Source organism: Hippocampus bargibanti, linkage group LG20, assembly GCF_051943395.1.
Source record: "Hippocampus bargibanti isolate YZ-2025 linkage group LG20, ASM5194339v1, whole genome shotgun sequence".
Lineage (NCBI taxonomy): Eukaryota > Metazoa > Chordata > Actinopteri > Syngnathiformes > Syngnathidae > Hippocampus > Hippocampus bargibanti.
In genome coordinates, this window is record NC_142753.1 from 8,253,871 (window position 1) to 8,325,959 (window position 72,089).

Below are 72,089 nucleotides of genomic sequence, written 5' to 3' on the forward strand. Positions count from 1 at the left end.
TGTGACTCGGAGGGGTGGTCTCCTATCTCTGCGGTTGAAGTCACCAGTGTGATTAAAACACTCCTTGGTGGCAGAGCCCCAAAGGTGGATGAGATCCGCCCGAGTTCCCTTTTTAGTTTTTGTATTCCTTTCTTTTTGTCCTTCCTCAAGACATCATTTCCCTTGGCCCATATCTGGCCTTCTAGGCATTATTTTAAGTGCGGAAAATCCAAGCATTTTCCTGTAATTAAATGCGTGCATTAATCATTCACATGCACGCATAAGTACATGTCACTTAAGCTCCCTTTTCATCTTCATACTCCTCTTGGCTCTTTCTTTCCTCTCAAGAAGAAGCTGACTTAATTGACACCCCCTCTACTCCCACCCCGACTAATAAAAAATAAGCAGCGCTGCTGATTCTGCATTAGACTCAACAATCGACCAGCTTTTGGAAGAAAGGCTCCTAAGAGAAGGGCCCGGTAGTCGTTGGGGACATCCCATCTAATGCAATTTCTTCATGTTCCAGCGATAAATGAATAAACCCCTCACGGCATGAGGCGAAAATTAATTTAAAACAGCGACAATGAAATCAAGACGGCTATGGAGGCTACACAGAGGAGTCTCACTGATACTTTTAAGATGACTGCGAAGAGAGGCTGGGTTTTATGTTCTTTGTACACAAGCAGCTGCTGATTTTGAGGAAGGTGAAGGTGGGAAGGTGAGCTCTAATTATCGACCGTGGAGTGCACTGCGGCTGTGATTGGCTACGTCAATAAATCATCCCTGCAACAGAGAGACAGGAAAACTAAAATCCACTATTTCCTCAACATTGGAATCGTAGAAAAGACTAAGTATGTTTTCTTGGTATTGTCCTCAGACCAAAAACAATTGTGTGGCCAAGGAATTGTATTGTCAAACTGCGGGCCGTACATGTCACTCCTAGGCCTACGTCGGAATCACTTCACAGCAGCGAGTGTGGTGTGATTTACGACACGTCCACCAGATGATGTCGTTGGCCAGGAAATAACTTGTGATTTGGAGAAACTTAAGAAGAAATATTGTCATTGCACTGTTTGAATTTTTACTATGAACGTTGATTCATGATAACCTCATACAATTGCAATATTAGTTGCTATTTTTGCTAGCTTCGGAGCAGTCCAACCTTAATGATGTCCATCTATTCTTGAAAAGTCTTTCTAAAATGGCTTTAACAGTGAATCTACAACCAAATCCTTTTGTTCTCCTTCAGCCATTGTGGGTTGACAAAACCACTATTAAATTAACACAACAATATCTTTGGTTATGCAGCTTGCGACCGATACAGTGTGTTAGCTCTGGCCAGTATGCACTTATCACTAGCGGCTAGCGATACTATGATTGTCTAGTGACTTGCCAATCATAAATTGCGAAAACTGACATTTTCAGCACGTTCAAGCAGGCCTTGGGTTGCCAACTCGAGCTCTGATTGGTTAAAGCAGGGGTGTCAAAGTCATTTTTTGCCGCGGGCCACATTGTAGTTATGGTTTCCGTTCGAGGGCCGTTATGAATTTGGAGAACCTATTAAATGTCTAAATCCCTTCAAATATTACATATAGAGCACACAGCAAATTAATGAATAACTCCTTTTCAAATCTGAAGTCAATAATAATGACTTTTATTGTGGTTGACATCCAAAAATATGAAATTTTGGCTCAGATTTTAGCAATCATCATGGAATTTAACAAGTTTGATTTGCCTTCGTGGGCCGAAAAAAATGATGTGGCGGGCCGGATTTGGCCCGCGGGCCTTGACTTTGACACCTGTGGGTTAAAGCAACTGTTTCATCGCCATTGATTTTTCTGCTCCAGAGCCTGCAGAACTGATTGTGAAGGTGCCCAGGTAGATTTCACACCCTGGTCACACATGATGGCTGAAATGTGATTAGTTAAATGTTTAAATACGAAAACACACATCTGTAAGACGCACAACAGGGGAAAAGCATTTAAAGGAAGCTGAAAGACAATTTGGAATTACAGTATTTCATCAGAAGTCATGGACCAAATATAATTCACATTAGTCTGTAATTGAGATATTTTTAAGCCGGCAGTGAAGGCCTTGCAGGCCCTGACGTCCCACCACAGCTTGAACCAAACGGTGTAAATCCAAGCTCAGTCCGACACAAGACACTGTCAATACTCCGCCAACAAGTGGAATTGTGGCGCACATCCAATATGAGATTTTACTGCCTTTATGGGAGCACATGGGAGCTCAGCCCCCATTGGCTCCCACATAACTCAAAGCCTGATAAAGACATCCCGTTCAACTATTTCACAAGGCCGTCTCCTGCTTGACAAAACACTTATCTTTACGTGTTTTACTTTGCGCAGTAAAAGACAGGTACACTGCGCCGACTGAGATTTAAAGATCGCGTTTGACCTTGGCGACTGGCGGCGGTGGCGAGATAAGCGTTCAAGAGGATTGTTTAAAAAAATAAATAAATAAACGAGATAGAAAGTGTTGGCCATGTGAACCCGGTCGGCCTTGGTCATGAAGTCTTTTTAGCATGTAGCGCTCCCCCCCCCTTCACTGAATCGTGTCTTTGAATACAGTTGAGCGAATACGTTTGTGTAAGCTCTCAGTCATACAGGAGTGGTCCATCGATGAAAAGATTTCTTCAGCCGTCATCGTCGGATGTTTCGCTTTTCATCCAAGAGGCTTCGTCAGCGAACTAAAAGTTTGCTGGTAGCTCTGGCCCTATATATATATCCTTACTGTCCAGGGGTGGCGGTGCCAGACCTCTGCGATGATAGGTCCCTGCTCTAAGGTTGGTGGGAGCAGAGGACTATTTCCTGAGGCTACACTGATTACTTCTATTGTCCTGATTGATGATGGTCTAGTACTGGCCTGATTGCCCCATTTGCTCTGGTATCAGCATAGCATAACTAAGCCTATGTGGTAACGATCTCAGAAGTATGATGTAAGCACGATCTAAAGTAAACCTCACACCACCAAGGCGATTTAGTGAAGGGTTTTGCTGTTTTATAAAAATAGCTTATTTTACTCACCTTTCAAACCATCTATTTTCTATCACTAACATTTTAACCTCATTGGCGTCAAATGAGTGGTTGCTAGCTTGAGCGAATACATTCTGTAAGATTTTTGCCTCATTTGTCTCAATTGTTGGAAGCATTAAAGCCAAAATTCCCTTCTTGCGTCCAACGCGCTAATCAGATGACATCACTAATGGTGGTTGTCAAGTTGCGGCTCCAGCTATTCTTGGCGATTTGATTTTTCACGGTCACATTTTTTATTCCCCGAGTCGCACCCAGCTGGCAGGCGCGCAGCTGGAACTAAGCTCATTTTCACTGGCTAATTACGACGCTTCCTTAATAAACGCAATTGAGCTTTTTCACGGCCATGTTTTGGCTGTGTCCCCTTTCATAGAAGGCTGCATACGGCATGTAGCGAGTTTGATGATTTTTTTTTTTTTTTAACGTTTGATTTAGCGGAGGTGATTGATAACGTAGCCCCCCCCCACACACACACACACACACTACACACCTTCCCTTTTGAACAAGGATGAAAAATGTGTTGTTGAACCATGAGCATAAAAGCCACAAGCTCATCAGACCAACTCCGGCTGCGACACAGGCACCTACAATCGCATTGGCGTAAAATGCATCTTTTTTTTTTTTTGCACGGCGCACATGCCCCCCCCCTCCCTACCGCCCTTAATGGATGGAGTGAAAGGAGGGTCTCATTTGCCAACGTGTCTACTCTAGACTGATTGCAGCGAGGTGATGAATGGCTGATGGAGGCTCGGTTGGGGTGCAGAGGAAACAATTAGTGCCATGTTGATCTCGCCTTTTCTCCCCGGCCCTCCATCTATCGCTTATCGTCAGCCCCCCCGCCTCTTTCCTGTATTCTTCAAGTCAATCATCCTCTATCTGTGTTTGCCATCTCATCAGCTGGAGCATCTCGCTCGTTCTGCCTCTCTACAAATTTCCCCCTTAGCGCTCGCTATTTGTATTCATATGCAACATGAGGCAAGCAAGGGAACGACTCAAGTTTTTGTAGCTGGGTCATCAATGTGAGCCTGTTATGCGGGTGGGGCTGGGGGGTTATATATGCGAAATAAATGAATCAGGTGCATCCTTGTCGATTTAGTTTTGGCTTCATCATGATCTGTCCTGTTATTTACTTTTACAATGTCACCTTCAAAGACCCCCCACCCGCGCCTACCGCAATTAAAGTCGGCCGCCGCGGTGATTGCTTAGCAGACAAAATCTAACCCGCCTTTCACCTCGCGGGGAACAAAAGTTATTATTGGCGTCTTCTTTCCGGAGGGAATTGCAGTTCGGTCGACAAAGACGCAAGATGCGCTACGTGGTGTTGATAAATAGAAGGTGTTCAAAAATCCTATTGCACTATTAGTTGAGAAAAATGAAATGACAATATGAGGTGACCTCTGTGGGCCTACGCCCTTGAGATTGTCACATTACATATTTACAATACTCGGTCAAAGAAAAAAAAAGGGGTGGGGGTGCGGGGTAAACATTAGTATAGGATAACATATTCAGAGGATTTCATTTGAAATAAAAAGAAAAACATTTAGTAGGGCGTCTGTGTAAGCTCTCAGTCGTACAGGAGTGGTCCATCGATGAGAAGGTTTCTTCAGCCGTCATCTGTACAATTTTGAAGGTTTCGGACGTTTCGCCTCCTATCCAAGAGGCTTCGTCAGAAAACTAAAGTCTGACTGGTCGTATCGGCCCTATTTATCGTTCATACAATAGCCTGCTTTGGCAAAACAGGTTAGGCAACATTCGTAATGCTGATGAGGTGATACCGGTGGGCGTGGGGGAAATAGGCCAGTCGTTAGTCAGGAATGTAGGAACAATCAGTGTGGCCACAGGGAGGGGTTCTCTGCTCCCCCTAACCTGAGAGTTGGGACCTATCATAGCTGTGTCCGGCGCCGCCTTGCCTGGACATTAGGGATCTATAAATAGGGCCGATGCGACCAGTCAGACTTTAGTTCGCTGACGAAGCCTCTTGGATAGGAGGCGAAACGTCCGAAACCTTCAAAATTGTACAGATGACGGCTGAAGAACCCTCCTCATCGATATTTAGTAGGACCAAACATACCAATCACATTCATGCAACTGTGAATGACGACGAATAATGGAAGGATTTAGTTAAATCCTGCATGAAAACCGTTGATATAGTTTGCCGACTTCTTTTTTTTAAATTGTTTTTGCTACTCGCTGTTTCTTCAATTGCATTTGACGTTGGCGTCATTACACAAGACCCTTTTTTACCTAAAAGGTTACATTTTTTTTTTCTTGTGGCATTTTAACCCTCGTACACAAGTAGAGACATAATTAAAACTCCCATGAGAAAGAAAAAACAAAAACCCACAAAATGTTGGCCTTTCAAACGCCGTGATTTGGGTATTCAGTCATGAAAAAGCATCCCAAGTGTGTACAGAAAAGCTCTCCAGGCTTTTGGAAGCCATTATGAGGAACTCTCCTGGAAATGACGAGAGGAAAAGGGCCCTCAACTGGCTTTTTTTAAGCTCATGCGTGAGGGAGTGTTATTCTCTGTTTCAGCCATGGGAGTAAGTGGGCAACTGGACATATTCTAACAGGCCACTTTATTAGGTACAACTGTCCCATGTCATGAAATCCCATTGCTGTTTATTAACTCATTCACTGCCAGACGATGTGCAAAAAGGTGTCCAATACAGTGCCAGGGTTTTTGTCATTGTCACTCGAATTCCAGGACCCACAGAATATTGAGTTTTAGGACTACATAAAGAATCAATGCAATGTTATAAACCTTAGACTCTCTTCTTTCATTCAAGAAGAAGAGTTAGTTCCAAAATGATATGGACCTGGAGTTATATGAGCTTGAAATGAGGGCGGCTGTCCAAACTACAATGCAATGCATACATATTGGTTTACATAGCACTTTAACAACAGATAAAGTTGGAACAAAGCGCTCACATGGAAAAAAAGGAAATGCTGCCCCTTGTGGAAGGGAAAAAACATTGCCTGAGGACCTGGCAAGCGCTTTATCAGGACCCAAACAAGAAAAAAAAACAAAAAAAAAACAAAATTCTGGCATGTTTTCAATTCCCGAATAAATTTGTGAATGGCAGTGAATGAGTTAAAAGTGAATTCTCTTCATTTTTTGATCCTACTCGTGAAACTGATCTCTAATGCTGACCATACTTATATACCTTGCTCCTTCAAAATGACAAAAAGAGGTGGCTAGAGTACTCATATTCTGTACTTTGGAAGAAGTAGCCATAGTGGATACATATACAATGAGTTATTTAACTCCGGTATATTGGAGTTTTTTTTTAAGTATAAATGTACGTATTGGGATAAATTTAAAATGTCTTGTTATCATCATATCTATACAGTTGAATCGCCATTTTTATAACGCCACAATCTCCTATTTGTAAAATAAGAGGTACATAAAGCCCATCCCACTTGAGGACCCCCTCTTTCCTCTTTGGTCAGACACCTGAACAGGCCAGTTAAATATATGGTGGCCAGACAATACACATCTTCATTAATCCGACACGGATTTAAAACGTCGCCACCAAACATGCGACACCGTTCAAATCCGCGTATACGGTCGTGTTGCACCTACCCGTTGCGGGTCCCGGAATGTGGCTGACAATGACAGAGAAGCAGGACAGCGGATAATGGAGTTTGTAGCAGCGGAGAGTGCATCACGGCGACAGATGCTAGTCCCTTGGGACACTGTGAGGGACGAAGCACTCATTCACTGGATGTCGTCGCATCGTGGGAGGACATGGAGTAGCCCTACGGACACACACGGGTTGAGACGGTGATATGTTACACGTTCACAGATGGTCATGGGAGGAGAAGGGGAATGGGGGTTGTTGAACCGTGAACTCTACTAAGAGATGGACAAAGCTAGAAGTTAGAAGAAAAAAAATCAAGGCAAAGTAAAGCAGGAGTTTGGATTTTTTTTCTCGCGGCGTCTATTTTACTTCTGTGGTCATTTACTCCAAGCAAATTTATGAAGAAATTAGGGTAGATTTCCGACCCTAGTCACAAATGATGGCTGAAATGTGATTGGTTAAATGCTTAAATATGAAAACACACATCTGGAAGCAGTAAAGCAAAGGAAAAGCAATGAAATGAAGCTAAAAGAATTTATGGACAAAATATAATTCACATTAGTCTTTGATTCTGATATTCTTAGGCCAGCAGAGAAGGCCTTGCACGCCCTAATGGCCCACCACTGCTCAGCCTAATGGTTTTAATACCTATACAGAAAAACGGGAATTCTTGCTTAGTTATCATTTCCCGTTTTATTTTCATTTAAATATGACATAAATGGATTACTTATGTGTTGTCCATGAAATATATTGTGGGACAACAAGCAGCTGCTCACAAATAGCCCTGATCCATCCTTTGGGCATTACTATTATAGCCCGTGTGTGTGAGTGTGTGTGCGAGTGAGAAAGAGGAAAAATAAGTTTAATTATGCAGAGGATTTATTTGCCTGTGACCAATATATTATATGGGACCTAAATAGATTAATAGGACAGGAAAATATTGTACGTGCAAAAGTTCACACTGTAGAATGTCCTCCTGCAAGCAGTCAAACATATCCATCAAAGACAGGCGGTGTCGTATTTGTCTCCATTTGCGCAATTCCGCTCGGCTACAAGATCCTTTATTGGCACGACATTGAAGTTCATCTTTGTGACCATGTAGGAACCCTATAGCAAACTCAAAATAGCCTCCATGCGCACACACAGACACACACACATAAAAGTACAAACAGGCTGGCAGGAAGTTGAAGCCCACCGTAATGTAATTTTGTCTCGATTAAAATGGTGGGAATTGGATCTGAGGTAAAAGGCCATGTCAAGAGAGAACAAATGGGTGCGGCGGCGTATGGCGGAAGATGAACGAGTATCCGGGAGATTGAGAGTCGGGGGTGGAGGGAGACAGAAATGATAGTTGGGGGGGGGAGAAGGTAGTGGTGGGATTGGGAGTGATATGGGTCTATATTAATCCGTTATGGAGAAGGCGCCTTGCCTCTCGACGCGTGATGACCTCTTTGTGTGGAGGAGAGGTCATTAACTTTCCACATGATCATTTACCACCATTATATGTTGCTCCTCTCTAGTGGACTACAAATTTACCCACGTATGTACAGTGATACCTCAGCTTACGAACGCTTTAGCTCTCCAACTTTTCGCCTTGCAAACATTAAATTTGCGAGAATATAATCTTGGCATACGGACTAATATTCGGCGGATGAACATCAAACCACACGGTCGAACAGCGCCACGGTGGCTGGCGGACTAGTTTTCCTCACCTCCTTTGAGTGCAGATATGGTTTGCTATCAAGTAGAGTACTTTTGCTACTATGGGACCGAAAAAGACCCCACCACAGGCTAGTATTAAAGGACAATCGATGCCTCCGGACAAGTTGTGTCCATAATTTGTAACATCACCTCAAATGACTTCTACTGAGCGTATTTGACAAAGATTCCGCAGCATATAGCTATATTTTACGTTTTAAGACTTGCACTGAATATTCAGGAAGACTTATTTTCGAGTTGATGACGATGCCTGACGTGACGTCACGTCTGGAACGCCGATAAAGCGTGACCTGGTGACCGAGAAAGAGAAACAATGCATTTTGGGTACTTTGTTTCATCTGAAAACATCGTGTTGATCCGTGTTGATGCCGAAATTAGAATGAAAACACATAAATAAGCCGATGGTGAATCGTTGTGTGTTGCACCAAGGCTACTATTTGATACTAGTTGACACAAATTCCCAGCAGACAAATCAGCCCATTTCCAACGGAGCTTGGGCGCCATCTTGTGCATTTTTGGGGAGCTACATTGGAGTTCAGATGCCTCAAAATGATACGGAAGCACTTTGTTAATCGATTGCAAACATTTATGCTTTCCTCTTCAGAACTATTTGAATCATATTCATAACTGGATGAGTAACAAGAAAGCATCTCTTCCGAATCTGAAGCCATTGTTTTGATTCTCGAGCAAGGCAAGACGTCCTGGTGTGACATCACGAACAAGGGGGCGGGACCTTCTGAAACTGAAACTTTCTGAGGTGATTTTGAAGTAGTTTGGGGACCCTTTAAGTCATTTTTATTGGTGTTTTTCATTTGAGAATCATTGGATGCTACGTGGGACTTGCCCCCCTGATAGCCTACTCGAAGGGTGACACTTAGTATCTGCACTCGTGTGGCTACAGAAGCTTAACTGCACATGTGAGGCTCTAATTATGCAGAAAATGTAAATACCTGCAGGGGTGGTGAATGCCAAAGTTGAGAGCGACGTTTTATTACCCTGAGCGTGGTATGTAATTCCTGAGCAGCCGCGGATGCCGCTAGTCCTCGACTGCAATGACATTACAACATCTCAAGGTTAAGGACGCCGCGTGACATACTACTTTTGCACGGTGGTGTAAAAGTACATCGACGAACGACACTGCAGCAAGCTGCTGTGCATTTAATCGCTAATCTGAACAGTTTTACGGAGGACAAAGAGTATGCTAGTACATTTTTGGGGCATACTATGACAAGCCTTGACTAAATGAAGAACATTTTTCATAAACATTTTTTTTCATTTGAAATTGTGCATTCCACCCCAATAAAGTAATAAAGTCTTTGTCTGGTACTAAAACATCATAGAGTACATGGGAAGAGGTATTAAAATTGCACAATTGTCCATGTTTTTATGTTCCTTTTGTGTTTATTATTTTGCTTTGTGTTGACTGTTATGTGAAGCGCTTTGTTACAGCTGCAGCTGTTGCGAAAGCGCCATATAAATTAGGGTGTGGTGTATTGTATTGTATTGTCGCTCTACATACACACTCACATTAGAGGTGTGAGTTTGTGTTACTGCCGAATTGATTGAACGGTGGTGCGAATGGCTGCCGCTGCTCACCCGCAGAAAAAAAGTTTCTTATAATAAGATTATTAATAATAATAATAATACCTTTAATTCATAAGCACCTTTCAAAACTCTCACGGTCACTTTACAGTCAGAGGATAAGTTTTTCTGTGGGTGAACAGCGGCAGCCACACGCGCCAGCGTTCACTCAACCTGGAAGTAACTCAAATAGATAAAAAGATAGCTACCTAGCTATATTGCTAATAGGTAGCTAGCTATTTAGCTATCCCATGACTGTAAAGTGTCCTTGAGCGTTTTGAAAGGCGCTTAAAAATTAAATGTATTATTATCATTATTAAACAAGTCAAATTATTCATGCTAACAACGTAGCATCCGTGGCAAATGCTAGCTCGTTTACAGTGCTCATGCTAGCACAGCGACACGACGGCAAAGAAAAAGGAACGAAATGGGCATCTGCTCAACATAAAACGAAAGCTCGGATCTTACAAGATGGCGGATTTTGAATGAAAGCACAACTGTATTCACGATGGCCTAAAAATGATGCTAATACCGCTCAAGGTTTGACAATCTCTCTCTCTCTTGTTTCCCCTCACCGCCTCGACTTGTAATGGCACTTTTTACCCACTAGCCAATTGATCACATCGCAATGTGTACCTACCAGCAGCAAGATAAACGACAGTATTGTCTCGTGCAGTTCATTATATCCGAAACAATCCAATTCAACAGATTGACTCTACGCTCAGACAGAACACGACAAGACTGATGGGACCGTCTTGCGTCTGATATTTACTTCCCGTGTAGTGACCCAGACTCACTCTGACAGCCTCGTCAGAATAAACGCATGCAATACACGTGTAACTGACACACATCCAGCACTGTATATTTATCAGTGAGGCGAAATGAGCTCTTTCCTGGCACCGAAATCCACCAGACGTGACAGAGTGTATTACGGCGATACGTCAGATTTACAGAAGATTATCAGGGATGATATCATCACCTGGAGCAGATTTTTTTTTTATAGAATACACAAGATCAGTTGGAGTTGGTTGACAGCAAAGAAGAAGGCTGAGTAAACAACATCAATGGGTTTTTTTTTTCAGCGGGGTAGCAGTGTGTCAAACAATGTTTTTCCACTTTGCGTATTTGGATAGTTTATGACAAGCTGGCATTTCACGCAATTGAGTTTATCTAGAAACTTGATTTTCAATCGAAATTTTTAAACAAAACTTTGACTTACTACCACAAATATTTGTCCACTTTGCTCAAAGCAAGTTGGCAGAAAGGAATTCAAGTGAGAAAAGCCGAGTATCATTTAATGAAGGCCATACACACTGTAATGTGCAACTCCCTAGGGTGACTCCGGGCACAGAAAGTAATCTGTGATGGCGAATAATCTGTGATCTTTTTCAAAAGGTCAATACATAATATCAGACGGCCAAATTGTCTGCGTTAATTTCATCCAGAATGTTTCAGCAGCACACGCCCTGGGCGATGGCCTCAAAACTAGGGGTGACGCACCCGATTGGCATGATGCAAGACCCGCCAATTTTTGGACTTGCTCAACAAAAACTTCTGAGAGGCTTGACTTCAATTAGATTTGAAACATCACAGTTAAAAATCTGCCGTTTCCAGACAATTTGGAGTCAAGACGAGACTGAAACGACGGTGTACTGCAACATCCTGCAACTACATCACCCATCACAGAGCAAAATCTTAACTCATTCACTGCCATTCCCTAATTTATTTCGGTATTAAAAAGCATAATGTGGAGCGCCATTACCGAATTTTTTTTTTTTTTTTTTTTCAGGCGAGAGAGAAGTGCCGATAAAGCGCTGGTCAGACCTCTGGCAATGTTTTTCCCCTTCCACTTTGGGGCAGAATTAGCCTTTTGTCGATGTTAGCGCTTTGTCACAGCTTCAGTTGTTGTTAATGCGCTATATAAATCAATATGAATGTACAGTAAAGTCTCGTTATATCGATATCGGATATATCGATAGTCCCGGTTATATCGATACTATTTCTATGCACGCACGGAGAAAATTACATGCAAACAGGGTCGGATATATCGATAGTCCCGGTTATATCGATATTTTTTCGGACTCCCTTGAGTATCGATATAACGAGACTTTACTGTATTTTATTTTGTACAGCTGCCCTCATTTCAGGCTCATATAACTCCAGACCCATATAATTTAGGAATTAACTCTTTTTTTTCTGATGAAAGAAGAGAGTCTAAGGTTTCTTATGCTGAATTGAATGTTTATGTACAGTGATCCCTCGCCACTTCGCGGTTCACTTATAGCGGCTTCCGTGCATCACGGATTTTTTTTCCAGGGGATTTTTTTTAATGGCATGCAAATGTACAAACAAACAAAGTAAAAGAAACAACACTGCAAACAAAGCAGAATAAAATCAAACACACTGGCTTTGAACAGGTCAGAAGAGCTGTTCTCTATTATCCAAAAAAAGAAAGACAAAAAAAAGAAAGAGTGCCAAAAAGTGTCGATAACAATGTTCTTCTCTCGGAGAAGGACTCCTTCAGTAGAAAAAGATGCTACAGCGCAGCAGAGTCAGGATAAAATAGGCGCAGCAGCAAAATATGATTTTATTAAACATTTCTTTAAACTATTAAAATATGTTTTATTTTTGTTTAATTCTGCGGTATGTACAGTTTTGCATTGTAAAATAAAATTGAAAAAATATTTTTTTTTAAACTGACTACATTGTACTTTGCGGATTTCACCTATCGCGAGCTATTTTTGGGCACGTATCTCCCACAATAAACGAGGGTTCACTGTAGTCCTAAAACTCAATATTCTGTGGTATTCTGCAATTTAATTGAAAATGACAAAAACCCTGGCACTGGAGTGGCCACATTTTTGTACATCATCTAGCAGTGAATGAGTTAAAGACAATGAATAAAAAAAAAAAACGAACAGCTAATAAAGGCAGCACAAAGCACTCAAAATATCGAGTGAATGTTTTCTGTCCTCATCTAAAACCCCCGATACGGGCGACTATAAAGGCGGACAGGCGTTAAGATAGAATTTACAATCACAGAGAGAAGGAAGAAGAGCACAAACACATCTGGAATCATGAAAGCAGATGATGAAAATTGCAGCCGGACTTGAACGTTGTGTTGAAATGAAGCGAGCGAGAGATCTCATCCGGACGTATGTGGCCGCTACGTCACGCCATCGCCACCAAAGACACCCGCGTTCCAACACCAAAAGAAAGTACCCAATCTCACTTGGATGGAGACGGAAAATGAGACGGACGGCTTGGGAAATTGAAGAGAATAGAAGAGAGGAAGGGGGGAAAAAAGTGACACCTGAAGAGAGAGGCTAAGATTTGTTTATGAAAAGTAAAAATGAAAGAAAAAAAATGAAGGCAGGCAAGGACAAAAAGGGATAGACAGGGGGAGGGAGGATGGGTTATTTAAATGGCTCTCAGATATGACTGTCTTTCACCTTGCTTCTCTGTGACGGACTCCGTGCCGATTAATGGATCGATCCAGGACGCGGAAAACATTTAGGGAGTCATTTCAAGTTGAGCCTGACTTACTCTCGTCACTGTCAGGAGAAAGTGAAACAAGACAGTTTCAGGTTTGGATTGGGTCCCAGGGGTGGAACTGTGGGAGTCTGTTTTTTAAAGCTATTGCTGATATAATCTCATCATATCTGACATGAAGAAGCTGTTTTTTTACTCAAAGTGTCCGTTACAATGGAGACTGCTTTACATTTAACTCATTCGCTGCCATTCCCGAATTTATTCTTCCACAAGGGGGCAGCATTTGTCTTTTGTCTATGCTTTGTTAGAGCTTCAGCTGTTGTTAAAGCGCTATATAAACCAATATGTATGTGTTGCATTGTATTTTGGACAGCCGTCCTCATTTCAAGCTCATATAACTCCAGAACCAAATAACTTAGGAATTATGCCTTTTTCCTGATGAAAGAATTAAAAATAATAATAATAATAAATTTTATTTTAAGCGCCTTTCGAAGCTCTCAAGGACACTTTACAGTCACAGACAAGCATAGATACTATAATAAATAAAATACAATTACAGATACAGATAGTCTAAGGCACAGGTGTCAAAGTCAAGGCCCGGGGGCTAAATCCGGCCGGTCACATCATTTTTCTCGGCCCGCCAAAGCAAATCAAACTTGTGAAATTGCATCATGCTTGCTAAAATCCTAACCAAAATTTCATATTTTTGGATGTAAACCACAATAACAGTTCATCCTGTCTACTTGATATCTAATTTAAAGCAGACGAAGGCGGAAGTATACGCCGAAACATGTCAGGTATTTGAACACCTACACTGTCTGTAAGTAAAGAATCTGCTTTAAATTACACAATAACAGTCATTATTCTTGACTTCAGATTTGAAAACTAGCTATTCATTCATTTGTTGTGCGTTCTATGTCATATGTGGAGGGGATTAAACATTGTAATGGCTTCCCCAAATTCGTAACGGCCCTTGAGAGGAAACCATAACTACAATGTGGCCCGCGGCAAAAAAAATGACTTTGACGCCCCTGTATTGAATGTTTTGGATTGGATTGGATTTAACTTTATTAGTCTGGAGAAATTTACATTTCACGGCAGCAAAGTTAATAAACAAAAAACAGTCCTAAAACTCAATATTCTGTGGGTCCTGCAATTTGAGTGAAAATGACAAAAACCCTGGCATTGGGGTGGACACATTTTTGCACATTATCTGGCAGTGAATTTGCTAATGAGTTTATTATAGTACCTATGCTTGTCTGTAACTGTAAAGTGTCCCTGAGAGCTTTGAATAGCGCTTAAAATGTAATGTATTTTTATTATTTTCATTAAGATTGTTTTTATTTTCATATGCGCGTTTTATGTTCTTTTTTTTTTTTTTAATGCTCGCTTGTACTTCTTCGGATGAGGCTTGTTAAAATGTTCTTTAAAAAAATATCTGAACACTAAATTAAAATCCCAGTGATGTTTGTTCTAAAGTCTTGCCTTTTTATTCCGTGAAATCCGACAGGAGAGGATTGAGATGGAATATCAAATCGTTACAGTGTGTACCTTCCGTGATTGTAGTTCCCTCATTTTAGAAGCAATCTACCGCATGATTTCAAAGGTGTGTGATATTATATGTCAGAAGTGTAGTTGCCCCCTTGTAGCACTCAATCGATCTATTCCGTATTTTCCGGGATTCATTTCTAATGTATTACCTCGTGCCAGACATATTGATTTCAAAGAATATTTAACTAAAAAGAGGCATAATATTCTATTTAGCTTGATATTTGGAAAAGGGGGATCAGGGTATCTGATACCAAAGAAACCGTAACTGGAGTCAAACCTAACATTTTTTTGCCACTCTCTGGCAAATATGCGCATTAAATATTAACACGTGGCCATTTTGTGGGACTTTTCTATGCACGGTCAGACATGATGTCGCAAATGATTGATTTTCCGGTCAAAATTTGTGATGGTGAACTGTGAAAAGAAAGTCCAGAGTTACACGTTACAAGAACCAGGTCAAAAATGGAGCATTACGCGACCATTGCAGAGAGACAATGGACGGCAGGACAAGGAATCATCTGTGTGTGTTTTGATGATATCGCAGTGAACGATGAAGTCTCAACCCCACCGGAGGCCTCTGTGGTGAGATAATAGGAGAAACTACAAGACTTGTGCTGATAACGTCCCTCGAGGTTGTTGAAGACGAGTCTGTTTTTGGAGGCGTTTTCACACACACCATGTCACCCTCTCTCTCTCTATTTTCTTTCTCTCTCACACACACACACATACAAACAGAAACGAAATGCATTTGGGGATACTGAGCTTCATCGATTCTTTAAAAAATCCATACTCCGCCAAACAAACAAACAAAAAAAAAGATAACTTGTGTCTGGAAAAAAGCCCCTAGCAGAGTATGATACAGTACTGTGTATCCATCCATTTCCATTTCCATCATCCCCAATACAGAGTGTATGGAAATATCTGACCGCGGCTAACAATACAATACATATTGATTTATATAGCGCTTTAACATTGACAACGATTATTTACAGGAAATAAAGCAGTCACAAAGATAGTAGAAAGCACCAGGGAGTAAAAACAAGATCAAGTGTGAGTCAAATGGCAAAGAATAAAAGTCCGTTTTGAGGCGGGTTTTAAAGATGGGCAGCGAGGGGGCTTGCCAAATGTTGAGTGAGTGGCAGGTCATTACAGAGATTGGAACCAGCAACGGAAAAGGCTTGATACCCTCTGAGCCTTCGTTTAGTTTTTCACACATCTAATAATGTCTGGTCAGCAGATCTGAGGAGTCGGGAAGGTGTGTATGAACAAATAAGATCTCGAAAAGAACTCTAAAATGTATAAGGAGCCAGTAAAGGGATGCCACAGTAGGAGTTACGTGCTCCCTCTTACGAGTAGCAGTTAAGAGGGGAGCAGCAGCATTCTGGACAAGCTGGAGATGCTTCATGGAGGATTGGTTGACTTCAAAGTAAAGCGCATTTGAGTAATTGAGCCAATAAGTGACAAAAGACATGAATGACTGCTTCAAAGTGCTCATGAGAGGTTTTATTTAACAAACAAATGTATCTAAAAAACAACAACGCTGCACTCTATCGAAGTATAATTGTAAGTTTGAAATGAGTTCTTGGTCTGACAATAAGAAATGAAGTTTGAAAAAGTTTGAAGAACACTAAATCGCGACTGGTTCAAACGAGACTAGTCTTCGGTCTTGGCGGTATAAAACATTCATATACAGTAAAGTCTCGTTATATCGATATTCTCGGGAGTCCGAAAAAAATATCGATATAACCGGGACTATCGATATATCCGACCCTGTTTGCATGTAATTTTCTCCGTGCGTGCATAGAAATAGTATCGATATAACCGGTCCTATCGATATATCCGATACCGATATAACGAGACTTTACTGTAATGTGATTTTTTTTCTTCTCTCATCCGTGTTTCATGGCAGGAGTTCATAAAACGGACAGGACTGTGAAGCATGATAATATTTATGTAGCAAGCGGAGATCGTTTATTCCAACCAAAAAAAAAAAAGCCTTTTTACTGGCTCATGTATGATAGATAGCCTGATTTATTCTCTCCTTTTCAATGGCGAAATCAGCCGGATTCACACTTGCTTTTCTCTCCTACTTACAAAATCTATAAATTTCACCTCCCTAACAGTCACGGGCTACATCGCCGCTCCCGCTCAGGGCTGATTAACTCAGAGGACAAATTGCAGCCTCGTATCCATTAGCGCCATTCGGGTGCTAGGCCCGATTGAGCAACGGCAACTTAAAAAGGTCTACAAAATACACTCCCGGCAAGCCGCTTCGGATTTTGATCAGTTTGTAGCGAAAAGAGGAAGCGACGCATTAAGAGACATCTTTTTTTTATTATTTTTTTTGCACTCTGTCTATGCTCTATAGTCAACCCACATCTCGCTGTCCTTCTAAAATATGATTGCATATGGGGCGGGGGTGTTTAGATTTAATTTGGGCAATACAGTCCCAAGTCAAATTAAAGTGAGTATTTACTGGCAATACATGCAAAGCAGGGAACAGAAGAAAAAGTTGGGCTGTCGAATGAATGACAAGACGCACTTGCACGTTTGGCTGCGGACTTTATTCCAACAGCAGATAAGAAAATGGCCGCTAGGTACTCCTGTGGATTCTCTCATCGATTGGAAAAAAGATCCACATGTAATGTAGCTTACCCGCTTACCTCCCCCCCAAAAAATTTACAGTGATTAAAATTAAGCTACTTTAACTCATTCACTGCTAGTGCTTTGTGTTGTCATACTCTGTGTCTTTGTGTTGTCATATTTGTTATTTTTTCAATTTTTTTTTCCCCAAGATGGCGGCGTGTGAACACGCAGCGGCTCCCCTCTCCCGGCAAATTGCCGTTTTCATGTTTATGTTTGTTAAGTAATTCTAAGTGCCTTGCATGCTGGGTCCGAGAGGACAGTAATTTCATCTGTGCTGTATGTCATGCATATTAGCATATTTGACAATAAAGCTGACTTTGACTTTGACTTTGATGATGTGCAAAAATGTGTCCAGTCCAGCGCCAGGGTTTTTGTCATTTCTACCCAAATTGCAGGACCCACAGAATGTTGAGTTTTAGGACTACATAAACATTCAATGCAATGTAAGAAACGTTAGACTATCTTCTTTCATCAGAAAAGAGTTAATTCCTAAATTACATGGGTCGGGAGTTATATGAGATTGAAATGGGGGGGGGGGGGGGGGCCTGTACAAAATACAATACAATACATAGATATTGATTTATATACATACGCTCCCCAACTTACGAACGAGTTGTTCGTAAGGTGAATTTGTTCGTAAGTTGCTTCAGTGCTATATTTTGGATGGAATGTATGTTTAAGGCATATATAAGTATGTTTCGGGATTATATAAGTATGTTAAGGCTTGTATAAATAACCGGTATTGGTTTGTGCTGAAAAATAAACATTTAATAAAATATATGCTCTATAAAAATATGTACATGTACAACTGGAGAGAATACTACATATCTTAGAGATAGAGCAAAAATGTTCGTAACTCGAATGTTCGTAAATAGGAGAAAGTCTGTAGCACTTTTACAACAACTCAAGCTGTAACAAAGCTCTAACATAGACAAAAAGCAAATGCTGCCCTCTCGTGGAAGGAAAAAAAAAACATGGCCAGAGGTATGCCCAGCGCTTTATCAGCACCTACGCAAGAAAAATCCGAACAAATTTGTCCCACTTTTCAATTCCCAAATAAATTCGGGAATGACAGCGAATAAGTTAACGTGTTGGGAGATTCCCAAAATGTTGTGCAAACACACAAGTCGAACCACTTCTGTTTTAAAATGTCCCTTCATGCCAATTAGCCTAAAGCTGCTACGATAGTGATTGCTTTTCACCTGATACTATTCGAGAATATGAGTATGTGGGGGGGCAATAAAAAAAAAAATATATATATATATATATATATATATCAACCACATGGTGGCCACCTCAATTGTAGCCGTCGACCAAATCCCCCCCTCCCACGAAGCGTCGAAAGCTGCCTTTCCTCCGTCAATCAAAAGTCTGGATCCTGTCAACATTAGTGCCATTGATTGACACCTGGCCGGCGAGCCACACAGACAGTCGATAAGGGTGTGCAAAATTCAGCACCTCTCCACACTTTTGTGAATCCCAAAAGCCGTTGAAAAATAGCAAAAGCCTTCGAATTGATAAGTTGAAATGTTTCACCTTTGTTTGTTTGTTTTTTTGAATCGCCGGTGACAGAGACTAATCTACACGTAAAACGGCAACGGAGCTGATTTGTATTTTAATGTGGGTGAAAGAAACATTTGAGCATGCGGCGAGGTGTGTGGGCTGACCTACCTGTATTATAGGAGAGGTGATATGGGGGTTGCCATGGCAACAACACGGCTTTTGTTGTTCTTTCAATCTATCATAGCATCCAAGTCATTTATAAGTGATTCGTTTCAATGGATTCGAACCTGACTGATTTGACATCCCAAGTTCTTAGAATACTGTATATCCTAAAATTCAAAATCAATCAAAATTCTTTGATTGATTGATTGATATTATGCTATTATTATTATTAGCTTACGGACTTAATTGGTTAAAAGTGTGTCTTCCAAACGTTAATTTCCCATAGGAAACCATAAAAATGAGAATAATCCGTTCCCAGGTCCCATTAAAACATAATTTTCTACTAAATAAGCCTTAAAACTCCACAAAATATACCTTATTTGTGTATAATAAATGAGCTATTATATTGTAATTAAAGAAATAAACTGTACTGTATAATAAAGTCGTTTTATTCACCTTTGTGATGGTCGATAGCAAACCATGTATGCACTCAGAGAAAGAGGGTGTGAAAAAGTAGTCCAGCAGCCACGGTGGCACTGTTCGGCCGTGTGGTTTGTTGTTCTTCCACCGAAAAGTAGTCCGCCAGCCATTGTGGTGCTCCGTGTGTTTCCCGGAAACTATTTTCGGGAATTTAATGTTCATAAGGCAAAAGGTTCTTGAGCTAAAGCGTTCATAAACCAAGGTATCACTGTATGCCATTCGTTGAATGTGTGCCTTATGTTCCAGAAAATACACTGCTTAATTTCAATTTATGAAGTGGTTGCACTCACTCAAGTCATCTGGATACAAAAGATTTTAGTTCGCATGACCACTTTTTTCTTATTTTTCACTACTTGCACGAAAATTATCGACCTTCTGGTGTTATTTAAAACGCGACCTGCTCTCTACCAGTGACGGGTCAATCAAACAGATTGTGATACGCTGAGCCTTTTGATATCCAAGCATGAAACAGACTCTCTCGTGTGTCCTTCCGAATTTTTCATAGACTTCCATATGTTCTTCAGAACCGCTCCAGGGAACCGTAGTTTTCGAGTGGATGGGGTCATAGATGGCCTTGCATATTATTCACATCAAAAACATGACATTTACACAGGCGTATCCCCGGTTCTCATCCTCTCTCACGTGCCCGGGGTCAGGCAAGCGCGTGACCCGTCAGACTCCAGACACGTCATACACCTGACTATGCTAATAGTCACACCGCAGGCGCTGTCGTAATATGGGCTGGAATTAATATGAAAATAGCTTTTCTAAAACGCGCTCTCATATCTGAGGGAAATTAGCGCAACCTAACCTAACATTAACTCAACAGACACATCCCAAAAAGCTCTGCCGGTGCTCTTTCATGACTTATTAATTCTTTCAGACAACCTCCCTAACTGTCGAACTATTTCAAGGGGCACAATGATCTTCAAATCATGTGCCAGTGAGGTGCTTCCTGCCCGAATCGCCTCTTTTTTTTCCTGAGCACTGGAAGGGGGTGGGGATGGCTGATAACAGCCATGGTCGAACGGGGTGGAGGGTGTTTTGCACGTAAAGCGACAAATAGAGAGACCACAAGGCACCTCAGCCATCGGGATGACAGCTCTGGCAAAGGTAGCGCTATGCAGTCACACAGTGCCTTCTGTGGGTCACTAACGAAACTGCAATAAAATGTCCCATATATGTCCCTTATATACAGTATGTATGAATATATATATATATATACACACACACAGACACACAGAGAGAGAGAGAGAGAGAGAGAGAGATGGATATACATAAAGACACACGTACACATAAATATATACACTCATACACATACAAATATATACACACATATACATATATAGAAACATATAGATACACACACACGCACATATACACACACACACACACACACACACACACACACACACACACACACACACACACACACACACACACAGACATAGACATAGACATAGACATATACATATACATATACATATACATATACATATACATATACATAGACATACATATATTTAATAGAATATTAAAATCTTCTAAACTGAGTTAATACTTTTTCATTTTTCATCCGCCAATTTACGGTGCCAAATAAAATGGTATGCTGCCATCAAGTGATCGACACTGGAATTACACTGAAAAGCAAATTGTCATTTCACTCTGATCATTCCTTTCTCAACAACAAATTGAGGTCCCAAGAAGCGTCGTATTGACTGTCAATACCGTCAAACAAAAACCGGCGGGAACTCCATCATACGATGCAGGGAGGTCTAAGAGGAAGAAAAAGGTACAAAGCAACAGGATTGGGAGCTTTCGCATGGAGCTGCACAAGTGTCTTAAACCCCCCGCGGGTCCAATAGCAAAGCTGCTTTTTGGCAGCTTGTTATGTTCGGTCCAGTGTGTAGAAAGAGCCCAGGTGACTATCACGCTCTGACTCTGTCACCAAGTGGCAATTGCACTCCACACTAAATGGAAAAGAAAGCCTCGCGCTATCTTCCTGATTGCCCAAGTCCGACCGGGCCAGCCGACAAACAGCAAGGCCGACTGACACGATCATGACCCGCTCGTCATTTTTTTTCTTTGTCGATACAAGTCAAGGTCTCATAATTTCCTTGAAGAAAGCCGCATTAGCGATGATCATAACAGCTTTTCATGCCTCCGCATTGTTTCAGCGCAAATAAAATGTCACAAAATCGAGGAGATCACGACAATAGAGCGAAATGGAGGTTGATTGGGATCCATCCATCAATCCATCCATTTGCCTTTTGTACAGCCACCCCCATTTCAAGCTCAGATAACTCCAGACCCATATAATTTAGGAATTACATTTTCTTTCTGATGAAAGTAGAGAATCTATAGTTTCTTACACTGAATTGAATTTTTATGTAGTCCTCAAACTCAATATTCTGTGAGTCCTGGATTTTTAGTGACAATGACAAAAACCCTGGCACTGGAGTGAACACATTTTGGATTGGATTGGATGTACCTTTATTTGTCTCACAGTGGAGAAATTGACATTTCACAGCAGCAAAGCGATGAAAGGAAGAGGATTGAAAGAAGTAAAAAAACAAAATACAGGAGCTGCCTGAAAGGCAGCCACTCTTGCTGTACCCTCTTTGTGACATGAAGCAGCTCGAGATGAAAGAGGAGAGGATCAAAGGGTCCTTTTCAGCAGTGGATCAGGGACGTCATGGTGGAATGTGCACGTCTACTACAAGCTAAATAATAATAATAATAATAATAATAAATAATAATAATAATAATAATAATAATAATAATAATAATAATCCATTTCATTTCAAAGCGCCTTTCAAAACTCTCAATGTCACTTTACAGTCAGGATCAGTTTTTTTTCTGTGGGTGAGCAGCGGCAGCCACACGCGCCAGCGTTCACTCAACCCGGAAGTAACTCAAATAGATAGAAAGCTAGCTAGCTAGCCAATAGCTAGGTAATAGTTAGCTAGCACAACGTCTGGCAGTGAATTAGCTAAGGCGATGGCTCACGGAGGAGTGAAATGAAATGCATGATGTGCTTTTGAAATTGTTTTTAGATGGAAAAAGTAGAAGGTGGATTAATTATTTTAAACTTGTCAATATTGCTTATCTACTGTTTCATTAATACCCCTGCCAATGTTGTTTTCTTTTCTCTCACATTACAGGGAAAAAAATATCTATTTTTGTTCATGTATTTCATTTCCAGGAAACCAATGTTAAAACATACATTCCGTAACAAAGATGCAAATGGAATTGTTCAAGCTCTATTGAATCGCATCGTATCACTCCAGATGACGTTACGTGCCAAATTGAAAAACATACTATGGAAAAACCTTCCTGACGCATTAAAAAAAAAAACGTATCAGTCTCAGTTGGAAAGGCATTTGTTGGTATTCTGTTAACGGAGGAAAACAAAAGCAGTGCGCACGTAAGCCCACGCACACTCATGAATATGAAACAAGGGCATCAGGATAGAAGCTTCCTATTGCCAGATTGTCCTCTCAACTCAAACTATTTCATTTTAAACGATGACATGAAAACTGAAAAGAAGGTCAAAATGTTGGGTTTGATTAACTCATTCACGGCCATTCACGAATTTAATCGGGAATTGAAGATATGATGTAGAGCGCCATTTACGAATTTGTTCTGGTTTTTTTTTGGGTGCCGATAAAGTGCTGGTCAATGTTTATTCCATTCCACAAGGGGGGATCATTTCCCTTTTTTCCATGTTAGCGCTTTGTTCCAGCTTCAGCTTTTATTAAAGCGCTATATAAACCAATATGTATGTATTGCATTGTATTTTGGACATCCACCCTCATTTCAAGCTCATATAACTCTGGACCCATATAATTTAGGAATTAACTCTTTTTTTTTCTAATGAACGAAGAGAGTCTAAGGTTTGTTTATGTCATCCTAAAACTCAATATTCTGTGGGTCCTGGAATTCGAGTGACAATGACAAAAACCCTGGCACTGTAGTGGACACATTTTTGCACATCGTCTGGCAGTGAATGAGTTCATTTGCCGCCAATTCGTTTTTTTTTTCACAATGGCTCAATTTTTTCATCTCATTACCTCATTAAAAACACAAAAAAAAAAATTTAAATAAGGATGTTTGTTGTTTCAAAACACTGTGAGCGGAAAGTATGCAATTGAGGAATAATGATGGATCCTGCTGCCATCTACAGGACTGTAGTGGGCCTACAACAGTCTCGACGTGGATATTTGAATGATTACATCAAACAATTGTTGCAACCATGCTAAAGATTCTTCAATGTTCTTTTTCACAGTGGCCTCGTTCAACAACAAGACGATTACCGTAAAATTGTTCATTTTGGCGATACATATTGCTACGTGCGATTAGGGCCTCCAAGACAGGAAAAAAAGGCAAAAGACACAGACCAAGATGTACGACATCGGTTTCTTCTGCTTGGCTGCCTTTGGGCTCTTTTTTGAGAGGTCGTTGTTGAATTACACCAAAGAACTGCACCAGGGCGAGACTCCCACGATGTAGCACGGCTTGCTACAAGGTGCGTACACAGCTAAATCTTAAAAGGATCCCGCAGGGGGACAATAAAATAGCCACAGAGAAAGTGTGCATGGCGGGCGGTGGGTGGCGGGTGAGCGTCGGGGAGGGGGGAAAAAAAGGCGGATTAAATGAGTAACAACACTGAAGTGGTCGAAAGACGGGGACGAAAGAGTTTCCCACGCCCGAAGCATTTTCCTAAGACGTGACTAATGTATCACTTTCTGTCCATCAATCACAAACCATCGATCGACTTGTCTTTGGAATATAGACAAGATGCAGTGTTTTCCATTCGTGTCATGTATCATGGAATCATACAGTTTTTTTTAATAGCCCACGGTGCCACCATTTATTATGTCTACTAAGTAAACGCTATTTACGCTCACATTCGATCACGAAACAGCCAGCGAAGGCTAAGGCATAATAGGACAAAAGGTTTTACATTAAAATGCTCACGAAATAAATACAATCAATAAAATTAACTAATTGACTGCCAAACATGCAAAAATGTGTCCACTCCAGTGCCAGGGTTTTTGTCATTGTCACTTGAATTCCAGGACCCAAAGAATATTGAGTTTTAGGTCTATATAAACATTCAATACAGCGTTAGAAACCTTACACTGTCTTTTTTATCAGAAAAAAAGAGTTAATTCTTAAGTTATATGGGTCTGGAGTTATATGAGCTTGAAATGAGGACAACTGTCCAAAATACAATCCAATACATACATATTGGTTTATATATCGCTTTTAAAAAATCTGAAGCTGGAACGACGCACTAACAGAAGGTAAAAAAAGGAAATGCTGCCCCTTGTGGAAAAGAAAAAAGATTGCCAGAGGTGTGGCGAGTGCTTTATCGGCACCCAAGCATGAAAAAACAAACCCTGAACAAATTTGGGAATGGCGCTCTGTCATATGTTCAATTCCAGAATAAATTTTGAATGCCAGTAAATGAGTCTGTCTTCTTTTATCAGACAAAAAGAGTTAATTCCTAAGTTATATGAGTCTTGAGTTATCGGATCTTGAAATGAGGGTGGCGGTCCAACATACAATACAATACATACATATTGGTTTATATAGCTCTTTTAAAAAAGCTGAAGCTGGAACGACGCACTAACAGAAGGGAAAAAAAGGAAACGCTGCCCCTTGTGGAAAAGAAAAAACATTGCCGGAGGTCTGGCCAGTGCTTTATCAGCACCCAAGCATGAAAAAACCAAACCCCGAAGAAATTCAGGAATGGCGCTCTGTGTCATATTTTCAATTCCAGAATGAATTTGTGAATGGCATTGAATAAGTTAATAAAATCAATAAAATTAATAAAATGAATAATTGAATCCCGCGTGTCTTGCTGTCAGAAATAAATACGTGCGGTGCATATACCCAAAAAAAAAGTAATTCGCACATCCACACGCCATGTCAAAGATGAAGATTTATTTATTTTTTTCCCCCTTCGGAGCCTGCTTGCCTGCTTTTTTGGATACCTTTGGTACGGTCGATATAAATCATTTGTAAAGTTCCCTTCCGAAGAAAAGGAAGGGAACTTTTTTGAACCCTGAACTTTTGTTTCCCTCTGGACACCGAGCGAAACGTTCTCTGTGAAATTAAGTTACTCTTTGGTGCAATTCTCCCCGCAGCAATGCACGATAGAGGCATTAGAAGTTTTGTGCCTTTCCAAAAATTACTACAACTCTGTGGAGGTGGAAAGGAGAGAGAGGCGTAGGGAAAAAAAAGTATTTTTGGACACTGAATTTTCCAAAGCTTAACAATTAAACTGCAGTCGCTGAAAAGAAAACGCGGGAGGGGAAGCCGCAGTTGTCACATGCTCCCTCAACCATGCAGTCCAAAAGCAAACACTTCTGACAGTTGGCATTGAGCTTCAACGTTACAGCTGCAGCAAGCCAAATAAATGTGCGTGTGTTTACGAGGGATAGAGGAAGGGTAGGGGTGACCAAAAAAAAAAAAAAAAAAAAAAACAAGTCTATCAATGATTTTTTTTTTTTCTGAAAATGAGTAATCTAGCGAATATTTCTTATCCCTGGTGACGCATTTGGCTCAGCGGTGTCCATTTGGAGGGACAAGACGCAATCCTACACGCAGTCACACCCGGTTGCCTGCACATGGGGAACTGTCGCGGCTTGGAATTGAAGCGGATTTACGTGGGACAAGAAATATGCGACAATTTTAATTGGTCAATGAATGCAACAGCTTCGTGTTTGCTTTCCATATTTAGTTTGTAGCCGACGTGCACATTCCACCATGACGTCCCTGATCCACTGGTGAAAAGGATGTTTTGACCCTCTTTCATCTCGAACTGCTTCATACAACAAAGACGGTGCAAAAAAGTGCTTACGATTGAATGACTCTGTGTTGTAATATTATTTTGTTATGTTTTTTTTTGTTCTTTTGATTTCAAGATGGCGCCGCGAGAGTGGCTGAATTAACAGCAGGTCCTGTATTTTGTTTTTTCTACTTCTTCCTGTCCTTTCCTCTCAAAACCGACCTATTTAAAATTGCATTTTCTGCGTAGCTCTCTCTCTTGTTTCTATTTATAATTGTATTTTATTTATTGCATTGTAGTCGTGATTGTATTTTATTTATTATAGTACCGATGCTTGTCTGTGACTGTAAAGTGTCCTTGAGTCCTTAAAATGTAATGTTTTATTATTAGTATAAGTAGTATTTTTATTAGTATTCATATTATTATTATTATTATTTTTATTATTATTATTATTATTATTATTTCCTTTTCCTTCCATAACTTTGCTGCTGTGAAATGTAAAAGAAAATATATTTTTCAAAACCTGACCATGGGCCTCATAATCCGGTGCGCCTTATGTATGGAAAAGGTTTTTAAATATGTCATTCGTTGAAGGTGCGCTTTATATTCCAGAATTTACAATAAATTTCTCCACTGCGAGACTAGTAAAGGCTAATCCAATGCAATTCAGAAAGCATTTATGTGCACGATTAATGAATTAGCATTTGATCATTACCTTCAGACTTTGCACTATCTTCAAGCGGCATCGTCCAGTCACTCCGGATTGACAAACAAGCGGTCCAGGGTGTCCCCCGATTCTCGGGCAAAATGAGCTGGTGATAGGTCGCAACTTAACCAGGAACCTAATGAAGACAAGCACGATGAAGCATGAATGGGGTGATGGCGATGACCAATATTTCAATCAGCTTTGGTTATCAATGAACGACAATTCTGACAATGAGTCACACGATCGCCCAAAAAAAGTGCATTTCCCAATTTGGTTTGCCAAATCATTTCAAGTTTATTATTCTTTTGTTCCTTTGTTAATTTTGCGAGGCGCTTACATTTCCTCTTCAATGAAAAACGACCGAAAATAATTGTGAGTTGTGTGTTTTGCAAAAAAAGACGCCTCCTTGCCCGCCATGACACTCACAACACCGGGTTGGGGGTGACGATCGTAAATATCGCCGCAACTTTTTCATCTGCGCTGAATTTTATTGGCCTGGTGGTGAGACGATAAAAGGATAGTAAAACTTAGTTTGTCAGTTGCTTTCCTCGCGAGGCGACACAAAAACAAACGACTCGTGATCATGACTGATACCGCAGGTATAAATCAGGAGAAAAGAAGTGGTCGGTGTCTATGTGCTGGAGGGGTGAGGGGGTGCTAAATTGAGCTTTTGGGGGTTGGGGGGCTGCTTCAGATTCCACCTCGGTTGTGAGAGGTGGATGACCCGCTATATCAGGGATAGAAATATATTCCTCCACATAGATAGGAGTCATATGAGGTGGCTCGGGCATATGATTAAGATGCCTGGCTGGGCATGCTCCACTGACAGAAGACTCCGAGACAACCCAGGAGACTCTGGAGAGACTATGGCCCACCCAGCTGGCCGAGGAACGCCTCGAGATCTGCCAAGAAGAGCTGGAAGAAGTGGCTCGGGTAAGGGAAGTCTGGGCTTCCCCATTGAAACTGCTGCCCCCGCAACTCGAGCTTGGTTAATAATACAATTTTATTATTTTTAAATGTATTATTTGTATTATATTATTTAATTAATACATTTTATTTTAAGCGAAGAAGAATCACTGTTACGGATGTTGGGAGGAAGTGAGTTCCAGAGTTTGAGGGCAGAGCAGCTGAAAGCTCTGTCCCCCATCATGCTGAGACAGGCAGGGGGGCACATAGAGGTGGAGGGAGGAAGAGGATCTGAGGGAAAGAGGGGGAATAGAAATTTGAAGAAGGTCAGATAGATATGGGGGCCAAGGTTATGGATAGCTTTAAATGTATAAAGAATTTTAAAATATACATATATATCGAATATACATAGCAGACAAACAAAATAATGAATAACTAGTTTTCAAATTTGCAGTAAAAAATATAATTTTTGTGGTTTTCATGGGACAATTTGAAATTTTGGTTTGGAGTTTAGCAAGCATCATGGAATTTCACAAATTCGATTTCCTTTCGCGGGCCGAATAAACTGATGTGGCGGGCCGGGTTTGGCCCCCGGGCTTTGACTTTGACATCTGTGCCTTACACTCTCTTCTTTCATCAGAAAAAAAAAAGAGTTAATTCCTAAATTCTTTGCATTTTGATACATACAGATATTTCATTGGAATAAAGTTTCTACTTTTACAATAGGCAAGCGGGACATCTTCAGTAGGCCTTCCAGAAAACATTGCCGTCAGATGCTGTCATAAATATATGCAAATATCTAGTTAACATCATCTAACTTTTTCTAATTCTTTTCCCCTCCTTCCTTTGTGAATTTACCGTTTTCCTTCGGCTTATCCCGGGGTAAACACACCATAATTGCGCAGCCGGTCAAACAAATCTAAATAATTGTCGTCGCGTTTGTAGATGAGGAGGGGGTCGAAAAGGACAGGGGATGAACGATGGAAACAAAATCGGAGAGGCAAAGCGATTGCATTTTGAAAGAAAAAAAAAAAAAAAAGACGCCTTGTCCAAACAGATGATTTCTCATCACGTTCCGCTGGCGGGATGAATAAAACAAGCGCTCAGTCGCGGGAGGCTATGAGTACCTGAACAAATTGTGATGAATTGGTGTCCTCGGCAGTCAAATGAAGAGAGCTTGTTTTGAAATCAGCCAGCCACTCACAAATGGAGATTAATGTAAATGGCTTTGATTTAATGCAACCTATTGAGCACTCGGCGAGTCTGATCATGACTAAAGCATTTGGTCATTTGAGGCCACTTGCGACTTTCAGGAACTTTTCCCCTCCAATCATATCGAGACTCACGCTCACGACCGCCTGGGATGATCCGAATTAAGTCGTTAACTCATTCACTGCCAGACGTGCAAAAATGTTTCCGCTCCAGTGCCAAGGTTTTTGTCATTGTCACTCGAATTCCAGGACCCATAAAATATTGAGTTTTAGGACTACATAAACATTCAATGTAACATAAGAAACCTTATATTTTCTTCTTTCATCAAAAAAAAGAGTTAATTCCTAAATAACATGGGTCAGGAGTTATATGAGCTTGAAATGGGGGCAGCTGAACAAAAGGCAAATGCTGCCCCGTCGTGTCAGGGAAGAATGTTGCTAGAGTTCTAACCAGCGCTTTATCGGTACCCCATCGCAAGAAAAACCAAAACCCGAACAAATTCGGGAATGGCGCTCCCCGTCATGCTTTTCAATACCCGAACAAATTCGGGAATGGCAGCATATGAGTTTATCTCCTCCAATCAGATCAGCTTTTTTAAAAAAGATTATTTCGAATAAACGTAGTTTTGAATAAACTAATCAGAAATGCGTCCATCAGAAAAAAGAAGTTAATTCCTAAATTATATGGGTATGGAGTTATATGAGCTTCAAATGAGGGTGCCTGTCCAAAATAATAATAATAACACATTTCATTTATAAGCGCCTTTCAAAACTCTCAAGGTCACTTTACAGTCACAGGATCAGTTTTTCTGCGGGTGAACAGCGGCAGCCACATGCGCCAGCGTTCACTCAAGCCAGAAGTCAAATAGATAGAAAGCTAGCTAGCTAACAGATAGTTAATACATAGCAATACGTACATATTGGTTTATATAGCGTTTTAACAACAGCTGAGCTGGAACAAAACGCTAGCATCGGAAAAAAAAAAGGAAATACTGCCCCCTTGTGGAAGGGAAAAAATATTGCCAGAGGCAATGGCCAGCACTTTATCAGCACCAAAGCATGACAAAACCCGAACAAACTCGGGAATGGTGCTCTACGACATATTTTCAATTCCCAAATCAACTCGTGAATGAGTTAAACTGACTTTTAATCACCATGGACGATATTCGCATCATGAGTGTAAACACACATTTTTTTTTTTTTTTACACACAGAATGTTGACCGTGCAAACATTCAATCTTGCATTTTCGATTGCGATTCTGCCCTCTTTGTTTCCATTTCCTCTTTATCTTTTACTCTCCCCTTCCCCCGGGCCTTCCGCCGACTCATTCAACATTAATGGCTGTCTGGAACATACGCTAGCTAGCAGCAGAGAGAAAAGCCAAAGGGAGTATAGTCTTATCTTGACACCAGAAACTAACGCGGGTTATTTGGTATCTGACTAGTTGTTTTTTTTTGTTGTTGTTTTTTTTTTTTGCTGCAAACGCTATATTACGTCAATTCTCGGGCGGCATCGCACGGCTGAAGACTCTTACGAAAGCAAACAGTGTCTGGAGCTCCGAACAAATCTCCCCCGCGACGGGGGCGTCCTCTTAATCTTGTCTATTTCGTCTGTCATTTGAATGTAAATCACAAGTCTGCTTCGGATCTCTAATGCGGCGCGGGGAGCGGGACGGCGGCTGAAAGCGCGACGGAACACTGTGATAATCTTGGAAAACGTGCAACTGCCACACCAGAACAGATTATTACACTTTTTTTTCTCCTTCTCCCCCACCCAAGTAGGAGCGTTATATAAATATTCCCATCTTGAGTCAAAAAATGGAATTGTGGCAGCTTCTTTTTTCACAACCATAGCTTGCTTCTGTTTTTTTTTTTGTCAATACAAATTGCATTTAGCTTTTTTAGCCAACATACTATGTTATTTTTGTCAATGAAAAGGTTTCTTCAGCCGTCATCTGTACTTCTTTGAAGGTGTTTTTGCTCCTCATCCGAAGAGCTTCGTCAGCGAACTAAACTTGTGCTGGTAACTCTGTCCAGATTTATATTTCTAATGGACAGAGGTGGTGGGGCCAGCCCTGATGGACCTCTGTCCATGATATAAAGGATATAAATAGGGCTAGATATACCAGCACAACTTTAGTTCGCTGACAAAGCACTTTAGATGAGGAACGAAACGTCCGACACATTAAATGACGGCTGAAGAAACCTTTTCATCGATGGACTACTTCTATACGACTGAGAGCATACACGGACGTATGTTATTTTTGCTCTTTCTGGATTAAAATAAAAATAAACAAATTCAATGTGGCGATAAAGGCGCAATTGGCAAGGAACAGCGGCCATTTAAGTCTCGTCCGAGTGACATTTGAGAGAATGAATACGTCGTACCTTCGGGAAGGTACGATAAGAGCGAAATGTATTTGATTAGCGCGATACGGCGTGAGAATGGACCTCGCTGAACATTGAAGGAATGGCGATAGGCATTTTATTTTATAGTTTTTTTCAACTTCCACTTCATTGAGCTTCTTTTTATGTGTTGCAAAGCCTCAACAGGCCGACATTGACATGCGAAGCACATCGGTAGTTGCAAGAATAGAGATTCAGCAGCTTTTTTTTTTTACAAGTTCTTTCACTCCCGTGGTCGTTACATTCGGCCAGGTACGTTAATCACCAAAGGTGGCTTTCCTTTGGATGCTAATCTTTCTTATTTGCTTTTCAGCCACTTAGAGCAATTTCACTCGATCTGCTGTTTGAATACGCGGCGCGGTGGGTATTAAAATGAGATGAAATGGGATTATAATTACACGAGAACTCTCAAAGAAGGCAATCCGCACGCTGGGCTTTTTTTTTTCTTCTCTCAGGCGATCACTGTGGGGGAATATTAATTACTGTCAAAGCACTGTGAATGTCATTAGGATTTCTCATTATGCATCAAGCAAGTATGACTCAAAGTGCAGGTGTGTGAGCTACTTAAATTTCTGCAAGAACATGAAATGTTTTTTTTGGTTGTTTTTTTTCAGTGGAACATAATCGGCAACAAAGAGCCGCCGCTCGGAATTGAAGCGGATTTACACGCAACGGGAGAAGTAAACCACTCATTGTTTTTTTAATCGCCCTCCACATATTACATACAGAGTGCACAACAAATTATCTCATTCACTGCCAGACATGTGCAAAAATATGTCCACTCCAGTGCCAGGGTTTTAGTCATTTTCACTTGAATTCCAGGACCCACAGAATATTGAGTTTTAGGACTACATCAACATTCAATGCACCATAAGAAGCCTTACTAGACTCATCTTTCATCAGAAAAAAAGGGTTAATTCCTAAATTAGATGGGTCTGGAGGTATCAGAGCTTGTGATGAGAGTGGCTGTCCCAAATACAATGCAATACATCCATATTGGTTAATATAGCGCTTTAAAAACAGCTGAAGCTGGAACAAAGCGCAAACTTGGAAAGAAGGGAAATGCCGCCTAATTATGGAAAAAAATAAAAACATGACGAGAGGCCATGGCCAGCGCTTGATTGGCACCCAAGGATGAAAAAACAAAACCCGAACAAATTCGGGAATGGCGCTCTACGTCATATTTTCAATTCCCGATTAAATTTGCGTATGGCAGTGAATGAATTAATGAATGACTAGTTTTAAAAATTGTCGTAAAAAACAATGACTGCTTTTGTGGCTTACATCGGACAATTTGAAATTTTGGTTCGGACTTTCGCAAGCATCATGGAATTTCACTATTTGCTTTCGCGGGCCGGATAAAATGATGTGCCGGGCCAGATTTCACCCCCGGGCCTTTTCTTTGACATCGGTGCATTAGCTGGACTTCACGCACAAATAATTCGGTTACTGCCAATTCAAACGCATCAGACATGCCACGCTTTCTTGGCTTTTGCGGAAATGTCTTCTCTCGTTCAACCACGTCCTTCCTCCCTCTCTGCCCGTCTTTCCCCCACCCTCGCCCTCCCACAAGCGCAGTGGATCAGAACTTTTCAGGTGATAAATACCTTAGACCAAGGGCTCACCAGCCACCGATTCCTGCCACTTTCCCTGTGTCACATTGTGGCCGAGGACTCATTAAAAAGGCATTAGCCTCCTCTTGGTCCCATGATGGCCATGTCTGGTTCAGTCCCTGCCGCAGGGATTTATTTAAAAGTGGCGGCTGGAATATATAAGGACAGGAGAGTTAGTAGAAGAGAGGGAAACTGAGAAGGAGGGGCGGATGTCATGAAAGGGACTATTTGGTGGGAAACAGAGAAGAACGGAGGGCATGGCATGTCTGATAAACCCAAAATCTGGTTATCCAGGGACAAGAAGAAGGCATGCGTGGCAATAAAGTGAACCCTCCCGTGAGTTCATATGCAATACCGCTGTAATTGATACCAGCCAATTAAACCTACCCGGGGTCTCGCCTGGGTAGTGTTGGGGATAAAAGGATGAGGCGAAAAGCTAAGGTCCAAGGAGAGGGAGGGAAACACAAGGGGAAGCATTTGCTGCACATCATTAGTCAATAAGTAGTCGGAAGGGAGGTGGGAGGAGGGGCACGGGGTCGAGAGAGAAGACGAGGTCGAATGTGGTGGAACAAGCTTGACCGTGGAACCGATATAACATTTTAATGATTCGTTCTGCCATTGGTTGAAACGTCATCCATTATCAAGTTCACTTCAATCCAACCATCAGTGGCGGACCGTCAAGGCCTATAAAGCCTTCTCTGCTGGCCTAAAAATATCTGAATCACGGACTGATGTTAATAATATTTTTATAATACGCCTTCACAATCAGTTCTGCAGGCCCTGGATCATCAAATGTGTCAATCAAACTGTTACTTTAACCCATCGGATTTCAAGTTTGCAACACAAAAGGCGTCAGAGTTTTCGCAAACTATGATTGGCTAATCACCTGAATGGCTGTATCGGCATTGGACAATATAGTATCACTAGGCACTGGTGATAAGATCATACTGGCCAGAGGTAGCGCACTTTATCGGTATGAGCAAATATATTTTGCGTCGATTGAATAGTAGATTTGTCAACCCATCATGGCTGAAGAAGGAGACGAAATGGATTTTGGTTGCAGATTTACTATTAAAACCATTTTCAAGACAGACTTTTCAACAATAGTTGGACATCATTAAGAACTAGCGAAAATAGCAAATAATATTGCAATTTTAAGAGGTTATTATGGATGCTTCGCCATCCATCGGCAATCATTTTCTCTGGTGTGAAAGAGCGACTTCTGACCCCATATGATGAATCCACACGTCGATGGTAAAAACTCGAACAGTCTAATGAGAATACAGTAAAGTCTCGTTATATCGATATCGGATATATCGATAGTCCCGGTTATATCGATACTATTTCTATGCACGCACGGAGAAAAATACATGCAAACAGGGTCGGATATATCGATATCCCGGTTATATCGATATTTTTTCGGGCTCCCTTGGATATCGATATCACGAGACTTTACTGTATTTCTTTCTTCACAAGGTATTTCCTGGTTAACTGTACCAGCTAGTACAGTACAGGACGTGTAGTAAAATCACACCATATTTTTTTACAGTGGCAGATGCGGATTGATTCAGACATAGCACTACTGAAGGCCTAAGAGTGACATGCACGGCGCGCCACTGCCAACCATTCTTTTTTTTAATACTTCTAGTCCTCATTGGGTTTCCAGGTGAGTTTCGTCTTCAATTGACCGAACAAAAGAGGCAGAGAAAAGATTCAAATCAGAACCTCTCGAGTGGAGCTAATGTCCGCACCATTTTCAACAAACTCGCCAATGTTCAATCAGATCTACCACGAGGATGAAGTACAAGTAGAAATCCACTGGCAACTTCATCCCGTGTGGCGTGTGGAATAAATGAGAGTGAAAAGATGGGATGATAAAGTCAAGAAAATAAGAGAATAGCGTCTCGGCAGGACTTCTGACAGAGATGCCAGGTGACAGACTATTTATCCAGAGTGTTGATTCGTATAACAATGACCTTTGCCCTTCTTCCCATGATGGATAGAGAAGTGGGGGAGGGGAAAATAATTGCGTGGTTACCTGTCAACGCCAACGCATGTGTGTCCATCCGTCCGTCCGTCCGTTCGTTGACAGGTTGAGGAAATCAAGCACGGGTCCGGGTGGCTCAAATGCGGGACGAGGTCAGACAAGTGGAGCATTTCTCAGGTGTTGATGAATCCCGTCTCGGTGGTAAAATAGCTACAGACAGATGGATCGTGTTGTCAGTTGTCAGGCGCACCTCAATCGAGACGCACTCGGCGGTTCAGAGATCAGACAGGAGGCAGTGGTGGGGGGGGGGGGTCGTGTTGCGATGCAGATCACATAGATAGGGGTCATGTGCATGCGGAAGTCTCAGGTGGAAAATCAGCCCTTTTTTGGGTGGGGTGGGTCTTTTTTTTGTACAGTTACATACCGACAAACTAGTTTGCAGTCTTGAGACGTTTTGACTTGATCGTCCTTCAATTCAATCTGCTATCACATATTTTGAATCAAATCAGCATGCTAATTTGCCCATTTTCATTGATGGCATCATTTGGTTCACTGCCGGTTTGTTTCTCTCTGATGAAGGTTTCTAATTAGAGCCCAAAAAAAAAATCAAGCGTTGAAGTACTTCATTTGGCTCTTCAAACAGCTTGCTCAATTTCAAAGCAAACTTGTTGACGGAGCACCATCAAGTATAAGCAATATTGTACATCCCAGGATAGGAATGTTCTTCAGCCGCCAATTAAAACTATTCAAAACATGAACGGTAACCGTTAAAGAAACATTAGCCGTACGGAGAACGTCAAGGGCGCTTTAAAGGACAACCGACGTCACTTTTTTGTTTTTTAACTGACACCAGAAAAAACGTTTTATAGCATCCAAAATACCCAAAACACGCAGTATGATATATACCCCAGATCAGCTGAATTAGGTGAGAATAGTATAAACATATGTAAATCAATTTGGGCCAGTTTCTTTGCACAGACTGTCTGCTACTTTATTCATATGAATCAACTTTTCATGATCCATATTAATATTTAACTCCAGATGTTTGCCACCAGAGACACGCGTGTATGTTTTAATCAGCAGTCTCGCAGCCACTTCAAGCTTACTTACAAATTCATAACTTCTCCTTGTTTATGTGCAACATCTTTTTAATAATCTCACGCCGCGTGGAGAAACAGGACAGGGGGACAAGGGAGGATGTTGCTGAAATAGCCGGACAGTAATGAGACGACAAGCGTGGCGACATTTTTGCTGATGCCAGTAGAACCCCCACCCCTTATCCCCCGCCCCTGCAAAGTAACTTATAATAGGATTCCTTACATCCTCTCCATACACCGCATTACTCCTTATTACTTAATTCCTGCTCAGCTGACATGACGTTCCCGTGAGCGCGACTCTGTATCACCCTCCCCAAAAAGGTCAAAGGAAGTTGAAAGGTAATCAGTTCGCAACCTTATTCCCCCACAAGGTGATTTACATCATGCATGCGAATAGGGGGGATTCAAATGAGGGGAGTCACTTCCACAGCGCGATGGTCAAGGGGACTTGTTTATGTAAAACAAAAATGGCGTGCGGCCCGTTAGAGAAACTCTTGTAATAGGGTTAATGACACGAAAACCTACATGGAAATCGTTCGCAGTAAAAGGAGGAAAAATAGAATTGATGGCCTCACTGGATTACAATTGGAGTATGGTGAAGTCTCAATAACATGGTGATTACTAAGGTAAATTACAACTGAGTAAGACTCAACACGCTGCAGCCTGGAAGCACTTTATGGTTCAACAAGGACCCCCGGTTTCTACTAATTGAGCTGTTATCTTTATTTGCAGTGGTCGCCGGGATATTACAAGATGCAATGAATAAGCATTAAAATGGTAATTGAAAATGTTTATTGAGTTGTAAGATTATTTGGTGCATTTATAGGACGGTTGGAAACAGACATACTATGCAAGTCTGACTATTAAAAATTGAACATGCCAGGAGTCCTATCGCCCCCCCTCAAAAAAAAATCTCTCACTGACTGAAAAGTACAGCCTCTTGTAAAAGTGAGCAACCTACTCTATTGACATTTACGAGCACTTCAAAATACCACGAGGACACCCGGTGCCGACACTCAGCTACACTTTCTCTTGGTCGTAAATACGGAATGGGAATCAGTGAGATTCAAGAGTGATTTTTTTAACTCATTTAACTAATTCACTGCCAGACAAAAATGTGTCCACTCCAGTGCCAGGGTTTTCGTCATTGTCACTTGAATTGCAGGACCCACAGAATATTGAGTTTTACGACTACATAAATATAGAGTGCATGTAAATATTAAACAGTATATACTGTACGTTGATAGTGGACTGTTTACTATCGAGATTTGTATTGTACTATAACATTTACTGTGTTTCTTTATGCCTGTCCTGTACTGTCTTCCATTAAATTTGGCTTTCTAAATATTTTTTGTACTCATACACATGTAAATGTACCAATTCATGTAAGGTTTGCTACATCACGTTTTTTTCGTACATCGCGGGTGGTCTCAGTCTGCATTTACCGCGATAGACGAGGGATTACTGTACCGTACAGTAAAATAGAAAACGACCCATCTGACGAAGTGTCATTGAACACACCATATGCGGCAGAAACGATTGCGTGTCGAAAATGTCAACAGCGACCAACTGCGGGTTTGCACCATTAACACAATTGACTAAATGGAAATTAATAACATGCACAGCTGGGTACCGTACAGCTGAAAAGAAGAAAAAAAATACCGGTCACAGTATGGCAAGAGCTTAGTACTAAGTAGTACTCTATCCAGGACAACGATCATAATACATTCCTCATTCAGCTCTTTGGAAACGAAACAATTGTCTTATTAAATGTAGAAAAACTACAAGTTAATCATACAGAAATTCAAACTCAAGCATTGTGACAGAAATGGGAGTCGCAACTAACTACAGTCAAAGAGAAAAAAAACTAATTTGCGAAGTGTAAGTAAACATACCATAGCCAGCAAAGACGCGATGCACAGCTGTTTGGAGCAATTAATTAATTGACGAAGTGAAAAATAACTCGTAAAACATGACCTGGAACACAGTAACACTCGGTACTGGATAACTATTGGCACAGTAAACGTTTTTAATTCTCGGGACAACTAGAGGAACTAATTGAACACATCACACGGAAATATAAGCAAAAACAAAATGATGTTTGAAGGGGAAATTCTAAATTAATTCGACCGTCAAAATATGTGCGACTCACCACTGCGCAATCCCGGCAGCTGTGATTTTGATAGGTGGTGTGTTGTTACGTCACTTCCGTTTCATTTGAATAAAGTTTATGCATACATGTTAAGTTTCAGAAATCGTAAATCGGGAGATTTTTTTACTCGCGATTCTGTGGTGTGTTAAAATAATACGAGCGTTACAAAAGTGTATATTTAAAGTACATAAAAAATAAAGATGCTTTTATTGTTTATTTATACATTCACGTAGTATAAAAATATTTGGATGGATTTGCCTTTATTAGTCTTGCAGTGGAGAAATTTACATTTCACTGCATATATTTTGTTTTGTTTCACCATTCAAATTATAGTGAGTATAGTTGTTAAAATTGGCAGTCTCCCGACCAAATCATGAAACTTAACATGTATGTTTATGCTTAACTCCGTTGCACATATATACATGGATATTTGAAATTGTCACTTTCAAAAGTTGGATGTTAGCCCTGCGCTGGCCAATAGAACCAAGTAAATCCCAGGTGGATACGTTTTCCATCTCACCTCCAGTTTTCCAATCTGTTTTCAATCTACTGCTGCCAAAATGTAATCAACTCTAGATCTTGACAATATTGACCAGTCTGTTGAATTATGTCAAATTCTATCGAGCTGCACTTGGCAATTACGTGCACCCATACAAACTCATATTGGTGAAAACAATGTATGTGTGATGGCTAATAGCTTACCCTAATGTGTTCCTCTGCCACTTCAATTAGATTGTCAATTACACAAACTCTCCCGCTCTTATAGTTGCCTTTTAATACGTGCGCGATATCGAACGGGCACAGTGGAAACACTTTGAAAGTCTTTCAATCCCTACCGTTGAAAGTAATAACCCTTTTCATTAGTGTGTGTGGTCACAGAAACTGCACCAGACAGATAATGTTAGTCATTATAAATATGTCGCTGCGTTTTATCCCGACGGATGTTAAAAATGCAACATGCCGTAAAATTAATCAATCTTTTAACAATTGAATAATTTATTAAATGTATCTTATATGCAGTATGTATCACATCATTTGATCTCCTTGGCAACATGAGTAATGAACAGTTGGTGTGGACTGGTTTGGGATTTAAAAAAAAAGGTTGCAAGGGGTATTTTCACATTGTTCTTTTTAACTCATTAACTGCCAGACATGTGAAAAAATGTGTCCACTGCTTTGTCAGGGGTTTTGTCATTGTCACTTGAATTCCAGGACTCAGAGAATATTAAATTTTAGGACTATATAAATGTTCAATCTAGCGTAAGAAACCTTAGACTCTCTTCTTTCATCAGAAAAAAAAGAGTTAAATCCTAAATTATATATGTCTGGAGTTATATGGGCTTGAAATGAGGGTGGCTGTCCGAAATACAATGCAATACATACATATTGGTTTATATAGCGCTTTAACAACAGCTGAAGCTGGAACAAAGCGCTAATATAGAAAAAACAAAGCGAGCCAATGAAGCCAGCGCTTTATCAGCACCCAAACAAGAAAAAATAAAACAGGAACACATTCGAGAATGGCGCTCTACGTCATATTTTCGATTACTGAATAAATTTGTGAAAGGCAGTGAATGAGTTAAAAAATTCTGTACCAAAAATGACAAATGGAATGGGTACAAGGTGCAAAGGTCAAAGGTTAAAATTGGACTTTCAGTCACCTGGAGTATCATCTTACCTTTTCTCATTCGTTTCGGTTTAGCTACTCTTATTTGGGCGATTTCCTCAAAGAGATCTCCAGCAATCACGTGCAATTCTCAGTGACAAGCGAGAAGGCTTTTTAATAAATGAAAATAAGAGGACATTTCAGCCAGTCGACAGGAACCTGGAAGCTTTTCACCGGTTGCCTGTTAAAAGTGTCTCGGTTTATATTATACTGTGGCGCTTTTCGGGGATGGATCCAGATAAGAGTAAATAAAGCTTTTATTGCCTTGATTCCTCCAACGATAGACCTGGCGGTGTAATATAGCCACCGGGATATCAGGGGATTGGTGAAAAATAAGGATGAGAACAAGGTACAATGAATCCCTCCCCTTCCTACCCCCTAAGCCACCCCCATCCCACCCATACGGTGAAGCGAATGGAACAAAAAGTGTGTAGCAATTTCGAACATAATTTCTAATTACACGTAGCATACCAATATCACAAATTGTTGACAAATTAACATTTGAATGACAAGTTTGTCTTGTGAAAAAAGCATAAACAAACCACTTTCTCCTCATGTGACAATGTTGATTTTCATCAAACGCGAAAATGGCAAGCTAGCCACACGGTAACCGGTAACCGCTACCCTGTTAAAAATGGACTCCCAACCCCAAACCCCGCTAACCATCCCATTATAATAAGGTCACGAACAATAGAAAAGCATTTTCCTTCATCAGATCTGTCTGCTCGCTCGCATATAGCACAGATGGCACTTATCGATCCTGTATTAAAAGTGCTAAAGACCAAGCATCTAATCAATACAGGAGGAAAATTCTCAAGTGGTTTGATTAATGTCTGACAGCACAGCTGAATGCTTTGAGAGAATACTTTTTTGCCTCTTTTTTTTTTTTTTGTTAACGTTAATATCAAATTAGCATGATAATATGACAACTACTTAGTGCTTAGCTTGCTCTATTCAGAATCAGAGAGTCTTTAATAGTCCCACAATGCGGAAATTTGATATTTATGTCAAACAGCCTGGCGTTTTCAAGCCTCTCTGGTTCTATTTTAGTGTTTCCCACTTTGTTTGTAATTGCGCTACGAATCCACGTCGATGATCACTTTCACATTCATTTCAATGGAGGCATTACCAGGGACTGCAGTACCACATTTGGCCAGGGGTGCTCTCCCCTATTCATTTGAATGGCCACGCCATTTTCCCATTCATTCCTGTTAAGGCGCTACCAAGGGCTGCAGTATCGCGTTTTACCACCAGGGGCGCTCTCTCCTATTCATTTAAATGGCCAGGCCATTTTCCCATTCATTTCTATGGAGGCGCGACCAGGGACTGCAGTACCACATTTGGCCGCCAGGGGAGCTCTCCCCTATTCATTTGAATGGCCACGCCATGTTCCCTTTCATTTTTTATGGAGGCGCAGTACCGCCATCAGCCGCCAGGGAAGCGCTCTATTAATTTCAATGGCTAGGCTTTTTCTCTTCATTTCCCTTCATTCAGGGTGCGCCTTATACTAAATACGATAAAACACGGTATTTAAAAAAAACATTTTAAAAGTGCTGGATTGTGACCCCCAGCAATTTCCGCGGAATTGTTTAATCCTCCCCGTGCGACATGCTGCTTGACAAGGAAATGCTAATTACGCGTGTACGTTCAACGCATTCTCTTGTTGACTCTTGACTCCAATTTGCATATCAGTGGGTTGCGTTTTTCTTTTTTTTTCAAGCGCCGCAATCTTCTGAAAGCTTTCGGTAAGTAAGAGGGTGCTTGCTTCAACACCGCCGTGGGCTATGAGTCACTGTGGTATAAGTCAATGAGTTTTTTTGTTTGTTTTTATTTTATTTTTTTGTCGGCCATGTTGATCAGGTTTCTGTGCTTTGCGAAGGGAAACGTCCCGGGGATGTTTGTAACCCAAAAAAAAATAATGCTACAACAAATAATGCTAATAATAATAAATAATAATAATAATAATAATAATAATAATAAATAATAATAATAATAATAATAATAATACATTTCACTTATAAGCGCCTTTCAAAATCTCAAGTTCACTTTTCAGTCACAGGATAAGTTTTTTTGTGGGTGAGCAGCGGCAGCCACACGCGTCAGCGTTCACCCAACCCGTAAGTAACTCAAATTGAAAGAAAGCTAGCTAACTAGCTAATAGCTAGCTCGCTAGATAGCTATATAGCTAAATAGCTATATATCTAAAAATAAAAATAAAAATAAAAATAAAAATAAAAATAAAAATAAAAATAAAAATAAAAATAAATTTCATTTATAAGCATAATCATGAGGCACGAGCCGCTTCCAGTAGAGGGAGTACATGAGCAGTTGTGGCCATTAAATGAATAGCATTATTTACGTCAAAGGGTCTCCATGTTTCTTTCAGAACCAAAGAAAAGGGCACCGCTTCAGGCTGGAATGCTAATAAACATTTTCCACATTTTAGTTCTCAGACCGGCAAGGACGTGAAGGTCAAAAGCACTGTGATGTATAACAATCCAACTGCTAGCTCAGCATTTTTATTTTTACTTTTTATTATTTTACCCAAGCGTCAACCTCCGGCGAGCAGAGATAAACATCAAGAAAAGTGAGCATTGCCTTGATTTACGCTTCTGTTAATCTTTCCGGCACTCTTATTGGCTTCAAATGTTTTTCCACTCATCCAAAAGTCATCAGTACGTCATTCGCTCATTCTTGGCATTCATACAACAATCGAGACTAAGCGAGTCTCTATGCCAAGAGGAATTTGGGGATTGTATGATCGCTTTTTTATTCATTAAGGGATCTGAAAGATCATGAAATTATTTTTTTTTTCTGCTTGCATACATGCTGCTGGGTCCAAGACATAGCTATTAGCTATCTGGCTATCTAGCCAACTAGCTAATAGCTAGCTAGCTATTAGCTATCTAGCAACTAGCTATCTGTTAGCTATCTATTAGCTATTTATTAGCTAGCTGGCTAGCTTTCTATCTATTTGAGTTATTCCGGGTTGAGTGAACGCTGGCGCGTGTGGCTGCCGCTGCTCACCCACAGAAAAACTTATCCTGTGACTGTAAAGTGAACTTGAGAGTTTTAAAAGGCGCTTATAAATGAAATTATTATTATTATTATTATTATTATTATTATTGTTAGTAGTAGTAATAGTATCATTATTATTATTATTATCATTATTATTATTATTATTATTATCAGTATTATTATCAGTAGTAGTTTTATTATTATCAGTATTATTATCAGTAGTATTACTGTATTATTATTAATTCTGGAATGGTAATGAATGAGTTAATTAGTCACGTTGTGATGACATCATTATGCATCCTATTGAAATAAAGTTACAGAATGGCAATGAATGAGTTAATTAGTCACGTTGTGATGACATCACCATGTATCCTATTGAATAAAAGTTACAGCACTGATTTCAAAGTAACATAGCAAAGAAAAAAAATAATGCACTGTCACAATGTCAAACTTTTTTGACACCAAATCGCATCCTCAACGCCACATTGTGGTATTCACAGACTAAAATTCCAGTTTCATCTTTGATTGAACAGAAAAGGGTTATGCCATGCAGCACATTAATCAAACAGATGGCAAGTGAAGCTTCGGGAGCCGGCAGACCATTCTTATGTCAATAATTGTTTTAAATATTCACTGTGCTGTCACTCAAGTTATGTTAATTAACAAAATCATTGATGCGGAACATTATTGTGTGTGGGTGTGCGTGTTTTATTCGGAATGGAGGGTTCATAGTGTTGTAACTCTTGAGGTAGTGCCTCTAATCATATCACTCGCCACTGCTTCTAATAAAAAGAGGAGCTGGGAATGAAGATAAATGGACACCCCCCCACCCCCCACACCCCCATTCCCTATCCCCACACCCAACTTATTGCATCAGAGGTCCGCTGCCACAAATCCAAGAGGCAGGTGTTTCTCAAGCTTTCAAAATGGCCGGCTGTGGAATTTTGTGAGTCTCACAGTAGCAATACAAACATTACTAGCTCTTAGGTGACGTATTCCATGCCCATGTTTGGTAGGGAATCGTTAAAAAGTCCATCATATCTTTTTTTTTTAATGCAGGATGTTATGTTTTATTGTAGAGGGGGTGGGGGGTATGGATGACACATGATTAGTGGTTCAGAGCACTCGCAAAATGACACCTGAGGGATGTCTTCCGATAGACGATTTCCCTGAAAATGTAATTATTTAATCAATATGCAATTAAATAAATGCACCATTTGGATGATATCATAGTTTACTGTTGCTGACGTCAGCGAAATCTGACTGTGCTCTTTTTGAATCAATAAACATGATCAGGAATAACTGATAGGGGTATTTTTTTTGGGGGGGGGGGCGTTTTTGATGGAGTTATTTGACTGTACATCCTGTGCTAAAGACGATATTGTTATACACGGAAGGGGGCGTTTATAATGACTCTCTTCGACTGTACACCATATGCAAAAGACGATAATATTATACATACATCAGAAAACAGAGCAGATGATAAATAAACCCCCTACAGTGTGAATGGTTCGACCCGTGATTTTCAACCACACTCGTGTGCCTTGAGAGATCGTCAGGTGTGCCGTGATAAATTATCCAATGTCACTTTTTTAAAATGTAAAATTTTATAATACGTTTATTAATAAGATGTATTATTAGTATTATTACTATTATTATTAATCGTTTTCTGCATCTATGTTAATTTCCGGTGTTCGTAGTAGGAGGGTAATTCGATATACGTCCGTGTAGAAACACGTAGCTGATTGTCTTATTCCTCCAAAAGACTTAATGACGCGCGTGAGAGGTCGTGGAGAAGTTTTTAAAAAGGGCAACTGCAAACTCCGAATTGGACTTTATACAAGATTCTGACCCGAAATAAAAACCACAAAGTTAAATGAGAAAGCGCAAAAAAGTAGTTACGTATTAGTTTCACCCTGATTGAGTATCAATAAATTGAAAAACTATATTGTAATTATTGTAATTAAATATACTGTTCGGGGTGTTATTTAATAACATTTTTGTTTGTGGTATGTAAAAAATGTACCTTGGCTCAAAAAAATGTTGAAAAACACTGGGTTAGACATTTGGACTAAAAAAGAGGGACCATTTTGTTCAAGGACAGATTTGGACCCTTAGCGTCCTTCCCGGTCTCCTAATAAATTGCTTTTAGCTGCTTTCGGAGCAAATTATCCTTCCCTCCCCCCCCTAATTTTCCAATTTGCGGTGTCATTTATACCTAATTGAGGGGCGCGCGGGGGCTGTATTACTCTTACAAATAGGGGCGATATACTTTATCGAAGGTCTGCTTGATACGGAGGAGCTGGTAAAAGCAAACATCAATTGTGAGAACGTATCGAAGATGGAGATCCCCCCCCCCCCCCTCGAGAGGCTCTCCGCAAAGAGGCTTTAATTATTTCTTAAAGGCAATCCCGCGGCCGTTGCTACTTGCTACCTAGCGCCACTTATTTTATGGCCTCGCTCCTCCTCTTTCTGGAATGGAGATAATCAATGAGGTGAGAATTCACTTTATTTCATCCCTGCTCCAGTCCCTAGCCGGGAATTTGGATCGCGTATTCATTGAGCCAAATAAGAAACGCGTTTTCAATCCGCGTGAGTCCGGGGAAAAGTTCGCTGCCCACATTGTGCGTCATCTGGTTGCATTTTTGGGTGTGCATTTGTACTAAATAACATACAGTGGCTTACAAACTTAATTGGTTCCCAGACAGAGTGTGTAAGGTGAAAAGTATGTATCCCAAAAATTACTTTCCCATAGGAAACCATTAAAATGAGAATAATCCGTTCCCAGGTCCCCATAAAACATAATTTTCTACGTTATAATTTCCTAAGTCTTAAAACTACCACAAAATATAACTTATTTTATGTATAATAAATGTGCTATGGTATTATAATTAAATGAAATAAACTACACTGTATAATAAGGTCCTTTTATTTACTTTTGTGATGGTCGTTGATGGCTTGATGGAATGGAGTGTCCTGTTTCATCTGCATTAAACACTTGATGAGGCACGTAGCCGCCTTCTTTCACCATCTTGAGGAATGATCCCGTGGAGGTGCTTTCTCTGCGATAATTTTACCTAGTTCCTCATCAATTGTTTTCTGTTTAGCTAGATTGATAGCTTTTTGTATCAAGTGTACAGGTGGCTTGTGCCGGTTATTTGTGGAACCTGATTGATGGGAATTTTAACCTTGCAGTCTACACTCTGCCTTTGAACTATCAAAGTTGAAACGAGTCCAAATTTCACTGTTTTCTTTCCATTTTGTACTCTCTCTCTCTGTTGTCTGCCTGTCTCTTTAATGTTTAAATCACCTCTCCCCACTGCTGCATTCTTGACCAACCACGTGGCTTTAACTGACGACTTGTGGCAGCTCTGTGTGTGTCCCGAAAAATAGTTTGTATGCTAAGGTAAAATGTTCATAAATTAGGCGCTTATAAATGAAATGTATTATTATTATTATTATTATTATTATTATTATTATTATTATTATTAGAGGAACGACAACGCATTTCCTCTCATCTCACAAGGCTCTTATACTCCATACATACACGCCACATCTCCCCTACCTTTGCCCCCCATGAGTATAATATCCACATATGTTGATATTACAGAACAACAATCACCGTCCGACATCATGTCCTTTGCTGAAAAATATCTTTGTTTTTAGCGTTGCCGAGGGAATCCAAGAAAAAGCTTGTCCCTGCGTCATCAGCAACTTTCGCTTCGCTTCCTTTGGAGCATAATTTCCATCAGATTTTTTTTTTTTTAATGGCAGCAGATGTTCTTTTCAATCCCACCTGTCATCAGGGACCACCCATCAAAACACCATCAGGGCCCTGCTGCTCACCCCTAACAAATACGTGTCTAGAATGCAACACGTGCAAATCCAGTCTCCCGTTTCACTATGTCATCATTTTTCGGTCGTCAAATTATATTTGGATGATGTATTTTTTTTCGGATGACAAAATTTTAAAAAAGAGAAAATAATAATAACAATACATTTCATTTCTAAGCGCCTTAAAAAACTCACTTTTCAGTCACAGGAGAAGTTTCTCTATAGGTGAGCAGCGGCAGCCACACGCGTCAGCGTTCACTCAACCTGGAAGTCAATAGATAGAAAGCTAGCTAGCTCATAGATAACCAAAAGATAGCCAGCTAGACAACTAGCTATATAACTAATAGATAGCCCGCCGGCCAGTTCCCTAATAGATAGCAAATAGATAGATAATTATTAGCTTTTTAATCTATCTATCTATCTATCTATCTAACTATCCTAATCTATTAGCTGCTAATAGATAGCCAATAGAAAGCCAGCTATACAACTAGCCATATAACTAATAGATAACCAGCCGGCCAGTTCGCTAATAGATAGCAAATAGATAGCTAATAGAAAGCCAATAGATAGACAGCTAGTCAAATAGCAATATAGCTAATAGACAGCCAGCCAGATAACGACCAGTTAGCTAATAGGTAGCAAATAGATAGCTAATGTAAAGCTAATAGACAGACAGTAGATAGCCAGTTAGACAACTAGCTAGATAACTAATAGATTGATAGCCAATAGATAGCTAGCTAGACAACTGGCTATATAACTAATAGATAGCCAGCCAGATAGCTAGCTAGCCAAGGGAGTGAACTTGTAGTTGTTTCACAATGGATTGAGTGAAAGACAGTGGCAGGAGGTGATGTAACTTTGTAAATAAATCGATTAGGGGCGCACTTGACGGATGGGATTTATAGGCAACCCTGACGCAATGGAGAATTTATTTCTCCGGGAGAACGTATCCCCCCCCACACACACACAAAAACAGGTTCATCCGTCTTAGGTGAGAAATTTGGCAGGTTCCCCAGGGTTGGGAGCTCAATTAACCAAAAAGGGCTTCGGCCTGTTCAGGGGAGAGAATTGTTTTGTCGAGGAATCCGCACCGAATACTTACAGAGAAAACCACAAATTGTGAGGTTAAAATTGTAAAAAGACAAGACAAGGAAGCAAGTGAGCGAGGTATCCGTGACAACATAACTTACTACAACGGACGTGAAGGGAGCGAAAATCTCTGCCGAGAAAAAATAAATAATTGGACAAGATTGAGGGGAAATCTTTTTAGCACACCAATGGTGACTTTATTTTTATTTCTTTATTACTCGCTTCACTTCTTTTTATTGATCTAGCTACCTAGCTAGCGATCTACCTAGTGAGCTAGCTATCTAGCAAAATAGCTATCTAGTGAGCTAGCTATCTAGCTAGCTATCCATCGAGCTAGCTATCCAGCTCGCTAGCTATCTAGGTAGCTATCCAGCTCGCTAGCTATCTAGCCAGCTATGCAGTGAGCTAGCTATCCAGCTCGCTAGCTATCCAGCTACCTATTCAGCTCGCTAGCTATCTGGCTAGATATCTAGCTAACTATCTAGCGAGCTATCCAGCTAGCTTTCCAGCGAGCAATCCAGCTATCTAGACAGCTATCTATCCAGCTAGCTATCCAGCTAGCTATGTAGCTAACTATCAGATATCTATTAGCTATCGAGCTAGCTTTCTGTCTAATTGAGTTACTTCCGGGTTGAGTGAACACTGGTGCGTGTAACTGCCGCTGCTCATCCGACTTACGACTAGCTCGACTTACAACCACTCGTATTTACGACCACAACCCCCAGACCCGAGTCATTTAGCCTCAGAGTCTCTATTCAACATTTTGAATGGATTTCAACTTACGACCATGTTGACTTACGACCATTTGGTCGGAACGGAACTCGGTCGTAAGTCGGATGTAGTGTGATGTAACTGATTTGTTTTGTTTACCTGCATGAGATGTACTCTTGTCGGGTATCCGGCTGTATGGCCTCCATTCCTGATATTCCAGTCTTTCCTCCTAGAGGATGATTTATATGGAAAACGTTGCTCCAAATCTGCCCCAGCACCTGTCCCTGCACCGCTGGCCGCGTGTTTCCTGAAAAGCTAGCCATCCGTGCTATATGGCAATCGTCCACACATCAAGAGAATTGGGACTGACCCATTCAGAGGCAAAAAAATGTGAAGATTCAGATACGTACAGCAGGTGTGCTAACCATTTTCGCTAACAAGGGAGTTGAACTGCATGCACTGCTGACCACAACATCTGTCGTTTTCGAGGCCGTGGAGGTGATTTTTTTTCTTTTTAGTCGGGGGCGGGAACACCACAGTAGTTTGCCTGGTGAGTGACAGCAGATGATCAAGTGCTTAAAAAATGGCTACAGATGGAAAGGGGCCATGTTTGGTCTCTGTCAGGGGCAGAGTTTCAGTCCCACTACTTGGTTAGCATATGATGCATAAGAAGCAAGTGGGAATAGTTTGAGAGCATTTTACTCACTCCAATGCGGAGACTCAAGGTGAGCCCCCCCGGCTTGACCCGTTGCCACATCCCAGGTGAAAACCCTTAACGTGGTCTTTCAGAGTCGTAACGAGCTTCTAATTGGCAGTTCACGTGTCCTTGAAGGTCAAAGTGCGTGTTCCTGTGCGAGCAGCGGGAGAGGCTGCCACTTCCTGCCAACAGCCGTGTTACGCCACTCCAACGAATATCCCTCTGTGCAAACAAAGTCATGAAAGGACAAGAGAACTTTGAGTAGAAGTAAAATTAAGAGTTGAATTATGAGTAAAATTAAGAGTTGAAAAAATAAAACCTTTAAGATAGTAATTGGCGATTTCAAAGGTGGTAGCTTTGCTGTGTGTAGTTTGTATGTTCTCCAAATGCTTGTATCAAATACACATGGGCCACATCTCATTTCTTTTTGCAAGCTCTTTCACTCCTCAATCCTGAGACAATTTTTCGTGATTAAATCAATTCATGGTAATTAAAGCTGAAGCTAGAACGTTTTTTTCTGTACAATCACAATTATTCTCTGTTCCCTTCATTTAAACAGAATATTCTGGTTCATTTTGTGAATTGCACAGCAAACGTGGGGAAATTATCGGATCGATATAAAACTACTTCAAAATGGAGACGTTTGTTGTTTGAAAATAGTAACGGCAGTCAACGAGTCAGAGCTCTACAAAAAAATAAACTCAATGAATAGATGCTGCCCTCTAGTGGTACACTTGCCGTAATACATTCTATTATAAAATCCCTGTAAATGCTGCACTCTAGTGGCATTGTTGCCGCAATACAATAAATACTGCCCTCTAGTGGCAGGGTTGTTGCAATACATTCCAATATAAAGAGCAGATATATGCTGCCCTCTACTAGCATAGTTGCCAAAATACATTCTAACATAAATGGCGGATAGATGCTGCTTTCTAGTGGCATACTTGCAGTAATACATTCTAATATAAGTATGATGATGATAATATTAATAATAATAATAATACATTTAATTGTTAAGCGCCTTTCAGAACTCTCAAGGACACCTTTAAAGTCACAGGATTTTTTTGTGCGGGTGAGCAACGGCAGCCATTCGCGCCAACGTTCACTCTACCCGGAAGTAACACAGCAGCAAAGTTAGGAAAGGAAGAGGAAGAGGAAAGGAAAGAAAGAAGTAGAAAAACAAAATACAGGAGCTGCTGATGACACTACTAATAATACAACTAATATTACTTAAATTATTTACCTATTATTAATTATGACTAATAATAATAATAAAATATACAAATAAAACACACCAATAATACCAATAAGAGTACCTGTAGTACAAGTACTACTACTATTAATAAAAAATACTAATAATATTAATAACATATAACAATAAAATATACAAATAAAAAAGGAAAGAAAGAGGTAGAAAAACAAAATACAGTAGCTGCTGATGACACTACTAATATATTACTAAAATTACTACTACTAATAATAAAACATACAAATAAAATATAGCAATAATACCAATAAGAGTACCAACAGTACAAATACTACTACTATTAATAAAAATAATAATATTAATAACATAACAATAAATATATTAATTAAATATACAAATAAAAATATAAAATTACCAAAAATAACATAATACAATACTACTATTAATAATAAAAATAACATAATAAAATGTAATAATACTTTTTCTAGCATATATACAGTATATATAATTTGCTGTGACGACCCTTTGAAGGGAAAAGCCGGAAGGAAAAGAAGATACAGTATATATATATATTTATATATATATAAATAAATAATAAATAAATATATAAATATACATAAATATATACATATACATTAATATATATATTTATATATATCATTAATTACATAAACAACGCTTGAAATAATTGTCATACACCCAGCATTGATGTTTAGTTGCTTTTTTATTATCTCCATTCAAATGAAAAGGCAACCAAGCAACAAAGCATCAATTTAAAAGAACAACCGAGACATGTTTAAAAAAAAACACACCAAAAAAAAGGTTTAAGAGTGTGAAGCAAAAAAAAAAGAGACATGGTTGAGTGCCATCGAGGTTCAAAGTAGAAATGATCAAATCGCCACAGAACGCAAATAGAAATCCAGGGAATGCGTTGGAAAACAAATACGTATAAAGGAGCAATCCACAACACCAAGACAATCATGGGGGGCGGGGGGGTCAGCATCAACAGGAGGGGAGATCTAGGATTCACAAAGTGATGTGAGGCGATTCTGTGGAAGAAATAGAGAAATGATGAAAGGCGCTTAAAATGAAATGTGTTATTATTATTATTATTATTAAAATGCTACTGTGAAATGTACATTCCTGCACTGCAAGACTAATAAAGGCTAAGCCAATCCAATCCATATATGCTACCTGCAAACGGCGAATGCTCCTCAAGGCCGTTTCACCCAACTGAGACAGGTCCACTGAATCCACCTGACTGGCCAGCAGCTGAAGACTCTGAAAGGAACAAAACAGGAAGGTCATGACAGATATATATATATATAACATCCGACTTACGACCGGTTTGACCTACGACCATGACCTCCAGACCCTATTTTTTTTATGTTAATTCTACGCCTGGCACCGCAACGCGCTAGCAGGCCGGCAACGCGTACACCAATTTTGGCCAGCTAGCATCTCACACTCGCACAGCAATCGACCGTGTGATGGCACCAGAGAGGGGAATTTGATAGTCATTTAGCCTACAAGTCTGCATGTATTTCGACTTACGACCGTTTTGACTTACGACCATTTGCTCGGAACGGAACTCGGTCGTAAATCGGATTTTACTTGTATACTGTATGTTGATTGTTTGTTGTATTAGAGTTCTGTACTGTCCAGCCGCTTCCCTACTTACGAACATTCGCATTACGAACAATGGTAGATACGAACATTTTTGTAGTAACATATATAGTATTCTCTCCAGTTGTACATGATCATATATACAGTGAGACCTCAACTTACAAACACCTTATCTTACAAACTTTCCGTCTTACAAACGTCAAATTTCTGAAAATTAAACCTTATAATAAGCACTATTTTCATAATACACACCCACCACGGCTGGCGGAGTGATCTTCGGCGGAAGCACACGACCGAACAGCACCAGAGGTTAAGTTACCAACAGTCCTTATGGAAGGTGAGTCTCCTTCCATAAGCCATCAACGACCATCAAAAAGGTAAATAAAAGTTTATTTCTTTAATTACAGTCCTCATGTAATGCGCCTCTCTTTCCAAACAGCAATTCCCTTTGACCATCGACCTCCAACCCCATTCCATCAAGCCATAAATGACTATCACAAATGTAAATAAAGTGACTATGATACAATACAGTGTATTTGTTTCATTACAATACAATTGCACATTTATTATACATAGAATAAGGTATGTTGTGTGTAGTTTTAAGGCTTATTTAGTTGAAAAGTATATTTTATGGAAACCCGGGAACGGATTATTCCCATTTTAATGGTTTCCTATGGGAATTTTTTTTTGAGATACACACTTTTCGCCTTACACACTCTGTCTGGGAACCAATTAAGTTTGTAAGTTGAGGTCTCACTGTATACATATATATATATATATTCACACGGACATGGGAGTATTTTTTCCCTACCTCTCCATTCCCAACAGGGATATTGATGACAATATCTTCATTGTCGGCTGATATCGGAGAGCCATTGACGGAAATGCTGAAGACCCTCTCTTTGTGGCGAGGAACCCTCACAGCTGGAGTCTTGGGAAGCCTGAAGTCGGGAAACATTTGAAAAGTAAGGACTTTTAGCCAAATATAGATTGATATTTTTATGTATATAGTCCACTGCAATGTGGCCATACCATTTTCAAAGTAAAAAAAAAGAGCATTTATGTTTTTAATGAGTCATTTAGATTCATTTCATGTTGTTATCTGTACAACAAAGTATGTTTATTCTCTCATGTTATGTCATTAACATTTTTGGATCTGTAGAATGAAATATATTTATATATATATATATATATTCTATCTTTGGAATGGATTCCTCCCAAAAAACAGCTTCCACTGCATTTACAGAAATGGTGGAATTCGTTTTTCTGTTTGGTGTGTTCGAATGGGTCAAATTAGCTTAAAAGCTATCTAGCTAGCTATTTATTAGCCAGCTGGCTATCTATTAGTTATATAGCTAGTTGTCTAGCTGGCTATCTATTAGCTTTCTATTCACGATCTATTTGCTACCTATTAGCTAACTGGTCGGCTAGCTAGCTATCTGGCTGACTATCTATTAGTTATATAGCTAGTTGTCTAGCTGGCTATCTATGAGCTAGCTAGCTTTCTATCTATTTACTTCCGGGTTGAGTGAACGCTGGCGCATGTGGCCGCCACTGCTCACTTAAATAAAAACTTATCCTGTGACTGTAAAGTGACTTTGAGAGTTTTGAAAGGCGCTTATAAATAAAATGTCGGATTATTATTATCAATGATACGCTCGCAAATGTAACCACGAGTGGAGAAGTTACCTGGGGTCAAAGCGTGGCGTGATGAGAGGAGTTTGACCAATCAAAGAGGAGTCCAGCAAGGTCCTGGCAGGGGTGATTGCATTATTCCTCGATGATCTAAATGTAGAGAACATACATTCTTGTAATGTCTTTTATTTATTTATTTGAACCTACCCCAGTTATTTTCCACATTTGGCATTTAACTGGAGCACCAAGTCACAAACACACCCCTGTCCTACCTTGTGATTGGTGCCATTTGTTGGCTAATTGACAGAGCTTTAGCACGTTTTGATGTCGTCGGGGGCTTCTTTGCGGTTTTCCCCTGAATGCAGAAATCGTAAGTTACATACAGACAAATCGGATGACGTACGGTGGGCATGTCAACTAAAATGAGCCTTAAATCACCTTTCTCAACGTTCTGGGTGTGTTTTCATCATTCACGTTGGATTTGGTGACGGCCTTCTTCTTCGACACTGTACACGGAAGCATGCAACGGCTTTTAAAAAAAATCATCAAGTAGTAATTTGCGGACTATAAGCAGCAACTTTTGTCACGAGCTTTCAACCTTGCGTGTTATGCAACGATGCGGCCCTTTATGTATTTTCATGTGAGAATGACAACGACATGACAGATTGTCGTTTTCGTGTTTATTATGTTTGCTAAAGTCATTATAAGTGCATTGCATGCTGGGTCGGAGAGGACAGTAATTTCATCTGTGCTGTATGTCATGCATATTAGCATATTTGACAATAAAGCTGTCTTTGACTTTAAGATCGGAAAAACGTTTCAATTGCGTCATGCATAAAATATGAAGAGAAAATAAAAATATGATCATACTTTTCTTAACTGCTTTCATGAGAACTGCATGATCTTCAGCCACAATATTCTCCAAAATTGCAGCCTCCTCTTCCCTCTGCGAACAGATGTGACGGCTACTGTTAGCAATGCATGGCATGAGACGAAAGTGGGGTCAGCGCAGAGCGCCGATGTGAACGCGGAACGGCCGCGGCTTGGAATTGAAGCGGATTTACGTGGGACAGGAGATGTGAGACAATCTCTTTTCGTCAATGGATGCTACAGCTTTCGTGTTTGCTTTCAACATTTAGCTTGAAGCAAACGTGCACATTTCATCATGACGTGCCTGATCCACTGGTGAAAAGGATGCTTTGATCCTCTCCTCTTTCATCTAGAACTGCTTCATACAACAAAGACGGTGCAAAAAATGCTTAAAATTGAATGACTGTCTGTGCCTTTGTGGTGTCATATTTGTTTTTGTTTTTTTTTATCTTTTGACTTCAAGATGGCGGCGCAAAAGTGTATTTTGTTCATCTACTTCTTTCTTTCCTTTCCTTTTTGTTCCATGACTTTGCTGCTGTGAAATGTAAATTTCTCCACTGTGAGACTAATAAAGGCTAATCCAATCCAAGCAAGGTTTCAAAGGAACACGAAGTCCGGGACACTTAACCGCAACTCACTTTAGCGTCGTCCGGTTCCGGCGACTTGAGTTTCTCAACCTCTGCAGATAGACAAGGAGAAAAAAAAGATGAACTGGTTTTCCGTGTATGTTGTATCATGCCCAAAGCCTTTTGTTTACAAGGAGCACAACGAATAAACAAATGATGATTTGAAATAAAAAAATATGAATGAGATGAAGTACTGCACTTACCGAAATGTTCCATCCATGTCATCTTGCGAACATTGGCCGGGAGCTTAATGACAGCCACATTATAGTTGTTGCGAAGATCTCTCAACATTTGGTTCTTCCTTTCTTGCAGCTGTCCAAGTCTTGTTTTTACTGTGAAAACATTATTTTAAGTTTACGAAGAAACATCAACGGACACGAACACTTAGTAGTCAAGTGGACAAAATGAAACAAAATGATATTGATATCTAAGATGGATTCTAAATAATTATGTTGAACTTTTCCATGTTTTTAACACGTTTTTTTTACCTTCACTGTCGAAATCATCCAAAAATGCTTCGAGTTTGACCATCTTGGGTGTTTTTCCCCTTTGCTTAGTCGCTCTTTTCCTCGGAGCCATCGCTGTATGTCGAAAAGAAGCAAAAGCGTTTCGTCGTAAACTACATTGCAGTTAAAAAAAAGCAAAACATTGAGGGAATGGGCCACCATGAATTAAAAACATGCTGTAAAGTCGTTATGCTCTTTTGAGCCGCGTGGAAATAGCAACATATTTTCCGGCATACAATTTTAGCATTTCGATTCCGATCGTCTAAACTATTTCATCGGCCAACAAAATCGATTATGTTCCAACATGTTGCAATTATATAATAAATATTACCTGATCCTTTTATTCGATCGCTTTTCCCTTTTAAATGGAGTTCTTTCTCGCCACTTTTTCCTTTCGAGGCGGTTTTGCAAACAGCAGTGTAATTTCAAAACACAGAAGGGGAGGGGCTAATACCCAAAATGCGCCAATCAGCTCTCGGTTTAAATGCGTCACTTCCTGTGATGAGTAGGCCAATGAAAATGTTGAACGTCATCTATTGACAGTGTCTACCCGGAAATCGGCGAAAAACCAACATTGAAGCATGTGAATTGTAAAACAAGAGTGACTTGCCTTTTTATTTTCAAAGTGTATTATATTTTTTTCAAAGGAACCGCGATATAAATATATTGGTGTCTATTCGATGTCCACCAATTGTTGAGATCGCTCTCAAAATGTCGAAACCGGCCCTACTAACCATCCATCAAGCATTAAGGAGATGCTTCCATAGTCTGGAAAACAACCAAAAATCGTGGAAGAGCGTCTTAGCAGAGTGCCTCCCTCTATTGTCATCTCTTGAGAACTTGGCAGAGCAATCGCTGGCGCTTTCCAACGTCCAGATTTCCAACACGCCGCTCAAAGACTTTCCAGAATTGGAGGAACTGTTACGTTTCAAGCTATCGCAAGCTACGGATACGGTGTTGTGCAAACTCCACGAAAATATGTAAGTGGGGATGTGTTCCTCATAAAATTGTACAAAGATGTTTGTACCGGATCAAATTTTAATGCAATTAAAGACAGTGGGTGAAATATTTCACCGTAACTTCCTTGTTGTGGTACTTTGCGTGTTGTACTGTAGTTATTATCTTCGGGTGTTGTGAAAGTGTGATATGAATAGTGATGTATTGTGTTGTATTGTTAAAAGTTGACGAGAGTAACACTCCTGTGATTATTTAATCCCTCTAACTCTTTCAGGTCTTCACTCCAGTCGCTGAGAGACTCTATGACAAACCAGGTCTCGACAGTTGTCCAATTATATGAACAAAATACAGAAACTCTCGATGTGGTCACAGTAACCGAGCGTTCAGCCGCCATCCCATCAGTCGTCGACATGCTGGAGTGGCTACAGGATGCTGAGCGTCACTATCGACAACAGTATCCTCTTGGTGAATGTTTTTCTACTTCCTTTCCTTCATAACTTTGCTGCTGTGAAATGTACATTTCTCCACTGCGAGACTAAGAAAGGTGAATCAAATTATTATTGCGCCCATCCTCAAATAGTCTATTCAGATTCATAAGGAGGAAGACTCTGCTGCACTCATTCAGTTCAGGCAACGTAGATTTTTTGACATCGGCTACCAAGAAATGGAAAGAATTGGAGACTCCCGGCGCTGAGGATGAAATTGCAGGTTGGTGTTCATTATTAGTTTGTGCTTGTTAACATTTAAATTTAAAGAACGTATGATACACTTTAAAGCACATTGATGGGAGTTGTCGTGTTTCCCGTGAACGAACCATTAAAATTGCAGGTGGGAATTTGCCTTTAAAGGACAACCGACACCATTTTTTGTTTCCTCACTGACATCAGAAAAACGTTTTATAGCATCTAAAATACCCAAAACACGCAGGCTGATATTTTTAGTCAAATGCAAAACACCAATAAAAATGAGTTAAAATGTCCCAAAACTACTTCAATTTGAAACCGGAAGTGGCCAGTTTCAGAAAGTCCCGCCCCCTTGTTCGTGACATCACGCCAGGACGTCTTTGCCTTGCTCTAGAATCAAAACAATGGTTTCAGATTCGGAGAAGATGCTTTCTTGTTACACATCCAGTTATGAATATGATTCAAATAGTTCCGAAGAGGAAAGCATAAATGTTAGCAACCAATTAAAGAAGTCCTTCCGTGTCATTTTGAGGCGTCTGGACTCCAATGTAGCGCCCAGAAACTGCACAAGATGGCGCCCAAGCTCCGTTGGAAATGAGCTGATTTGTCTGCTGGGAATTTGTGTCAACTAGTATCAAATAGTAGTCTTGGTGCAACACACAACGATTCACCATTGTGTTATTTATGTGTTTTCCTTCTAATTTCGCCATTGTTTTTAGACCAAACAAAGTACAAAAATGCATTGTGTGTCGCTTTCTCGGTCAGGGGCGTTCCTGACGTGACATCACGTCAGGAACAAGACTTCCTAAATATTCAGCGCAAGTCTTAAAACACATAATATAGCTATATGCCGTGGAATCTTTGTAAAATACGCTCAGTAGAAATCAATTTGAAGTGATTTTACAAATTATGGACACAACTTGTCCGGAGGCGTCGGTTGTCCTTTAAGGCTAGTGAACTAATTTTGTCCTTTTGTCCAATTTCAGATACGCTTTGCAGAGTGTCCTTCTTCATAGAGTAAAAAAACAAACGGAATGGGTGCGAGTTTCAAATGGGACCAATACAGAATCGAAGAGGGAGATTTATTCAACGGACCGATGACATTAGATACCAATGGAGACCTGTGTTTGACCGATAACAGCTTCATTGCGTTTCCTAAATGTCTCCCGATCAATAATGATAAAGCGCACAAAAGGAAAAGGACACACCCACATAGAGGATGTTAACTCATTCACTGCCATTCCCGAATTTATTCGGGAATTGAAAAGCATGACGGTGGAGCGCCATTCCTGAATTTTTGGGGGGGTTTCTCCTAATAAAGCGCTGGTCAGACCTTTGGGAATGTTTTTTTCCCCTTCTACAAAGGGGAAACATTTGCTTTTTGTCCAGTCGCCCCTATTTCAAACTTAGATAACTCCAAACACATATAACTTAGGAATTAACCATGAAAGAAGAGAGTCTAAGGTTTCTGACACTGAATTGAATGTTTATGTAGTCCGAAAACACAATATGATGCGGGTCGTACGAATTTGAGTGAAAATGACAAAAACCCTGGCACTGGAGTGGACACATTTTTTTGCACATTAGGCAGTGAATGAGTTAATGACAAGGATAGAACTGGTTAGCCAATCAGAACACATGAACCCTTTTAGAGTGCATTAAAGTATTAAAGAAGCATACCTGTTTTTTTCCTTTTTTTGCATAACAACAAAATTAAATATGTAAATATCAATATAGTCAATGAATAAATGTTGTCATTTTGAATCAGAAAGCCTTTGTTAGTCCCCGAAAATTGAAAGGGGTGTTGGGGGGGGGGGGTTAAAAGATAAAAAGATAAAAACAAAATATTATATGCATAATAGAAATAAATTAAATAAACAAAATAGTAGAACGGAAAGGGATTTAAAATGGGTTAGGAGCTGCTGTAGAGGCAGCCGCCCAGGTGGTGCCATGTGAGCTTTCACAACAGCTGCGGCTGTAACAAAGCACTTCACCTAAGTCAACACAAAGCAGAATAATAAACACAACAGGAACATAAAAACATGGACAGTTGTGCAATCATAACGACTTTCCCCGTGTACTCTATGAAGGTTGAGTACAAGACAAACAATTTATTACATGAAGCAATTCTAGATTTTTTTTTCTTCGCTCTATATCACAGGTGTCAAAGTCAAGGACCGGGGGGTTCAAATCCGGCCCGCCACATCATTTTTTTCGGCCCGCAAAAGTAAATCAAACTTGTGAAATTCCATGATGCTTGCTCAAACGCTGATTCGCTTTGGCAACCCCTTGGGGGGGAGGGAGTCAAGGGAAAAGAAGAAGATAGCTAGCTAGCTAGCTTGCTAACTTTCCATCTATTTGAGTTATTCTGGGTTGAACGCTCGCTACCTGGTTATCTAGCTAGCGATCCAGCAGGGTAGCTATCTATTTGCTATCTATTAGCTGGCTATCTAGCTAGCTATATATTTGCTATTTAAGAGATAGCTAGCTATCTATTAGTTCTCTATGAGCTAGCTTGCTAACTTTCTTTCTATTTGAGTTATTCGGGGTTGAGTGAACGCTGGCTATCTGCCTATCTAGCTGGCTACCTAGCTAGCTATCTATTTGCTATCTATTAGCTGGCTATCTAGCTAGCTATATATTTGCTATCTATATGCTAGCTATCTATTAGCTAGCTAGCTAACTTTCTTTCTATTTGAGTTATTCGGGGTTGAGTGAACGCTGGCTATCTGCCTATCTAGCTAGCGATCTAGATGGCTACCTAGCGAGCTATCGAGTTGTTATCTATTAGCTGGCTATCTCACTAGCTATATATTTGATATCTATAAGCTAGCCAGCTATCTATTAGATAGCTATCTAACTTTCTTTCTGAGTTATTCGTGGTTGAGTGAATGCTGGCTATCTGCCTATCTAGCTAGCGATCTGCCTATCTAGCTAGCGATCTAGGTGGCTACCTATCTATCTATTTGCTAACTATTAGCTGGGTATCCAGCTAGCTATATATTTGCTGTCTATTAGCTAGCTATTAGTTATCTTTTAGATAGCTAGCTAACTTTCTGTTTTAGTTATTCCGGGTTGAGTGAACGCTGGCTATCTGCCTATCTAGCTAGCGATATAGCTGGCTACCTAGCTAGCTATCTATTAGCTGGATATCTAGCTAGCTATATATTTACCCCATCCCCTTTCAAATTGCTGATGTGGACTGCAAATTTCCCCATTGTGGGACAAATAAAGTTTTTTTGATTCTAATTTGCTATCTATAAGCCAGCCAGCTAGCTAGCTATTAGTTATCTATTAGCTAGCTAGCTAACTTTCTTTCTATTTGAGTTATTTGGGGTTGAATGAACGCTGGCTCTACACATATTCTTTCAGTGGGAAACTAGTAGACGTGATAGTTTTGGGTAAGTTGGGCGCAGACGCGGGCGAATTCGCAAAACTACGACCCACGTAGCCCCGACGGTATCCTCCTCCCCGCTCGACAAAGGGGCACGTGCTGCTTAGCACGGCTCCGCCAATCATCAAAATAACCGCGGCGGCCCAGCCCAAATAAATAGCCTGTCCGAGCTCACGTTTATGCATGATGGGCACGTTGGGGTTGTAGAAATCCTGAACGACCGTATTCGCCGTCCAGGAAACGGGAACCAGAACGCAAAGGCCAGTCAGGATAAAAAGAATCCCACCGGAGAGCGCGATTCCCGCTTTGGCTTGACGGTCATCTCCGGCGCAGGTGGTGCACTTCATACCGCAGCAGGAGACGGTGCAGGAAAGCCATCCCATAAAAATAGCCAAACACATGAGCGCACGTGCGGCTTGGATATCGGGAGGTAACGCCAACATGGAGTCGTACGTCTTGCACTGCATGTGACCGGTGGTTTGGTAGATGCAACTCATCCAGATGCCTTCCCATTTGATTTCCGACGTCAGGATGTTGCTGCCGATAAAGGCCGACACTTTCCACTGAGGCAGCGCCGTGACCGCGATCGCCATGATCCAGCCGGTTACGGCGCAGGTGAAGCTGATGAGTTGCATGCCGGTGTTCACCATGGCGGGGGCGATCGTAGCAGAGCGATACTTTAAGTAGGGATGTGACAAAAAAAAAAATTCAATCATAATTCAGCACACATGTTCTAATACCGTATTCAAGTGCATTTAAATAGCTTTCAAATGGTCACTGTAGCGTACCTACTTTAAGGAGGAAATCCGTTTTTTTTTTTTTGTTAGGATTAAAATCTCCCCGGGGTTGATTTTCAGGCTACCGATCTGCACCCGAGCCACTTCACTCAGCTCAGTGTCCGCTTCCACCTAGCATCCAGTTGCTGCATCGCCCAGGTGTTAATCACACCACCCCCCCCCTACTAACTTTCTCTCCATCCAGTGAAAAGGATCCCATTGCCACGCACTTTGTCCGCCATCTCATTCCTAAACTTGACTCAATGCATTATTGAGGAGCTAATAGCGGCGCGGTCGTCACCCGTGGCAACCCTCAGGAATTGAAGTATAACGGGGTCTGGAAATTGATCCCAGAATGGAATTCCAAGCTGCGTTGCGTTTTTAACGATCGGACTTGAGGGTGAAGATTTACATCGATAGGTTTGGCTTGTATCTCATATCAAGAATGCTTGAGATCTTGCTATCCTGATTTGGATTAAAAAAAAAAATTAATCCATGTCGTCTTAAAAAGGTGGAAAACAAGCAGCAAGACTGGTCGCTGTGCGAATAACAAGCACTCGGGGCTCCGAGGCTTTAGCGAAGCCACTTCAGTCTTCAGCTGCCGCTTGGTTTTAACCCACCCCTAACCCTCTCCTTCCAACCACCTCCAATGCTAACAGGCTAGTCCGAATCAATGTTTGAAATCGCAGGTCAAATGGAAAATCAACTTTGATCTGACGTCTATAAATGAAAGTGGGTGGGGTCTGGGGGTGGGCAAAGGGGGCCACAATACTGACCCTGTCCCCCATTCACATGGATGGGAAACAAAAGAAGGATGGTGGCTGGATCAGTTGATAACAACAATGGGTCCTGGACAAAATGGATCAGTTTGACGTCATTTTTAAAAAGGGCAGTTGTAAACCACCCCCCCAAAAAAATAAAATAAAAAAATACGTGATCTAGACCCTGCAATGTTACTTATACACGATTGGAATACCGTATTTTGTGGAATATAATATTCAACGAATGACATATTTAAAAACATAGGTGCACCTTCAATGAATGGCAAATTTTCAAAAGATTTTCCATACATAAGGCGCACCGCATTATAAAGGGTACCTTCAATGAATGACATTTTCAAAATATTTTCCATACATAAGGCGCACCGCATTATAAGGGGCACCGTCAATGAACGACATTTTTAAAATATTTTCCATACATAAGGCGCACCGCATTATAAAGGGTACCTTCAATGAATGACATTTTAAAAATATTTTCCATACATAAGGCGCACCGCATTATAAGGGGCACCTTCAATGAATGACATTTTTAAATGTTTTCCATACATAAGGCACACCGCATTATAAGGGGCACCTTCAATGAATGACATTTTTAAATGTTTTCCATACGTAAGGCGCACCGAATTATTAGGTGCATGGTCAAGTCTTTTCTTTTAGGTGTACCTTATAGTGCAGAAAATACGGTAGTTTTTTTCTAAAGGTAAAATATCCAACATAAAAAAAAAGCATTTTTAACTTTGAAAAATCAATCCTGTTCTTCTCCCTATTTTGCATTGTGTACACCCCCCCCCCTCTCCGCCCCCACATTGCGCTAATGAATTAAATATGTCATGATGAAGATCTGCGTTTCGGGTTTCTTTCTGTCGCACAGCTCACCGAGGTAACAGTGGTCATGACAACAGGTTGGGACACAAGTAAGGGACGGGGAGGGTGTGATGACTGTGAGTGGATCTCCATTTTGAGATTCACAGGCCGAAAATGCCATCTAGTGACAAAAAGGATGCTGCACAGTTACCCCCCCGCACACAATGGAAAGACAATGTTACAGGCATAAAATACCAATTTATTACTTTGCACATGAACACAAGAGTTCCCTGTAGACTAAAAAAAAAAGATTTGAGCATTTCATAATAGCAATAACGTGTGAATGGCCCAACATGAGGGGGGAGGGGGTTCTACAAGATACCCCAGATGTGGTCAGAAAGTTTCAGGACAGCTCCATCCGTCGGATTCAAGCGTTCCAATACTTTCTATTGCTAGTAGGGAACACTGACAAAATTGGACAGCAGGGGTTAAAATGACCCCTCCCCCCTGACCCCCGCCTTAAAAAAAAGTACAAAGAACCCCATTCAAGATAAGTGATATAACAAAGTGATTTGGGGGAAGTGAATGCTTTTTCATGCTTTCCACTTTCTAATATGCACGTTGTTAGTGGGGGAGGGGCGTTGCTATGGTGACAGCAGACGACCCCCACCCCCCCAAAAAAAGAAGCTCATCCACAGGTATAAACCAGGAAAAAAAGACAATGTGGAGGCTAATGTAACCGTAACTGGGAAAAGAGGAGCAGGGTGGGGGGTTTAAACGGGCCCGCATTTGAACAAAGTACCTCGTTTGAATTTGACCAAAGCCCGAAAAGCAACCCCCACCCCAAAAAAACATCCCCCAGCCCTCAATACGAATTGACAAAATGTGAGAATCTTCAAAAAAAACCCACATTGCTAAACAGTTTCAACAAAGTGATCAACATTTACAGATTTGAGATTTTTTTTCTGCTTTATCCTTATAAATACGATTCCAAAAAACGTTTTTTTTTCCTTTTAAGTAGGAAGAATAGTTTGGCATGCAGGCAAGCAAAATCTACTGAATAAAAATCATCTAAAGCCTATAACTAGACCACCAAATGCACATCCCCACTGATTGATACAAGCAACATGAAACGTGGGGAGAAAGAGAAAAAAAAAACAATTACAGCGACGACAGTAGACAAAAAAAACCACAAAAGGTTAAAGAACAATAGCTTTGTTTAAATCATCCAACTGGGCTATACAGTGATACCTTGGCTTACAAACTTAATTGTTTCCCAGACAGTGTGTAAGATGAAAAGTGTGTATCCCAAAAAATAATTTCCCATAGGAAACCATTAAAATGAGAATAATCCGTTCCCAGGTCCCAATAAAACATAATTTTCTACTTTCTAAGCCTTAAAACTACACAAAATATACCTTATTTTATGTATAATAAATGTGCTATGGTATTATAATTAAAGAAATAAACTGTACAGTATAATAAAGTCATTTTATTTACCTTTGTGATGGTCGTTGATGTAATGGATAGTTTTTTGCATAGTGTCTCAAGGAGCTGATATTGTAACAGATGCAAGGAGACAGGCTAGAAACGTCATCGATAGCTGGTTCCCTTGCTTGTCTTTTCATTTCAAATTGAACTGATGGCTAGTGCGGATTATTTGTGGAGCCTGATTGATGGGAATTTTAACCTTACAGTCTACACTCTGCCTTTGAACTATCAAAGTTGAAAGGAGTCTAAATTCACTGTTTTCTATCCATTTTGTCAGTCTGTCGTCTGCCTGTCTCTTTAATGTTTAAACCACCTCCACTCACTGCTGCGTTCTTGACCAATCACGTGGCTTTAACCGAAGACTGGGGGCGGGGAATAGAGAACAAAAAAAATGTCGGCAGCCATTTTCTTTTTTTGGAGAATGGCTTCACTCTCTCTCTCTGTCTGTAAACCCCCCCTCACTGCTGCTTTCTTGACCAATCACGTGGCTTTAACCGACTGGGGGCGGGGAATAGAGGACCAAAACAAGCCGGCTGCCATTTTTTTGTTAGGAGAACGGGCTCGCTCGCGAACGACACATCACTCATTGTGGCAGCTCCGTGTGAATCCCGAAAAATAGTTCATATGTCAAGGTAAAATGTTCATAAATTTAACGTTCGTAAACAGAAAAGTTGGTAAACCAAGGGGTTCATAAACCGAGGTATCCCTGTATTGCTTTTCGGCTGCCATGTTATAAACAGCACACAATGGCTCCCCTCACCCCATTCCAAAGTTCTTCCGGCCAAGCCTCCCTTTCTCTCGTCTTGAAGCCAACGCGCACGCCTTCAACAGGAAATTGCTCAAACTCATTCCGAATAAACCTGATGCTTTACGGTTTGGTTTATTCCAAAAGGGTTTTTACCTCGAGCGATACCCCCCTGATGAGGCGTGCGCGGCGACTACCAAGCCCGATACTTTCCAGAAGCAACACTCGGAGGGGATGATGGCAAACGATGCTTTCATGGCTCATGGTAAAGTCCGTTCAATCCAGTGTTAAAAAAATGGATGAGAAAGACTTTAAGAGTTAAGAGGGGGGGTTATACATCAAATACAGTCACTGAAACCATTTCTTTAAAAAAACAAAAATAAAAAAGGATAATCTCATTGCCTATCGCAAACCGCTTGAAAATCGATTAAAAGGTTTCTTCAGCCGTCATCTGTACTTCTTTGAAGGTATTGGACGTTTCGCTCCTCATCCGAAGAGCTTTGTCAACAAACTAAAGTTGTGCTGGTAATTCTTTTTCGGGATACACACGGAGCTTCTACAATGACTGATGTGTCGTTCGCAAACGAGCCTGTTCTCCTAACAAGAAAATGGCAGCCGATTGTTTTTGTCCTCAGATGACGGCTGAAGAAACCTTTACATCGATTGACCACTCCTGGACGACTGAGAGCCTACACAGACAAACCGTTTGAAAACTAAACCCCCAATCTAGCGCCACTACAAGTACGATCCCTGATTGTCTCCAGCGAACTGGTCAAAACCGCTGCAGTGACACACAGAGGCAGACGTGTTTCATCACTGCGGAGTGCTACACAGAAGCCTCCCCAATTTGCCGCGAAGATTCAAACTGTCCTCGGACCAATAAAAGGAAGTATGAGTTTATCTATCCAATGGGGGATTAGGGAACGGTGAGGGGTTACATTTCCTCGCTACAACAAAATTCCAACCATCCTGCACCCCCTTGAACGACTTGGAAAAGATTCACTGCAAGTGACTTAAAACAACATATAAGTCAAAAATCACAATTACAACCACAACGACGTCATCAACGGTAGCACTAAATTCTAAACCTTTTTTTAAGATAAGCACAAAAACATCCTTATATTATTATGACTATTTTTTAACAAATTGGATTTATTGATTCGTACGTATAAATGCATAAAGGTAATAAAGATCGAGAATGTCCTGTTACTTGCCGAGCGTCCCGGGTCAGTGCAATGAAATGGTCGTCATTTGGAAATGAGACCCCAAAAGAAGAAAAAAAAAACAACTGATTTCGGGTTTTAGAAATTATCACTAGATATTTATATTATATATAAAAAAATCCAGCAGTGTCATCATAAAAATCCAAAGAAAAATCCTATTTGTCACACCATAGATATGAGCGCTATGCTATGCTAACAAGCAGGTTTTTTTTTGGGGGGAGGGTTGCCAAAAAGGTCGCGACCTCTGATATCACTGCACCCCACACCACCCCAGATGAAATAATAATAATAAATGTCATTTTTAAGCACCTTTCAAAACTCTCAAGGTCACTTTAGTTACAGAATCTTTTTTTTTTGTGGGTGAACAGCTGCAGCCACACGCGCCAGCGTTCAATCAACCCGGAATTAACTCAAATAGAATAGTAAGACAACTAGATAGAAAGCTAGCTAGCAAGCCAATAGATAGCCAATAGCTAGCCAGCTAGATAGTTAGCTAGCCAGCCAGCCAGATAGCTATTGTACGGTATTAAATGTCACGAACAACTGGAAATCAATGGTGTGCAAATCCCGCCGGTTGTCCACATCAAGGCGTTGTGAATCAATCAATACGTGACCCGGGACTGCTAGTAACTCCCCGCGCCGCCTCAAACGAGGCCTGCTCAAGTTATTTCCTCTCAAAAGCTGCTCTAGAGATGTAAATATACTTTTTTTTTATATATGTACTGTACGGGTGAATATATATAAAAAAAAACAACAACAACGACGACTCTGAGGCATATACAGCAGTTATCTCCTCAATTTCCCTTTACAATTCAGTGGCCTGCCATGAAAGCATGCGGACACGCAAACGCACTCAAACCGACAAGCACACGTACGTATTTACAGAGACGCGCTCACGCATACAAACGGCTACTCGTTCGCAAGGGTGCGGGACGAAAATAGGAATGGGTATGGACACCCAGGTCACCTCGTTTTGTAAAAGACTCAAGGAGGAAAACAAAAGGTTAAAACACACTCATAAAAAGGAAAAATATATATCATATATATATATATACTGTATAATCATTCTCAAAAGGTCAAACCCCATTCAAACCCGTTCCCCCCCCCTATATCTCCTCATTTGGAGTTCTCTCCCAAGACCTTGTGACAGATTTTTGCCCCATTTGGGCTTTGAGGTAAAAGTAGATCAGAGTCCTGCTTAGCTGGGAGAGCGAAAAAGAGCATTCGTCGACGCAATAGACGCCCAAAACACTCAATAAGCTCAGTGTATCTTAAAAATACGAGTGCAGACATTCAGATACAGAAAAATAATAATAATAATAATAATAATATTAAAACACAAAATAATGGCTCAATTAGTGATAATATGTATGTGTCTGTTTTTTGTGTTATTTTCCTATCGTTTTCCTCTGTGCATTGGAAATCCCCTTGGGGTGTGCAGTGCTAAATTGCTGGTTAAGACGGCGACTTGATTTTGGGATGAGCGGACTGAGCCTCGTTTCATTTCGAAAGCTGCTGGACACAAAAAAAAAAATCCCATCATCAATGCCGCTCCGGTGCACATTAAAGGGTGAAATGGAAAAGTGACAATGATGAGAGGTGACGACAAGGAAATAGACGAGCAGTGAACGGATTTTACAATCAAAATATAAGAATGAAAAATACAGACGGGATGGAAGTCCAATTGTGGACGGGTAGATCAGCTCCCCGGGGGTTCAGGCGAAGTACATGGTGTGTTGGGTGTCATAGTGGATCTGAACAGCCTTGGCCAAAGCTTGGGGGTCACGGCCGTTACTTTGGCCTGACACGTGGCTCCCCTCAGCACTGTGAAAGGGGAAAAAAGGAGATCAATGTGAGATAGATCAAGAAAAGCTTAGTAATATGTCAGGGTCCAGGGGCCGCAGGACCCGGTTGGTCCAGGATAAAGTCCTGGTCGTGGGGGTCAAAGGATTTTTTAAATGAGCCTGAAAACACCATCCAAAATGTTGATCAACATCAAGGAAATACTTGTGAAAAAATACCCATATTTCAACTTGTCAATCATGAAAATATCACATGTGCTACTATTTTAAGAAAACAGAAATATTTTACAATCAATCAAACGTTTAAGAATCTTGTTTGAAAAGTACAATGAATTGTAAGACATTATTAGTACAGTAATACCTCAGCTCACGAACTTAATTGGTTCCCAGAAAGTGTGTGTAAGGCAAAAAGTTCATCTGACGAACATTTATTTCCCATAAGAAACCATTAAAATGAGAATAATCCGTTCCCATAAAACAGTTTTCTACTAAATAAGCCTTAAAATACACATTCCAGCTCTAAATTTACATATGATCCTTAGCGATCTCGTATTTTGACGATTTTTGACTTATTGTTTTTATTGGATACAGTAATTTTTATTAATAAAATCGTTACGGCAAAACCGGAGTAGTTGGCAGGCATGATATTCTGCCGACACAAACAAACACATTTCCAACGCAAGCTCACCTGTCATGGTCTTTATCCACTAAATGGTATCGGGCACGGAAAGCCACCAGCCTGGCGTAGTAGGCGGGCGCCGGGATGGAGACGGAGCGCGTGCAGCGCACGTACGTGTGGCAGAGCTGGTAGGTGAGGAGCTGGAGTTCATCGGCCGTGAAACAGTTGTCATCCCACAGGACGTGGTAGTGGGACGGACGGCTGGTGCCCTGATGCAGTAAACGGATTTGACAGTGGTACCTTGACATCGCGTTGTCATCCATGACCGAAAATAAAACTGTATGGCATGAAGTCATCACGGAATTGCGCTATTAATTCCGATTTTGCCGATTTTCGGAGTGGATGCAAAGTCGACTTTTGCCTCACCTGAATTCCGGCATGGCTGCACAAATAGAAATCAAACTCCGACGGATGTGTAATGGTGCTGTCCACTGTGGTACCAGCAGGCACGTTGCCGCTCTTCCCAACCTAAAAAGTAACACACGGAAAGAACATAAATGCTAAGAATTTAATTTGACATCATAAAAAATGGAATGTCTGACATGAAAAAAAAATTATAAATTCAGACCCTCTCAGCTTTATCAGAGCAGAAAAGACGCGTGTGGTGGCGTTTCTGGACCACAATGTAGGTAATGCCGGGCCGGTAATCCTCCTCCAGACTGATGCACGCCTTCCTGATGGCTATCAACTCCGGCCATGCTACCTGAATACATTAAAAAAAATGTATTGTTTTGTTTTTATTTTTGTTGATGGGTTGATTGGTTGTTTTCCTTGTAGAATAATTTGCACAGTTACAAAAGGATGTTTCTACAAATTGGCCACAATCCATTGTGTATTCAAATGTTTAATTTCAAATGGTCTTATATGTAAAAATAATAAAGATGCAAGTTACAAAAAAATGGTGTGAAAGGTCATTCTTTAAAAATAAAAATCAGCTTTCTTTGCGATATACAGTTTTTCTATATGAATATGTATTAAATCATGAGAAATTACAATAGGTTCCATAATAATCTGAGAGTGTCTCTCCCTTTTTTTAATACAGTAAAGTCATAACCGGGACTATCGATATATCCGACCCTGTTTGCATGTAATTTTCTCCATGCGTGCATAGAAATAGTATCGATATAACCGGGATTATCATATATCCGATATCGATATAACGAGACTTTACTGTATATACTTGTCATTCTAAAAAAGCCAAATTTGTAGCCATCCATCAAATTTCCAAAAATCTATCAACGTGTGATGTATGTAAATGATGAATAAACCGGTTTGTTATTCACATCAGTGCTCTAAAAACAGTCCAAAAGAAAGCATATTTGCAAAAGCATTCTCAAATCGATTTAAAATGGAGAGATTGAAGATGCGTGTCAAAGCCGAACCTGTTTCATCTGGCCTTCGGACACACCACCCCGATAGTAGATGATACGGGTGGGCTTGAAGCGTGTGGACTTATAAAACTGGATCAGGAGTTCCCGCACCATGTTGGTCAAATCTTGGATGACCTCCTGACTGAAGAGCTGCTCCTGAAGAGACCAGAAAGTGTCACATTTCTTTTGGGGTATTAACTCATTCACTGCCAGACAATGTGCAAACATGTGTCCAATCCAGTGCCAGGGTTTTTGTCATTGTCACTCAAATTTCAGGACCCACAGAATATTGAGTTTTAGGATGTCATAAACATTCAATACACCGTTAGAAACAGACTCTCTTCTTTGATCAGAAAAAAAGTTAATTCTTAAGTTATATGGGTGAGGAGTTATCCGTGCTTGAAATGAGGGCGGCTATCAAAAATACAATGCAATACACAAATATTGGTTTATACAGCGCTTTAACAACAGCTGAAGCTGTAACAAAGCGCTAACATGGAAAAAAGGGATGTGGAATGGAAAAACATTGCCACAGGTCTGACCAGCGCTTTATCAGCAACCCCAGAAGAAAAAAACAAAACCTGAACAACTTCGGGAATGGCACTTCACGTCATGCTTTTCAATTCCCAAATAAAATTTAGGAATGGGGCCAAATTATGATCATTATGTTACTACCGGGTGGCTGTCGCTGCTCACCTGCAGAAAAAATATCCTGTGACTATAAAGTGTCCTTGAGACTTTTGAAAGGGGCTTATAAATATTATTTATCATCAATAATATTATTATCAAGCACCTTGAGATTGACGGAGGCAGGTTACAGAATTAGGCAATGTTAAATTTCAAGTACGACTTCCCCAAAAAGGTTAACTCGGGCTTTCCTGTGACAATCAATGATTCCAAAAGTGGTTTTAAATACAGGTAACATCCGACTTACGACCAGCTCGACTTACGACCACCTGTACTTACGACCTTATATTTTATTTTTATGTGAGTATCCTTGAAAGTTTTGAAAGGCGCTTCTAAATGAAATGTATTATGATTATTATTATGGCAGTGAATGAGTAAAAAAAATACATAAATATAAATAAAAAGAGCTTACAAACCTGGGACATGTCTTGACGGGACGTCTGGACTCTGACTGTGGCGCAGTAACGGCTAGGGTGGCCATCCATGCTGCCCACCACCGCCGCAATTGACGGTTTCTTCCCGTCGCCTGCTGGAGGGTGAGTGACATCCGCACCGAGGAAGATGACTGGCTGCTGGAACACGGATGGTCT

General features: G+C 40.5%; 4 protein-coding genes and 1 long non-coding RNA gene across 7 annotated transcripts in view; 1 reads left to right on the top strand and 4 right to left on the bottom strand.

The window, feature by feature from the left end:
* Nucleotides 1-6,621: 6,621 nt before the first annotated feature.
* On the bottom strand, nucleotides 6,622-35,577 carry LOC148882997 (uncharacterized). Its single transcript, XR_016118579.1, has 4 exons — nucleotides 35,427-35,577; nucleotides 27,262-27,388; nucleotides 9,283-9,379; nucleotides 6,622-6,791 (listed from the first exon to the last, which is right to left on the bottom strand). It is a non-coding gene; the product is annotated as an uncharacterized LOC148882997 (long non-coding RNA).
* Nucleotides 35,578-51,567: 15,990 nt separating this feature from the next.
* cdca8 (cell division cycle associated 8) lies at nucleotides 51,568-56,579 on the bottom strand. The gene is made up of 11 exons (XM_089023506.1): nucleotides 56,441-56,579; nucleotides 56,092-56,184; nucleotides 55,807-55,935; nucleotides 55,616-55,656; nucleotides 54,978-55,053; nucleotides 54,546-54,613; nucleotides 54,380-54,462; nucleotides 54,162-54,257; nucleotides 53,284-53,413; nucleotides 52,041-52,127; nucleotides 51,568-51,895 (listed from the first exon to the last, which is right to left on the bottom strand). The coding sequence occupies exons 2-11, from the start codon at nucleotides 56,180-56,182 to the stop codon at nucleotides 51,866-51,868; spliced, it is 831 nt and encodes a 276-aa protein (XP_088879632.1). The 5' UTR covers nucleotides 56,183-56,184; nucleotides 56,441-56,579; the 3' UTR covers nucleotides 51,568-51,865.
* An 84-nt stretch (nucleotides 56,580-56,663) lies between these two features.
* On the top strand, nucleotides 56,664-59,428 carry airim (AFG2 interacting ribosome maturation factor). Its single transcript, XM_089023448.1, has 4 exons — nucleotides 56,664-57,089; nucleotides 57,341-57,520; nucleotides 57,656-57,774; nucleotides 58,736-59,428. Exons 1-4 carry the CDS (start codon nucleotides 56,821-56,823, stop codon nucleotides 58,768-58,770), a joined length of 603 nt encoding a protein of 200 aa, XP_088879574.1. The 5' UTR covers nucleotides 56,664-56,820; the 3' UTR covers nucleotides 58,771-59,428.
* Nucleotides 59,429-59,779: 351 nt separating this feature from the next.
* cldn35 (claudin 35) lies at nucleotides 59,780-62,631 on the bottom strand. 2 transcript variants are annotated; one of them, XM_089023182.1, is made up of 2 exons: nucleotides 61,936-62,631; nucleotides 59,780-61,820 (listed from the first exon to the last, which is right to left on the bottom strand). In XM_089023182.1, exon 2 carries the CDS (start codon nucleotides 61,791-61,793, stop codon nucleotides 61,104-61,106), a length of 690 nt encoding a protein of 229 aa, XP_088879308.1. In that variant the 5' UTR covers nucleotides 61,794-61,820; nucleotides 61,936-62,631; the 3' UTR covers nucleotides 59,780-61,103. The 2 variants fall into 2 exon arrangements, with proteins under 2 accessions (XP_088879308.1, XP_088879307.1); XM_089023181.1 differs by having other exon boundaries at nucleotides 61,932-62,631.
* Nucleotides 62,632-63,740: 1,109 nt separating this feature from the next.
* ago4 (argonaute RISC component 4) overlaps nucleotides 63,741-72,089 on the bottom strand; it is a 19,080-nt gene continuing 10,731 nt past the window's right edge. For both annotated transcript variants that reach the window (XM_089023189.1, XM_089023187.1), the window contains exons 14-19: nucleotides 71,916-72,087; nucleotides 70,825-70,968; nucleotides 70,011-70,145; nucleotides 69,809-69,910; nucleotides 69,452-69,651; nucleotides 63,741-68,785 (exon numbers count right to left, since the gene is read on the bottom strand). In XM_089023189.1, coding sequence (XP_088879315.1) covers nucleotides 68,677-68,785; nucleotides 69,452-69,651; nucleotides 69,809-69,910; nucleotides 70,011-70,145; nucleotides 70,825-70,968; nucleotides 71,916-72,087 — 862 coding nt within the window. In that variant the 3' untranslated portion in view covers nucleotides 63,741-68,676. The remainder of the gene's footprint in view (nucleotides 68,786-69,451; nucleotides 69,652-69,808; nucleotides 69,911-70,010; nucleotides 70,146-70,824; nucleotides 70,969-71,915; nucleotides 72,088-72,089) is intronic.

Bases quoted from the DNA above. Each gene is read 5' to 3' on its own strand.
- cdca8 (XM_089023506.1), bottom strand. From the start codon at position 56,182: ATGGCTCCGAGGAAAAGAGCGACTAAGCAAAGGGGAAAAACACCCAAG. The intron at 55,657-55,806 runs GTAAGTGCAGTA...GTCTATCTGCAG, and splicing joins GACATGGATGGAACATTTCG to AGGTTGAGAAACTCAAGTCG. The intron at 54,614-54,977 runs GTATGATCATAT...TTCCGTGTACAG, and splicing joins CATGAAAGCAGTTAAGAAAA to TGTCGAAGAAGAAGGCCGTC.
- airim (XM_089023448.1), top strand. From the start codon at position 56,821: ATGTCGAAACCGGCCCTACTAACCATCCATCAAGCATTAAGGAGATGC. The intron at 57,521-57,655 runs GTATCCTCTTGG...TAGTCTATTCAG, and splicing joins GAGCGTCACTATCGACAACA to ATTCATAAGGAGGAAGACTC. The intron at 57,775-58,735 runs GTTGGTGTTCAT...GTCCAATTTCAG, and splicing joins CGCTGAGGATGAAATTGCAG to ATACGCTTTGCAGAGTGTCC.
- cldn35 (XM_089023182.1), bottom strand. From the start codon at position 61,793: ATGGTGAACACCGGCATGCAACTCATCAGCTTCACCTGCGCCGTAACC.